The 60,948-nt window shown below is 35.8% G+C and overlaps 3 protein-coding genes across 5 annotated transcripts; all 3 read left to right on the top strand.

Moving 5' to 3' along the window:
* The first annotated feature begins 19,179 nt into the window (after positions 1 to 19,179).
* Positions 19,180 to 21,621, top strand: LOC145634608 (BTB/POZ domain-containing protein At5g48130-like). Its single transcript, XM_081686020.1, has 4 exons — positions 19,180 to 19,274; positions 19,397 to 19,466; positions 19,571 to 20,761; positions 20,926 to 21,621. Exons 1-4 carry the CDS (start codon positions 19,180 to 19,182, stop codon positions 21,619 to 21,621), a joined length of 2,052 nt encoding a protein of 683 aa, XP_081542146.1.
* Positions 21,622 to 26,471: 4,850 nt separating this feature from the next.
* On the top strand, positions 26,472 to 35,836 carry LOC145635861 (phosphoribosylaminoimidazole carboxylase, chloroplastic-like). Of its 3 annotated transcripts, none has more exons than XM_081687233.1 (17): positions 26,472 to 26,604; positions 27,517 to 27,718; positions 28,494 to 28,715; positions 28,821 to 28,932; positions 29,148 to 29,210; positions 29,322 to 29,460; positions 30,056 to 30,111; positions 31,397 to 31,470; positions 31,629 to 31,776; positions 31,929 to 32,102; positions 32,192 to 32,279; positions 32,379 to 32,483; positions 34,122 to 34,219; positions 34,310 to 34,427; positions 34,510 to 34,604; positions 34,965 to 35,071; positions 35,168 to 35,836. In XM_081687233.1, exons 2-17 carry the CDS (start codon positions 27,540 to 27,542, stop codon positions 35,259 to 35,261), a joined length of 1,872 nt encoding a protein of 623 aa, XP_081543359.1. In that variant the 5' UTR covers positions 26,472 to 26,604; positions 27,517 to 27,539; the 3' UTR covers positions 35,262 to 35,836. The 3 variants fall into 3 exon arrangements, with proteins under 3 accessions (XP_081543359.1, XP_081543357.1, XP_081543358.1); XM_081687231.1 differs by having other exon boundaries at positions 34,116 to 34,219; positions 35,168 to 35,834; XM_081687232.1 differs by lacking the exon at positions 26,472 to 26,604 and adding an exon at positions 26,822 to 26,953 and having other exon boundaries at positions 34,116 to 34,219; positions 35,168 to 35,834.
* Positions 35,837 to 38,757: 2,921 nt separating this feature from the next.
* Positions 38,758 to 46,776, top strand: LOC145634607 (transcription factor bHLH35-like). The gene is made up of 5 exons (XM_081686018.1): positions 38,758 to 38,959; positions 39,090 to 39,258; positions 39,592 to 39,849; positions 40,207 to 40,377; positions 46,495 to 46,776. Exons 1-5 carry the CDS (start codon positions 38,877 to 38,879, stop codon positions 46,561 to 46,563), a joined length of 750 nt encoding a protein of 249 aa, XP_081542144.1. The 5' UTR covers positions 38,758 to 38,876; the 3' UTR covers positions 46,564 to 46,776.
* Positions 46,777 to 60,948: the final 14,172 nt, after the last annotated feature.

Below are 60,948 nucleotides of genomic sequence, written 5' to 3'. Positions count from 1 at the left end.
TGCTATACGAATGCAAAATTCAAAGAAGTGCAGGGACAGTGCAAGAAGATGTTGTATGTTCGTCCCCTAGATCAGTATGAAATTGGTACTAATCTAATTGAGTTTATTATCGAAGACCGTGTTTGGATCAAGCCTAAAAATGCGAAGAAGGATGAAGTGACAAAGATTCGTAGATGCTACCGGGTTGTATATGATAGTAGTACGTATGAAGTTGCATGTGACTGTAAACACTTTGAGTGTCATGGGATCATTTGTCGACATATGATTCTTGTGTATGACCTTAATGGAGTAACTGTTGTTCCTGAGAAGTATGTACTCCGTCGTTGGAGGAAGGACGTACAACGGAAATACACATGAGTAAAAGTTGCTTACCATGATCCATTTACTAGTGATGAAGTGAGGAATTGTCACAATCTTATGGGGACGTACGAACCTATTTGCTCTAAGGCTTCCATTTGTAAGGAGGCAGTGCAGGCTGTCAAAGAGATGTTGCAGCTCATGAATCTGAGAGTGGATGAAGTTCTAGCAATGGTTGCGAAAAGGCAGCTTGCAGGAGGGAATGAGAATGGTCCTGGTGAGGATGAAGGTTTACATGGAGTTGCCCGAACGCCGTCTTCTGTGGCACAGAACAAGGGTCCTGAGGGGACAAACACACCAATGACAGTGGCATCAGGAATTCGTTATAACAACACTACTCCAGTTAGTGGATTCCAAGGAAGCTACGAAGGATCTGCCCCAGGTAGGATTAAGGATCCACCCTTACCCCAGAAGAAAGCACATCGCACTACAAGTGTTAGATACCCGTCCTGCACAGAGAAGAAAGGAAAAGAAAGGGCTGCTAATAAGGCGAAAAATGATGCTCGGAAGAAAGCTGGTCAGACCCCAACCAGCATATCATTAGGAACCAGTGAATATATTCGATCTGTCGGGGGAATACAAATGAGGGATTTGGATGGGTCGTTAGGATACTTTACTACGGTTAGGGGAGGACACTCTGGTGGAGTGTTTGCTTCTCTCCTTGGCCTCACTCCTGGCACATCTGGATCCATTTACAATTAATCTATTCTTTTCAAACTTTTTACTACGTATAACTATATTATTTGCGCTGCTCTGTAACAACGGTACAATTTAGCAATTGGTACAATTTAACAGCACAACTAGTAGCATATCAAATGTATCCCTGGCATCTATTTTGAATATAATTGGTACACATAAAAGTACCACTGGCATCTATTTTGCTTATAATGAGCACACATAAAAGTACCACTTAGTAGTTCCAAGGGTACTACTCTATGTTTAATGATATCAATATATTCAATGGCGACTAACAAAAATAACATGATTGAAGTAGGATTCCATAGTAGGACAAAAAAAGAAAGGCACTTAAAATGTCGAAGGACAAGAAATGAAAGGCATTTAAAATGTGGAAAGCAGTCATGTAGTGATATAAGAATCGACAACTTCTTTCAAAAAAAAAAAAAAAAAAGAATCAACAACAAGATGTACCGTTCATAACAAGGTGGTATAATTAAGTTATATAATTTACCACAACAAATAAAGGATTGTTCCGCTGCAGGCATAGCGGTACGTAACGTGAATTAGGATTCCATAGTAGACAAAGAAAGGAAAGACATTTAAAATGTATGGAAAGCATTCATGTAGTGATATAAGATTTTAAATGTCTTATATCATATATAAAAGCGATTCTTTTACTCATGTAGTGATTATTCGTTGGTCGTATATCATACGGGTACCGCGCATAATCATTCATATACCGTCTATAGGGATCTTCATAATTGTAATGGCAACCATTTGGAATACATGATTTACAAAGTAAAAAGACTATTCGTAGTATTGATCCAATTATAGACTTAATATATCAACTCTTAGTACAATATATCATTTGTATGCACTTGCGGGCTTAAAAATACATCAACAATGCCTTCATAGTTATGACTTCCTCAATCTCTTACTTGACACAACAAACAAAGGGATTAAGGTACTACATAATTGATACTTTGATTTTCACCTATTGTACCACTGAATATTTAATGGCACATTATAGAATTATAAGACGTACCATTTACGAGGGCAAAGTCTAGGGTACCACTGTGCAATGTTATAATTATCTAGTGAGTCTTAAGTAAATTTCCAAAATAGCTTCTGATTTTTAATTACTAAGCCCAAAAAACTAGTGAGTTCTAAGTACGTTTCCCAAAATAGCATAATGTATGGACAACCCTTTGGACGCTGTTGAGTAATGTTTTTATGTATAACGTACTTATCATACGCAACGTAATCTCTTTTGTTACAACTGACATTGTTTACAAAGTTTTTATGAGTTAGCTACCTAGTCTGCGTACTTGTGTAGGCTGTATGCAAAATAGTTATTACGAGTAATTGTTATTGTTAATTACTCGTAACAACTGATAACTTCACCGATGTATTGTGTGACGTAACATGTGTTTTGAATGTGGCATATAAATTCGTAATCAATGCAAGGGCACAATTAGTTAACATCCCTTTACTATTCGAGTTTATATGCTTTTACACAATGGATGCCATTAACACTAGTAAAGGTACCGTTGTAATGCAAATGGTTATTAACCTGTTAATAGTGGTACATGTTACCATATGATTTGTACCACTGAGAGTCCTTCAATGCACTTGTATGTGTGTTCCACCAAATGAAATTCGATCTTCACATTAAGAGGGAGTGCACACTTGGGTAGTTCAACTTTGTCACAATGATACCTATGAAGACCATATAGTGGTACAAATAAAACCAGTTAGTTAGTCAATGGTACATATATGTACCATTGTATTCGATTTAGTGTTTCTTTTGACAAGACAGTTCTCTGGCCTAGTGCTGCACCTATTGCGTCACGCCGTCACCTACAGTAGTAGGATTACCACGGTAACATGGTAAATAGGATCAAATATTCAAATTTAACTTTTCCCTCCAACAAAACTAGTTCCCTTCCTATATTTTTTTAAACTTAGCTCACATTCTCACCCCACTAATTCTATATTAACCAGTGGTACACGTTTAGGGTACCACTTGATTCTATATTGTACCACTTCAGTATTAATGGTGTAAAATATATGATTTTTTGTACCACTATCTAATAAAATGGTAGGAATTGCAGGCCCTTTGAGTAGTGAGTTAGTGTGGTTAAAATTGTGAAGTGCACAAAAAAAACCTTGAGTATTCCATGGTTTAGAGGTTTATTTAGTATATATTATGGCGTTACGAGTCCTTGGTAGTTTGGTAGAGGATGGAGTTACGTCTACCTTAAATCAAAACATATACGAATCGAAATCACTATCTTATCCTTGTATTGAGTTACTTTGTAAGAAAACATACACTTCCATCAACCCTTGTGTAGGTAGTTATTCAGCTAGTACGCACCCTATGCTTGTTGCTTATCGGAATCCAATTTTAGTGCTTCGATGTTATACCCTACTCCTATAAACATGTTTAGGGGCAATAAGGTCTCTAAATAATACCCTAAACATGTTGTATTCACCTTAATCTCAATGAGCCTAACCATAACCACTTAACAAGTGGTACATTTAACGGTCAGTATCGTACCATTCTGTACGATATGGTACACCGATATTTTGTTAGGGTACCATTAAGAGGGAAACACGTTTAGGGTACCACTTGATTCTATATTGTACCACTTCAGTATTAATGGTGTAAAATATATGATTTTTCGTACCACTGTCTAATATAATGGTAGAAATTGCAGGCCCTTTGAGTAGTGAGTTAGTGTGCTTTAAATCGTGAAGTGCACAAAAAAACCTTGAGTATTCCACCATATTTCTTCTCCATATGTGGTGTTTTGGTAAAGATAACATGGTTGAGAAGTATTGAAGATTGAATGTGTTAAAATAGGAACAGCAGTAACAATACGTTCAAAATGCCAATTTTTATTCCATTTAATAAGGGACCATTACATTACTTGAAAAAAAAAACAGAAAAAACAAATAATTTTTTTTTAAAAAAAGGCTCCAAGAACAACAGCAGCAAGGACGACATCCAACAACACCAACCCATACACTACCCAGAGGGGGAAGGGGGGTTGAAGGTGCTTTCGTTGACCTGCAAAAACTTCTCCAGGGCCAAGTATGTTGCCCTCACCTTCACTGGCCGCTTATCGGAGCCGTAAGCAATACCGTGTGCATGTTGGAGAAGAGACACGTACGTGAAGTACCTAATCTTCTTGCCCAAGCAGAAAGGGCACCTGAAGCCCGCCGCGGTCTGACGCAGCTTGCAGGTGCCGTGGACAAGAGCAATGTATGGTTTCTCCGAGCACTCCTCGAGTTCGGAGTCACTGTACACAGATGAGTCACTTGAGCTCGACATTTTTTGATACCTTTTTTTTTTAAAGGAAGGGATGAAAGGATATTTGTTCTTCTTTTGTTTGGTTTCTCTTTGTTGATACTTTTTGAGATTGTGAATGTACACTCCCTACTTGATGTATATTTATAGTAGGGTAAGGGTGGGTCAAAGTCTAGTCTACATTAATTGGGTCAAAGTTTGTACTACTGAATGATGTTCTGTTTCCCAGTGGAATTGCTAAAGGTTCATCATAAAGTTTTTGGAAAACACTGTTCACACACACCTAAGTCATTCGTAATCCACTATTCTTAATAAATGTACAACTACGTGCACAAATGTACCACTGGAAGCTCAATGGTATATGTTACTTGCCTGTGTTGTACTACTAAGAATAAAAGTGGTGAACAATACATTGCATAGCTTAAGGGGATTCCCATGCATTGAACGGTACAATATCTTTTTCAGTACCTTGACCTTTTGTATGACTCATGTTATTTAATTTTTTATTTTTTTGGGAAAATGTATCACGATTTCTGAAATGACATGTTCACACGCATTTAACGGTTAGTGGTACATTTAACGGTTACTCTTAATAATACCATAAACATGTTGTATTCACCCTAATCTCAATGACCCTAACCATAACCACTTAATTAGTGGTACATTTAACGATTACTATTGTACCATTAAGTACGATATGGTGTTTATGGTATAAACGTTTGGACTTAATATACCATATAATGGAATTGTCCACGTAATGGTACATATGAAAGGGATAAATGTCCCACTGTATGTGTCGTACCGTACTGAATGGTAAAAGTCAAAATTGAGCTCGGTAAATGTAGGGTTCTAGTAAAAATCAGGCGCCAAAGAAAAACAACTTTCCCGCTCTTTGTGGTATTGATCATTTACCCCCCTATATATATACTTCTTCCTTCTACCAAAGGGATTCCAAGTCATATTTCACCCTTAATTCCTAGCTCCGACCATTCCCTTTTCATACACCATCTCACGCTAGAAGCTTGCGAAGTGGTACTCCAGAAGCTATGTCAACAATGTCATCAGCCTCTTCGGGGAGTCGTGTAATTCGTCGACCCTGTGCATCTGCTGACATCTCATGGATCTCTGCAAAAATCTGCAACTGCTCCGGGGAAGATGCTACCCTCGTCGAATTCCGCATTTCGATGTCCGAAATGAACCCGAAAAGGTCATATTATAAATGTCGACATTGTGGTTACTGGGAATGGGCCGTTGATTCCGACCTTGTCAAGGACGGACCACCGAACAACATCGGGGGCGTAGTTTGTAGGGTGGAGGTGTTGGAGCACCAAAACATAAGCATCGTTAAGATCGGTCTTACAATTTTAATAATTGCAGTTTTATTGTATTTCAAATCGTAAATCAAGTAATTTGGGTAGTACGGTAATGCAAATGGGTTAATGGTGTACCAAGTTATGTAAGAATGAAGTACTCTATCTACTGTTATTGTTTACAAATTATTGTACCAAGTTATGTTACTAATTGTAGGTTCCTAATTGTGACATAGATTGGCATTTTTGTAAATAAGATGGCATTTTTGTAAATAATGGGAATCTAAAGGTGAAAAATATGATGAAAAAAAGTACCACTACTTGCATAATAGTACATAAAAAATATTATTCAAATAACTTATACTTTAATGGTACATTATACATGTATAGTAGTACACCAAAATGTACCACTATACTAAAATAAAAGAAAAAATGTACCACCAAACTCCAAATTGCCTTCCTTTGTGCATGCCAAATACATAGGCCCTATGCATTGCGTTTATACGTCACCCCATGATCTTATAACTGAATAACTTCCTCCTCCCACTATTTATTTATTCGATTCAACTTCTCCCTCCCAATATTCATGATCTTATAACTGAATAACTTCATCCTCCCACTATTTATTTATTTAACGTCTCCCTCCCAATATTTATTCAACTTCCATTCCTCTCCATTTCATTAACTTCTCTCCGAAAATCTCTTTCTCTGAGAATCAGAATTATTAACCTCTTTATTTGTTCCAAAAATGGTGAAACAGAACAAAGGAAAGGAGCCAATGGAACAATCACAAATAGATCAACCCAAATATTCAGAGCTACAGTTCCTTAGAATGAAGGAGGAGATGTTAACAGAGCAGTTAAACCACCATGAATTCATATGCAACAGCTTGAAGGTTCAGTTGAATGATTTTTCAGCAGCCATTGCAAACATTAACAAAGAAAGGGCACAGACCAATGTTGCACAAAGCACAAGCGTGAACAAAAGTCCCCTAAGGTTGGGTGGTAGGGGTAGGGGTAGGGGAAGACCCACCAGGGGAGCGAAGACGGTGGCTATGAAGAGGGTGTCTGGTGTAGGAGGAGAAGCAGCTGGTACAGAACGAGGAACCACAGATGTTGGTGGACCTACTAGGCAAGATGGGGGAGCAATCCAACCGCCGGTGCAGGTCGTGGCACCTGAAAGGCCCAGACGTAGGGGAAGGCAAGTAAGGCAAAGGAGTCCCAAAAGCCCCAAGGATGTTGCTCCATATGCGCCGTACCATGTCCGTGATAGGTGGTCCCAAGAGGTTTCCCACACAAACTCCTGTGCATATGGACACTCGGCTTCAACCATTGAAAAACTCAACTGACGGGTTAACTGATCTAAGTCAAATATTTATGTTTTTTTTTTTAACTAATTTCTCATTTCAATGCTTTACTCTTCTTATGTAATTGGCTTAGTATCTCTTTCTCTGGTTTGATATGTTTGAAGATGAACACTTTCTTTAATCACGCTGCTTTTGAACACTTAGTTTAGTTTTGGCTTCTGTTTTAAGTACTCAATCACAGTTTAGCTTTTTGTGCACTGTAATTATATTACATGTGATTAACTGTGATGATGGTAATTATTATGAACACTTTCTTTAGTTCTGGCTTCTGTTTTTTGGTCGGTTTTTCATCTATATTCAATTACATTATTTGTACCATCTGGAAAAAAACCATCCATTTGGCTTTTTCAATGTACCATTTATATTATTAATGGTGCAAATTTCATATTTATTTGAACATTGAAGTACATTTGGTTTAAGGTTAACTAAATGGTACATTTAACTTTACAAAATGTACCACTAAACTACTCAGTTGGGAAATGGTACATACATATACCATCTTCTTCTAGTTAGTGCTTCTTTTGATAAGACATCTCTGTGGCCTAGTCCTGCACCTAGTGAGGCTACTGTACTAGGTTTACCACGATAAATGGTGGTAAAATTTGAAAATTGCATTTTCATTTTCCTTTCCCTCCCACGAACTTGAATTTAGTAGAATAAGAGAGTACTAGGGCTCCAACCAATTCTCTAAAGTAATTAATTCTCCATCTTCCAACCTTTCTTCACAACAATGAAAAGCTTTCATCCACTTCCTGTTTCATTTGTTCATGTCGTTCCCCACCCACATTCGCTCATAATGTACTTCCAGAAATCGGAGCGGGAATACAACGAGGTGAACTTAAATCTTGTGAATTATTTCAAGACAACTGACCACTTAGTGAGTGGTTCTTTCCACCCTATCCAAAATTTGAGGGCACGGCTGCTACAAGGAATGAGCTCCCCAACTCAATTCATGCTTCTCGAAGACGGTAGCCCTGTACTTGGTCATTTACCGCTAGTAGAGGATTTAGTGGGCTGCTACAATGAAGGAGTTGTTGTATTGATATTTTGGCTGCTCCAAGCCTTCTATTCCTCTTCTTCGTTACGCACGATACCCTGTGAATTGGATGAAGCAATTGATTTGGAGCCCGTTCTGAACATATTCGAGGCACCCATATATGCCTTCCTTATGATGTGGCGTAATATATTTGTTGGGTCATACACGGATACGCTCCATGTATTGAAGAACGTTGACGGACATACCCACATGAGGCTCAACATATCTGGTTGCACAATTAAGCCCAAGATCCACCAAATTCTGCCTATTAGAAAGAGATACCACCTTGTCAGTTACACAGGAGAGTATCTGGCCTCAAGCCGTAGCTACGAGACTACCATACAGATTGGATCGTTTGCTTTGTGTTGGAATGCCAGAGGATGCACAAGGCCTTCGTTTGTTCGTAACTTCACAACCCTGCATCATCATTTTAACCCAATTTTACTAATCATATTGGAAGCTCGTGTAGGCAACCACCACGCGAAGACAGAGCTGTTGGGTGATATCCCAGGTGACTATGAAGTTGAGGCAGCAGGTCCAGACAACAACCCAGGGGGAGTTTTGGTGTTCTGGAGGCCAAGGGCACTTACTGCTAGTTTCTCGTACACGTCAACAAGGCCAGAGGGAATGGTTTTGGATGCCGTTTTTCGGGTATGTCCTTTATTAGCTTCACATAGTTCGTACAACTTATTACTTTTAACTAATTACAGTGTTTTTAAGTTATATTAACAAAAATATTTTTAAATTGGAAGCCGCCACAACCAACATGGACTTACATCCCACCCCAGCAGCAACCACAACTGAACAACGACCCAACCAGCTCAGACGAGGAGCCTGACATAAACACCCACCGGTTCGCTTCAGGCTTGGCTTTTGATGGGTCGCACCACGAACAGTTCGGGAAGGACCTTTGATGTGTAGGTGATCCTGGTTGAAGCTGTCTTTGGGTACTAGCTCTTGTTTTATTTTGGGTTCTACTTTAAGCAAGTCATGTATTTCTTTTGGTTGAGGATCAAATGTTTGGACATCTTATGTAGTAGTAAATTAACTTATTTAACAATCATTTCCTAGTCAGGCATTTGTAGTAATAAATTAACTTATTTAATCCTTAAGTTAAAGATGAGTAAAGGTAAAATATCATGAACAACTTAATAAGTGGTACATTCATGTATGTACATGTCAAAATATTGTACCGCTGTCCAATATATATACAAATATGTCCCACTAACTACCAAGTAACTACAATAACTAAGCGTTGTACCATCAATGGTACAAATAAGAACCCCAAAATGTACCACAAACAAAGTCTATTTAGAATTATGCGTACAAAAATGTGATTACCTCGTTACTTGATGACTTGGGTGTCCTACAACATGGGCAACCGGTTTTTTAGCATGTTGTTAGTCCTAGCGTATTGAAAGCACATAAGATTTGTAAAGGTACATCTATGCAGAGGTAAATGTGCTACTGAATATAAAATAGTACATTATGTCATGAAAAGAAAGGAGAGATTGTACCACCTCACGTTGGATGATACATAAAACATGCCTAACAACGTTACATGAACATCAATATAAAAAACAACATAATAAAAAGCAGACAAGTAGCAGGAGTAACCCGGAAATGAATAACCTAGCAGCAATCAGTCATCGTCTAACCCGAAATCTTGGTATCCTTCCCACGGATCCACGTAGAGGTCATTGTAGTCAGGCGCATGTCCGTCCCAAAAAGATCCGGAATCCGGTTTGACCTTGTTGTCATACCTTTGCTTTGCCTCCTTCAACCTATTGACATACCATTGTGGGTAGTCGTCATAGTCAAAAGGCTCCCTAGTAATGAGATCAAGGTGTTGCATCTCATCGTACCCATTTTTCAGCCAACATCTTGCTCCTAAAGTACATGCATTGCTCCTCACTGGAGTGGATGATATCATAAGGTTCCTCGTGAGAGAAATTCATCCACTCTACAGTGACATGAACCACGTCTTTGTCATAGTCGGACGTGAAATCATGGCCAAGTAGTAGAAGGCAAAATGTCTCACCTTCCTTACAGTGGTTGTTGAGCATGTACTCCAGATTAGTAGCCCAATCATAGTAGGACATAAAGAGCTCCCAAAATCGAATCCAATGGCGACAGTACCATGGAGAACGCCCACAATCAATCAGCAACTCATTGAATTCTCGGAGGTTGACACTAACCGCAATCTTGTGAGCATCTACTAGGTAGTGCATGAAACAATATGCCTCTTTCCGAAAGTGTGCAGGACCTCCTATTTTGAAAGGCGATAGTAATGGGAACTCGGGATGGAAATCAATCCCAGTTACAGGATTTTGAAGCCCACCACGGGCTATCGTCGCCGATTGGTGCAAGAACATCATCTCTCTACCTCTTTTAGGTAGAAAGAAGTCTCGAACGACACCATTTGGATCATGATATCCATTTTTTTCATAAATTCCAACCGCTTCATAAGTCCCTTTGGGGTCTTATGAGAAACCCCTTTGTTTGCATCCCTCACCTTCTTAGCTACCACACTCTTGCTCCTATTTCCCCCCATAATACTACTAGTGTATACAATCAAGAAGAAAGGGGTGTATGATCTAAATAGTCCTCTGTGAACGTTTATACATACTCTAAAGAAACAATAAATGATTTCCCACCTACTTTGTGACTTACTACTATCTTATATAATAATGTACCACTGGTTTGCATCCACTCACCACGCAATTAATCTTGTACTTTTACCAAGGGGTAAGTGTTACATTGGTAGTTGGATAATAACTGCAAATAATAACTCCCTTTAATGTTGTAATTTTAATCCTGAAGTCCATTCGCAAAGCATTTTGTTGCAAAATTTTTCAGTGGTACTTTTAACTCCCGTTAGTATATAAATTATTTAAGATGGTACATTTTGTAACATTCCCAGAGTGCTTGTGTTTGTTATGACAAGGCAGCTCTGTCCCCTACAGCCCTACTTATAGAGTGTGGTGCATTCTGTAGCATTTTGTTGATTTAATTTCCCAGTGGTACTTTTATTGTCCATTGATTACCATTCATTACCAAATTCCACCAATATTGTACCAATTTGAAGTGATCACATTGATGATTCACATGCAGTGCACCATTCATAGCATAATTTCACAAAACAGCTTTCGAGTGTACCTTTGGGACTTGTAAAATACCATTGGAAGCAAATAACAACGAATAGCATACAAGTACTCAAAAATGTTACCAAACCCACTAATTGTACCACCGGAAAGAGGAAATGTGCACTACTAACTATCCATCAGACCTCCCAAAATAATTACAGCTAATGTTTACCAACACTTCAAAAAAATATAATAAATCATCACAAAGTTGACTGAATCGTCAATGATTCCGCATTGACATCCTAGAACAGCGGTCAAATCCCCCAGGACGTCTTTGAGCTCGTTGCATTCACACTGCACGTCGTCCAAAAACAGATTCTCTCGAGCAGGCGTGATCCTCCCTTGCAATGTAAGATCACACCCATTAAACAACTTTTCACAAAAGCTAACCTAACAACAACACCAATGTATAAACATACGCGACTTACCACTCCAAATTTAGTGGTGAATCTTCTGGCAAAGAACTTAATACATGCCAGCATAAACACTCCACAGTATGTGCTGCACCAATAGAGGACCAAAATCAACACACACAACAATCTCAAACTTTTACACTACTAACCAAATAATTAAAGAAGTGCTTACTTATCCCGGGGCTCAAGGACCTCAACAGTGCATTGTGTCCACGATTTTAGCTGACCACTTGTCCACTGAGGATCACAAATTTCAAACAGTGCGTCGAGACCACTAACCTGTATAGTTATAGAAAAAACATTAAGCCAATACTGTACCGTCAAAGAGCAAGCACAATAACTCGACACACTCTATATTAATCTACCAGAAGTTCAAACACTTCAGCATGTTTGGTGAATGGATCAGGGTACAAAGAATCTATCATCCACAACTGTTGACCCTTCATATCCAAAGCCAAGCACCACCAATGGGACTCGTCTGGGGAATCCTTGGGAACTTCCAGCACAGGGACGAAGACCTAATACGACAAGTACGCCATAACCAAGTTTAGAATATGTTCCTGAAACAACATAATCAATTTATCAAAGTATATAACTTACCGCTCGAATCTGCGGTAGCTTATAGCTAAGAAGAAGTTTACAATACTTGTCAGCAATGTGCTCTTCTTTTCCTTCATTCAACATTAATCGATTCTACAAATTTTTTGCAATAACCATTAACAACATTCAAGTGTACTTGCTGCTATGTATGATTAATAGTAAAACAACCTATTTAAAACGTACCGAATAGCTTGGATCAAGCATAATACGCTTGCTTCTGTTGACAAAGTCCCTGGTGGCCCATTGCTTGTTGTATAGGACGCTGGCCATTCTAACATAATCTGTTGAAACCCGCGACTTATAGTGCACCACTTCATAGCAATCCCTCTGGCTCGCCTCTTGGTGGTCACACTTTATCAACACAGTACCAGGGCTAAGAATCACCAACATAACATCAAATAAGCAGATAATATGATTAGAATGATTGATTAACATTTGCGATTAAGAAAATGGACATCAGTTATAATTTGAACATCATGAAGGGGTACTCAATTACCTGAGTGGATCCTTCTGAAGCTTCCAGTCCTTAACAAACTTGATCAAACGTGCCTCGCACGATGTATGCCTCCTACTCTTTGCCGCGTTGCTAAACAAGGCTGCCTGTGTAGGCGCCTGTGTAGGCTTCACCACCCTCTTGTCACTACTTTTCTCCCCAATCCCATCACAATCATCTTCCTCATCACATGAAGAGTAGCTTGCAGAAGTACACTGAGCATCAACCAAAACAGTTGTTCCCCTAGTTCCTAACAACCCCACAACTATTTCTGGTCCAGGCTCCATGTCGTCATTTTTTTCATCTTCCAATTCTGCTTCGGAAGCGCTTTCAAACTCTGGCCCCTCCATGGCTCCCAAACCTTCCTTGGCTTCTGCCCCAATAACACCCTCCTTGGCTCCTGCCCCATCAAGACCTCCCATGGCTTCTGCCCCATCAACACCACCCTTGGCTTCTGCCCCAACGACTTCCTTCCCAGGAAGCCCCTCCCCTACTGTTGTTGAATCGATGATTGATATCGATCCAGCAACAACCGTTCCACCAGCACTCTCCTCTCCAACAGGAATTGTTACTTCCCTAACAACTTCCTTGGGCATGTTTGCTTTTCTTGTGCCTTTTGCACGATCAATACCCATACACATCATCCCATAGAACTGACGGAGGACCTCATCACACTTGCTGTCTATAACAGCCAGTAGCTTTGGAGTTACCTTATCAATCACCTAACGAGGAACACAAGTAAAACACATGAAACTCAAACTTTGCATTCACATATAAATTCTTATCACCTATTATACAAACAATTTAGACATAACAAGAATTAGTAAGTCGTACCTACTGAGCAACCTGATCCAAATAACAGCCATCTGAAGGGACATTCCGACAGTTCAATGGATGTGGTTCTCCATAAGCAACATCCAGCGACTACAAAATAAAACCACAGAATGTTAACACTCTTCACTTAACTTGAATCTGAAATAATAACCCGAAACAATACAAAAACGAAATAACTCACCAGGAGCCGTCCATAGTCCCCCTTTCGTGTTTTTTTGTCATCTTTTATAGTTGCATTAATTTTTTCCTGCGAACAAGCCTTCAACCTCGGTCTCATACCCCATGACTCAGGAACACGACTAAGGTGATCAAGATGATAAATCTGTATAATGGACACAAAGATGAAGAATATTTCAATCAGTCCAAGACAAGACACTCAAATGCAACCCAAACTAACACAATACCAACTAAAGACTAACAACTCAATTTAAACTAACAACTCAATTTAACATAACAACTCAATTTATGCAACAGACATTACTTACCAAGACGAACAAAATGCATCCGCCTGATCCAGCAACATATCCATCCTCAACAAATTTCTTCTGGAAATTCCTTGCAGCATTACACATCCACATATGCACAAAAGTGCACCAGTCATACTCCGACGATTCATCATAAGTAAGTAAAGCTGGATATAGCTTCACTCCCAGATTTGTTGTGTTTGTCGTAGCACACAACAAGTAACCCAGTATCACAATAAGAAAAACAACCTTGAAATTAGGCTTCTCTGCATCTGACAGAGGCAGCACATACCCATCCTTATCCCTAACAATCAATGCTCCCAATGCATTGGCAAGTGAAACGCTTTCTCCCTTGGCATACAGCCCCCTTAATCTCATGCTTCACCGGATCATCATCAGGAACAGTAGTAGGGACTGCCTTGGACGCCATTGGAATTCCCAGTACACATTGAATTGAAACAGGACTCATGGATTGCACATAGTTATCTCCAAATGTTATGGAGCCATCACCTAATACCCTTGTCAACAACCAATATGAAAATTTGCGTGGCAAAGTCGTTAGAGGAAGGCTTAACAAACCTCCAAAACCTATCTCCGTCACAACCTTCTACCTAGAAGAATCAAACAACCTAACCACAGTAGACACAGCCTTCACACCATTCAGGTTGGGGGCCTACAGCGGTAAGAAAAAACAATAAGCTCAACACATCCATTAACCACATCCAATCACTACTTTTTACGATGCCTAATTTAACCACTAACTAATTTACACCCAAATCACCTATATTAAGATAGAAAAAAAAAACTACAAGTTACATGACACAAAACTATGAGCATACCTTCTGCGTTTTTCTTGATTGGGTTTTAATCACCTCCCCTTTCTCGACCACCAACTCCCCCTTGCTCTTCTTTACCTGCCCATACAATATCATTATAAACATTTAATCCTTGATATACTCAATATCACCAATGCAAGCTGTACTTATAAGGAACATGACATAGCCTTAGAAGGAACATAATATAGTTATATAGCCATACCTTTTGCTTCTGCTTTCCTTTACTTTTAACAAAAGGACCTCCCTTCTGCTTTCCAGTTGTTATTTTGTCTGCCAACAACTTCGCCAGCAAAGTCTCCCACAACTCTTTTTTTGAATCAACCTCCTCCACCTCATCTGACTCAAGCTGGTCATCCTCACCCGACTCAGAACCAGACTCACCAGAGGTACCAGAATCACTTTCTTCTGTACCCTCTTCCTCCGTATCTTCTAGTTCCTCACGCTCAAAATCAGGATCAGAAGCCTTCATCTTCTTCTTCCCTTTCGCAATATTTTTCTTTTTAGAGATCTCATCAGCATCAGAATTTCCTTGTTTTCCCTTGACCAAATCAGATCCATGCTTCCGCTTCATTTCTTTGAATCCTGCCATGGATAACATTAAGGACCTTTAACTACACCAACCTAAACACTGCAACAAGAAAAGCATATACTATATCCACATTCAAATAGCACATGCATAAATCAATGACTATTTCTCTTACTTAGTCTTCAATCCATCATATATACAAAAAAAAAAAAAAAAAAAAAACAAAAAAAAAAAAACAAAAAAAAAAAATTAAGCATGTATGCACACAAAATATTGATTTCAATTACAAGGACTACCCTTATAATTATTAAACAATTTAAATTCCCCTTCCAATATCAATACTACTAATCGCACAATCTAACCCAAATTGGTAAACAAAAGAATGTAGAATTATGCAAGAGTCGATGACAAAAGTTAAACATAGTGAGCATGCGTGGGTGAAAATCATACAGCACTACAGTCTGATAAAGTACACAAAGGGCTAGTTGGTGCCAAATAAATATCAAAGGAAACACCAAAGAACCAGAAACGAATCCCAGGATAAAATATATAATTAAATGACAACCAAAAGAAAACCACATTTCAAATCACCAAAATTCATTTTAACCACAAAATTATACTGGCTTCATTAATCTAAAGCATACACCCCCAAAAACAAAGAACACAACACATTCACCAATTGATATCCCCATCACATGCCAACAACGGATGATTGTATCAAACAAGGTAATAAAAAACACATAAGGCGACCAATTGGAACCACAATCAACCAAAGAAAACAACAAGCCTTGTAAAATCCATCTTTGAATGGCCTAATCAACACAAAAGAACTTCGCATTCACCAATAATGAAATACCAAAACCAAACAACCTAAACAATAACGCATTTAACTCTGATTACATGTAAAAATAAACAAATAAATATTTCCATTACTTACTTCAATCTTTGATTTTCAATTATTCATTAAATCATGCAAGCACACAATAAAATGGTTACAATTACAGGGACCATCCATATAATTACACAATATCAAATCCTCTCGAAAACCAAAGAACCGTATGTTTAACATGCCACAAATAATTCAGAATCAAACAAAGAAACACCGATAAGAACCTACATCAACCCACCCCTAACAAAGCTAAATCAAACAGCCCACAGTTGCATGAACTCAGTACATTCAACTCGCAAAAAACCCTACTAAAATAATTCATTTAATCCAACTCGCATAATTGCTTACTCTACTTTCAATACATAACCAAATTTCAACATAACCACACCGGAAAAAAATGATATTTCAATTATTTTAACATAAACCCTAAATCGAATCAATTATACTTCACCGTAACCCTAATTTAAGTAAAAATTCGCAATTTAATTGAAATTCTAACTAATTACCCACTCAAATTACATCTACAAACACATATAATCCTTCGTCATTCGAGTAGCGAGATTTTTGTCATACCTTTTACAAGCAACACAATTTAATTCTGAATTGGGAACTTCTTTGTCCGGAAACAACCACACTTCGCTGCGCCGGTAAATTGAGCACCAAAACCCTACGATCGCCCTTCGTCGGACTGGAGAAGATGAGAAGACAGAGAGAGGAGTGAAGATGAAGTGAAGAGAGAGAGAGAGAGAGAGAGAGAGAGAGAGAGAGAAGAGAGGGAAGACGATGAGAACAGAGAGAGATAATTAAATTTCACTTGCTTTGTAAGATTGCCAAAAACGAGGCCCCGTTACAATTCAAAAAATAACGGAGGCACGTGCAAGGCATGTGATTTTTTATTCCAGCAAACAAGAGTTTATTCCTCTTTTGCCCTCCTATATGCTTCCTTCACCCATAGTTGCTATGCGCCCAGACCGACTCGCTAAGGACAACGAGAACTTATTTAAAAAAACCTTTTATGATTATTAATCCTAGACACTATTTGTGTATATCATGTGCAAAATACATCTACATTGTTTTTGCTCATTGGGAGCTCTTCCAAACGAGCAAATGGCAAACATTTAGTCTCGTATATACGGTACATACACTCGTATATATATGAAAGTTGTCGACGAATAGAAGTGTTTTATCTGCATAAATTGAATTCCTACCTTCATTTGTCTACAAATCCAAACATGTACAACCAACCGTACAAAGTATCCTTATATGTAGTATATATAAATATATACTTGAACCAATTCTTGGCACACAATTTCTGACCTTATAAAAGAATGTGTTGCTTGAGTTACAAGCAAATCAACCTCTTAATCAGCTAAACCAATAATATTTTCCACCTCCTTCACCCAAATTACATGCATTAAATTACGCACATAACAAATATCCATGCTTTGAACATCGAATCCAAAGGCAAGACTTTCACATTTTTCCACAAATAATCTTAGACAATGCAAATCAATAATCATACTATATAACACATAAATAACAACCATGATTCAATTTTTTGGGATTGAAAAAATAATTGATGAAATTAATGTAAATAAAACAAATTTAATACAATACTACATAGTATTATAACATGCTAGATTATTATTAGGATTCAGTAGCCGTGCCGTCTTGGGCGTAACACAAATTCATACAAATTTATATGACTTCTTCCGTAATTCATGATTTACTAACTTTTTTCCTCAGAATTTACTCCTCTTTTTTACCAAATTCAAAACTTTTGAACTTAATGTTCAGGTTGTTTTGTCTTAGTTAACATTATTATTAGTTTGTTGTTTCAAATGGGTAAATTTTAGGGTAATAGTCAATAATTGAGCACTAGTAAAAGTAGCTGTGCAAGAAGCAGAGGAGAGAAAATTGATGGTGCTGGGTTTATCATCTACTTAAGTTATCCTTCATCTTCATAGGATTCGGCAACCGTTGATTGGTTAGTATTTCTTTGTTTTACTCCGTACTAGTTAAGTTTGCTTGAATAATAAATCGTTACTGTTTTAGGATGGATAAGTCTTATAGTTAAGTTTTATGTGATTTTTTTTTTTTTGCTGCTGTTGTTTGGAAGACTATTATTGTGATATGTGGTATTGTGAATGGGTTGGTAATTTGGTTTATTTAAAGCATTTGTTTATAGCAATAACTACTGAGGATTAGCCCATTCGCAATAAATGGGTAGCCTTAATAAGTTCTCTTATTAAATAGAATCATTTGACTCTTCATATAAAAACATTCGACTCTTTATATTTAAAAAAAAAAATACAAAAAAGCAGAATGTTCTCATAGAGTAAATAGAAACATTCAACTCTTCATATTTTTTTTTTTTTAAAAAAGGCACTATAATATCGACCAGTTTTTGTTTTTACACAATATAATCAAAATTAATGGCTTATGATCATTAATTTTGAATATTATTTATTCGTAAAGGTTATACAAAGTACTTCGTATAATATATGTGGCCTGTTAACCTAGTAACTCATATCAATTTAGTAATTATACAAATTATCACACATATGATATGGCCTAAGAGTTGTTATTGTATAGGAATAGGAGTACAAATATTATTTCAGAAACAAGGGACAAAATTATAGAAAATTTTCAACTCAAACCACTTTTTGAAAATAAGGCATGATAAATTAAGAGAGTACATTATTTGGCTAATTGCCTACTTTTTTTTTTACTCATTTCTCACTTTTCTGATTTGTCAACGTTCTCAGATTCAAGCATTTGTTATACATAGCTAATTTTGTTTAGAGCTTTTTACTGTATGTTAATGTGCTAGTTCTGTTATAATACTTAAAAAATAATGCTTATCTAATACAGAGTATTTCTGTTTAATGACTTTGAATGAAGATTTGTTAGCAGTAATGGAAGCATTTAGCCCGAAAGATTCATCTATTCTATCAAGTCCTTACTCATCACCAAATCTTAGTGCCTTACTGAAGATTAAAGTCATATCATGGTAATTTATTTACCCTTTTTTCAGTTTCTCTAACAGTTCATTATAAATTGAATCATGTAACTAAGTTTTAGGACATAAATCCATTTGTATATGTTACATAATGATTTATATGTGTACTTCAGGAGTCAAGAGACTGGTTTGCCTGTAACGGTTCGTGTTCGTGTTGCTAATAGATCCTTCAACTTACACAAGGTAATAAGCTAGCAAATAAAGCTAAATTTAGTCATGTATGAAATTGAAAAGTTGGAAGTTTTTCTTAAGGCTAATGTTTGTCCTGTTTTAAATGTTTTTTTTAGTCTCCATTGATATCTAAGAGTGGATATTTCAAGAGGCAGCTAGATGAATGGCAAGAAGTTGATCTGCCATCAAATTTCCCTGGAGGTTCAGAAACATTTGAGATGATCGCGCTCTTCATCTATGGTTCTTCCACATTTATTGATCCTTTCAATGTTGCATCCCTTCGTTGTGCAGCCGAGTTTCTAGAGATGACAGAAGCATTGGGTGGCCCTGGCAACTTATGTGAAAGAACTGACCTGTACTTAACTCAGGTGATACTGCAAAGTTGGGATGATACCCTCATTGTGCTGCAAAAATGCCAAGCATTGCTCCCTTGTGCAGAGGAACTTCTAATTGTGAGTCGGTGTATAGAATCGTTGGCCTTTATGGCTTGTATGGAGATTCTTGATCCTGAGAGAAAAAGGAAGAAGGGTATTGTTTCACTAGAAGCTCTTGCATCCGAACCATGGAACAGCAAACTCGTAAAGGAAATTGTAAATGATCAAGATCATCTTTGGGTAAAAGATCTAGTTGCTCTTCCATTTGGGTTTTTCAAAAGGGTTATTGGGTCATTAAGAAGGCAAGGCATGAAGGAGAAATATGTAAGTCCCATTATTGTTTTTTATGCCAACAAATGGGTGATCTCTAAGAAAACGCGACAATTTTGGGAGTGTTTATGTGACAATGATGATGACAACAACAATAGTAACACTCGTGATGATGATACAAGTGAAAAGGTATTGGAAACATTAAAAGGAATCCTAGACTTGTTGCATGTAGGATCAAAGGTGAGTAAAATAATTCCTGTTGGGTTCTATTTTGCCTTATTGGCTAGATCTCTCGAGCTTGGTGGATCAAGCATGGTTGAAGGAAAGGAAAGGCTACAACAGCAAATTGTGTATCTTTTACCTCTGGCACACGTCGAAGATTTTCTTCTTCCAAAGCAATTGACAGAGTCCTTAACATCAAGTATGGAAGTGGGTGTGATGGAGAGCATATTTTCCTCATATGTTTTGTCTAATATTGAAATGAAGCAAAGCCCTCCTATGGGAAACACAATTGTGGCAGAATTATGGGACTCTTACCTCTCCTTGATTGCTCATGATCCGAATATGACACCAAAGAAGTTCATGAATCTTGTTGAGATAGTGCCTATATCCTACAGAAATAACCATGATCATCTTTATGCAGCAATGAACACATACATTCAGGTAAGCATATATCTAGCTATACTCGAAAACTATTCAGTACTGCAGTCCAATTGGTGAAGCATATTAGTAATGAAAAAAAAATAGTCTAAAAACAGAACCTTGTAAGAAACTTATGCATACATGTGAGAATGTGTTTACCAGTGTGATCTGTAAATTGTTTTCAGGCACATCCACATCTGTCACAAGAAGAAAAAAACACGGTCTGCAAGTACTTGAACTGTCAAAAATTGTGTCAAGAGTTATGTGTTGAGGCAGTGCAGAACGAGTTCATGCCACTTCGATTAATAGTTCAAGCACTCTTTATTCAGCAACTCAACACACAGCATGCCTTCAAGGAATGTTCAGAGTCATTCAGATTTGCATATTCAAGGGAACTCTCAGGAAGTCTTTCGAGTTCAAGATATCAAAATTCGAAAAGCCAAAATCTAGGAGAAAGTGATCATGAGGGTGAAATAATGATCATGAACAAACCATTAAGTTGCCTACTAGAGAGTGATCAGTTAGTGATGCAAAAAAAGTCTGAGATACTTGCAGCAGCAAAAAAGGAGTACGAGTCCACGAGTTTCAGAATTCAGAATCTTGAACAAGAGCTTGTATCTCTTAAGAAGAGTCTTAGGTTGAAGAAGAGCGCGAAAGAAACAGAAGAAGATCCTCCCAAAATGAGTAACTTTGGGTTAGAAGGAAGATCATATAGTAGTAAAAGGAGGAATAATTCACTTGGACAAGTAACTAGTTGCATTGGTTCAGTGAATTTTTCTTCTCAGAGGAAATATGCTGGCAGATTATTGAAGATCTTTAGAAGGGTGACTTTGTTTGGAAGAGCAAAACTAAAGAGAAAACCTAGTGTTTCAGGTTCATAAAGAAACAAGCAAGTATGACTAATTACTACTAACTGTAAGTTGAATGATGATTAAAGAAATAAGTGCTTGCAAATAAATAATTCATGGAAGGAGATCACTAGTTGAAGCATTATAATTAGTTATTTTGTTTAAATTTCATGAGTATGTTTCATGATTTTGTGTTGTTTTATAGAAATAGAATATATACATGAGTTTGATGAACGATGAATACCAACGCTATGTACATAGGTTTTTGTGCATACAATTTTCTCAACTGATTTTCGCACGAAAAGAGGTTTTAGCAAATTGATACCATAGTCCAATAAGTCCATATGATCTAACCCCATATTAAACTAACCCAAAACAACTTTTCAGCAATGTAATAACTGGACTTGGATTTGGTGAGAATGGTCCACCACTGGACCATTTTGACTCCATAAATGAAGACCACGAAGTAATAGTAGGGATGATAAGATCGGATCGGATTATGGATTATGCAAAATCTGACTATGACCTTAGTACCCTACAAGATTTCGGATTTTTAATCTGCCTCCGCCTCCGACATTCGACTTCGAGAATCCGACTCCGATCCGACTTAAATTTCCAACCTTCGAATCCGACTTTAAATTTAATTTTGACCCACTTATCAATAGCAACCCGTATATAATCGACTTTTTTTTTTTTTTTGGACACAATATTAATTAACTTCAAAGACCTATAAATAATTCATGAATTGAATAATAAAAAAAATATATAAGTATATATAGAAAAGTTGGAGTCGAATCAAATAAGTCTAGAATTTGTTATATACATCCGGGTGCACCGTAGTTAGTTTTTGTTTTTCATTTATAAACAAACATCAAAATGAGAACAAAAACTCATGGGTGTACGTTTATATAACAACCTCTCAAATAAGGCCCCGTTCTCTTCATCTTATTTTTGTTGAACTAAATTTAAATTTACTGAAACAAAATTATATTAGCTGAACTTAAATTATTTTTACTGAACTTAAAATAGTTTTACTGAACTGAAATTATTTTTGCTAAACTTAAATTATTTTAACTGATTTTCTATTATAATTCTGTAAGAAAACTGATTTTGCTGAACTAAAATTATTTTAACTGATTTCTATTATAATTTTTCTTTAAGAAAACTGATTTTGCTGAATTGAAATTATTTTAACTGATTTTCTATTATAATTCTTTAAGAAAACTGAATTTTACTGAACTGAACTTATTTTTATTGAACTGAAATTATTTTTATTGAACTGAACTTAATTTTACTAAACTGAACTTATTTATACTGAACTGAAATTATTTTTACTTAAGCCTTGTTTGGCAAATGGTTGTTGGCGGGTTCACTTGGCTTGTTTAACCAGTTGGAATGTTTGGCTGTTTATAATGGCTTTTGAAATTGGTTGTTTAAGCTAGCTGTTTATAAAAGTGTTTGGTAAATTAATTGTTGGTTGTTACCTGTTTATTAGATAATTTGTGGGCTAACAAGCCAAAAGCCAATAAAAAAGCTACTGAAAGCAGCTTTTTCATTTTGGCTTAAAAGGCAGCTTTTTCGCTGACTAAAAAGCCAATTATCAAACACATTTTTTTGGCTGTTTGACCACCTAAAAAAGCCAAAAGCCAAAAGCTAACAAAAAAGCCATTAAAAAGCCAATTACCAAACATGGACTTAATATTATTTTTTTAAAGTGAAGAGAACAAGGCCTAAATCGGATTCTAAGTTTACATTTTTTTTTTTTTTTTACACAAAGCAAAGAGCAAGCTTTATTAATTAGACAAAGCGTCATACAAAATTACAAAGTTGAGACTTGAGAGCATCATCAATTCCCCTTTTACATCAACTTCCTCAAACAAACACAATTACTTTCCCTTTTACTTAAACCCTCAATTCCCCTTCATATTTTAGTGTTCAAATTCAGATGACACCAACCCAGAAGAAGCCGAAATTATCGGAAGACCTCAACAACATCAACAATGGCGTCGGCAGCAGCAGCAGCAATGATGTTGATGTAGAAGATAGACTAAGTTCGATCTCTACCAGAAAACCTCCTTATCAAAAATATTATTGTATGGTATATAGTATTTGTATTAAATAAAAAAAGAGTAATATATTTGTGGAATGTTATAAATATAATATACTTAATTCATAGGAAGGGATTAATTACAGTATAATACTCCATATTAAATATTTTGTACAAAATAACTTGTCAAAAAAAAAAAAAAAGCTTTGGAGGAATTTTTTTTACAAATGGATGACATGTGTCATTTCTGATTTTTCATTTAGTATATAGCTATAGATAGTCAGTTATTGATTTTTTCTACGTAAATATTGATCATCAAGGTGATTTTCTTGGCAAAAATAATTAATAAAAAAATCTTATGTTGATAATCTATATGATATTTTCCTAAAGATGTGATTGTTTATTATTCTTTCTATAATTAAATATTTAGACAATAATTAATTTAATTAAAGTCGTTATTTATAAAAGATTTTCTAGAAAGAAATAAAAAAAAATTAGGAAAAATTGTAAATAATAATCTCAACTTTGCTCCATTTTCTTTTAATAATCTCAACTTTGGATTATTCTAGAATAATCACAACTTTTGAGGTTGTTTTCTTTCTTCAATCCCAAACCGATCAACAAAAGTCAATGACCTCTAATAGTAGGTCTTGTTACACGTGTCACCTTATCATTGGTGGAAAAAAAAAAAAAAAAAAACCCAGTAAACACCCAGCCTCCCACCAGAACCCCTCACGCCCCAACCTCATCCACCGCCTTGCCCTCCGCCACCAAAAAACCCATGCCCACACATCAAAAACACCAGACTCCCTTGAAACCTCCCCTCGCGTCAGAAACCTTCGCCGCTCGATCAAAAACCACAAAACACTACCAGCCCTCCTCCCTTCTCATTTTCTCTCTCCTCGATCTTCCTAACCAACCGCCGCACCACCACCATCTTCCGACACTTGCAACGCATATACCTAACAAACACCTACATCTCAGGCAAAAAACTCCACCCCATCTTCAAAACCCCTTCAAAAACAACCTTCTAGCTTTAAATCAATTCTCACAAAGTCACAATCGTCATTAACAGCGATGATGAAATCAAATTTTGGAAGGTTTTTGTTGGATTTCACATAGATTTCGCCCCCGCTGGTACAGATTTTCCGGAGGTTGTCGGAGATAATGGGATGACTTACCGGCGGGGGGAGATTGATGGGTTTACCGGCGAGGGAATGGGAGTAGAGGGAGGGGTTTGGGGTTTCGGTGAGGGAAGGGGGAAAGGATCGGGGGATTTCACTTTTCCTTTTTATTTATTTATTTATTTTTAAAAAATTCAACCAATAAAACTGCACCACGTGTCATTTAAAGAAAAAAAATAAATAAAAAACTCATTCAACCGATAACTAGTCATTGGGATTGAAGAAAGAAAACAACCCCCAAAATTGGGATTATTCTAGAATAATCCAAAGTTGGGATTATTAAAAGAAAATGGAGCAATGTTGGGATTATTATTTACAATTTTTCCAAAAAATTATTGTTAAAAATCTTATGTTGATAATCTATATGATATTTTCCTAAAGATGTAGTTGTTTTTTTTTTTATTATTTCTATAGTTAAAGATTTAAACATTAACTAATTTATTACAATTCAGGTCATTATTTATATTTAAGTTAACTTTTTTTTTTTTAAAAAAAATCTCTTTAAACTTTACTTATAAAAGATTTTCTAAAAAGAAATAAAAAAAATAGTTATTAAAGGATATTTAAGTCAACTTTTTATATTTATTGATTGATGATTATTGATTATTTAGGGCTTGTTTGACATCATTTTTGGTTTTTAGTTTCCTGTTTTTCTGAAAACTAAAAACCAAAAACAGGGAACAAGAAAAAGGTGTTTCCACTTTTTTGTTGTCAGTTTTCAAAATTATTATGATTTTAATAAGTTTAAATAATTTTTTATTCATTATGGGACATATCATATAACTAATATATAAAGCTAAACTTTTAGCCAGATCACGAGACATCGACACTTGGCATTCCAACTTTTCGCCAAGTGTCGCACCACGTTGGATAGATTTAAATAGATTTCATTTGATAAAAAAGTTTTTTTAGATTTCTATTTAGATAAAATTTTAGGATATAATTTTTAGTTTAAAGTTTTATTTTCGATAAAATTCCAATATTTCAGATGTACAAATTGAATTAAAATTTTATTTGAAAAAATTATTAGATTATAATTCACAAAAATTATCATATAAACTTATTTTTTATATCATAATATTTTCTGCAGCGAAGGAAGTAGTTCAAAGCGTAAAACATCCATACCGGTTAAAATAATATACTTTACAATTTAATAAAATTTTATTACCATGTAGCTCGTTCAATTAGAGTCGGGTCATGAGTCATCTCGAATTGAGTCATTTCAGGTTACGAGTCACGAAATGTTTAGCCCTTGCCCAAAGTTTTGGGTTCGGGTCAACCCAATGGGCTTTGAACATTTATTTTATTTTATTTTATTTATTTTTTGCTATTTTTTTTTATTTTTTTAATGTATTAAATCGAACATTTCCACCAATTCCTACCAGATAGCAAATCGTCACAACAATTCCTAACTAAATTTGTATCAATGATATATTTTAAAATTTGACATATATCTTAAAATTCAATAAACAACCCAGGCATCGCACGGGTACAAAACTAGTATCATATATTTTTATACAACAAAAAATAAAAAAACAAAAAATCACAACAATGCCAAATGAACCCTTATTGATTGATTTTTGATGATATAAAGACCCGCCCATTTATTTATAGACGGATCTAACCCGTATTATAACTATGGCGGGTCATGACTTTTAAAGGCCTCGTTCGTATTTCCTACCTCTCTCAGACTCAACGTTCTCCATTAAGCGCACTCAACGTTCTTCATTGAAGCGTTCTCCGTCGAATCTTATCCTTGTATCCCCCATAGAAGCAGCTTCTAAGGTAAGTTGTTTGTTGTTGTCATCATCATATCAATTTCACAATCTAGGGTTTCTATTAATTTAATTATCAGTGTTTTAAGTTTAGGGTTCGTAAATTCTTAGATTATTAAACATCATATCCAAGAGATAAGAAATTTATGAGCTTAATTTGATTATTGAATCAAATATCCCTAAAATTATGTTATTTTTCGAGATAATTTAATATGAAATCTCATTACCCTGGGCCTAGGGCGGCTGCCCCTCCTGCCTGCCTCAGGGACGGGCCTGTCTCTCCTCCATTGAAACATACTCGCAACTCTCCATTAAAGCTTCTTCTGAGCTTACTCTCTTCCATTAACGCACCGTATGAGGTTCCATACATTCTTACTTTTTCTTTTTAATCATCAGATAACTATTAAATTAACACATTAATTCATCACTCAGCAGACTAAATTTAGGGTTCTTCTGAGGTAGATTATTCAGCTATTAGGGGGCGTTTGGTTTGCAAACTGGTATGGGGTTGGAATCAGGAATGAAACCATAGTGGTATGGGTTTGGAACTTGATTCTTAATACCATATGTTTGGTATGATTATAAAATGCAATGTTTTTCTTTTATTTAATGCCTAAATGTATGGGAATAAGCCAAACCCACCTCCCCCCAAGGTTTCTAAACCCCATACCTTGGGGGTTTGAGGTATGGGTTTGAAACTCATAAAATCATAAAACAAACATAAGGTATGGGTTTAAACCATTCCTAACCCATACCTTATACCTTAGTTATGTAAACCAAACACCCCCTTAATTACAATCACTTAACTCATATAAATTCCATTGTTAAAAATTTTCTCTTAATACCCTTCAAAGAGTATAATTTAATGTAAATTTGCAAGCTTTTTTTAAATTGGTTAAATTTGGTTGCTAATTTGTTGCAGGATTTTGTTGATAAAATTCTTTAATGTTGGGACTAATGTGTGAAAATGGGGTTTTTCTCCCTGGAACTAAAGTGGCTGCCCCTCCTGTTCTGTGTCCGGATCGGGCTTGGGCTTCTTCTTCGTCTGTTACTTTCAAATCAGATAACAGCAAGAAACTTCTCTCTTGCAAAGCTTCCATTGATGCTCCTAATTCTTCAATCAAGTATATTTTTATTTTTTTTTATTTTTTATTTTTAATTGTATTTTTGTTAGAATTGTATTTTTTATTCTTGATTTTGAAGTTTTATACTTTGCTATCTCTTCTATACAATTCCCTCTGTTAAACTAGCTATTTGCTATGTTTGTCTATGCATTTTGCAGTGATTTTGAGTGCTATGTTCTCAATTAATATGCTTAAGCTTGTATGGCCGTGTGTTTTATGTTGGGTTTTGGGGGGTGGGATTATTTGCACATTTGGGTTTTTTTTTGGGGTTTAAGGCTCTAGCTGAATTATGAAGATTGAGAGATATATGGGTATATTCAGAATTTCTATATATTTGAATGAATTGATAGTAAAAACATAAGGGTTTATTCACTAATTCTATGCTTAAGCTTGCACGGCCGTGCATTTTATGTTGTTTTTTTTTTTTTTTGGGGGGGGGGGATTATTTGCACATTTGGGGGGTTTTTCGGGGGTTTAAGGCTCTACCTGAATTATGAAGATTAAGAGAAATGTGGGTATATTCAGAATTTCAAAAATTATGAATGAATTGATCGTAGAGACATAAGGGTTTCTTCACTATTTCTTTAATATGCACATTAATTAATACTGCAATTGATAAAAAAAAAAAAAAAGAAAAAAAAAAGAGCATGTGGGTTGGTTTGAATTATTAAGAAATACGAAGTACGTAGTAGTTGATTGATGAATTGATGATATCAGTATTGTAGTTTCTGACCAGGAAATTGGGGTTATTTGTTGCTTTGTTGTGTTTGATCAGGAGTGAGACTAAGGCTTTGGTTGTACAAGGTGTGTCTGAAAAGGTTGTGGGTGTTTTGGGAGGTGGGCAGCTTGGTCGCATGTTATGCCAAGCTGCATCAGAAATGGCTATCAAAGTAGCTATTTTGGACCCCTCTGAGAACTGCCCTGCTTCTCCTTTCTCACATTATCATATGGTTGGGAGCTTTGATGACAGTACCACAGTTGAGGAATTTGCAAAAAGGTTGGAATTTCAGTAAATAAAGTCCATTCCTCACCCTCCATCCCTTTCTTCGGAAGTTCATTTATGTATTCGACAATATTGACCAAGTGTCCTTTTGGTGGCTAGATGTGGAGTTTTGACAGTGGAGATTGAGCATGTTGATGTTGCCACCCTTGATAAGCTTGAACGACAAGGAGTTGATTGCCAACCCAAAGCCTCTACCATTAGGATAATTCAGGTATAGAATATATACTCACAGTATATTATATATTTATATGGTACAAAAAATTAATCTTAGTTTTTTTATTCATGAAATTGGCAATTGTTTTTGTTATACAAGATATTTACTTTTTTGCTATGTTTGTGGGGGACATGTGAAGTGCAATTAGGGGAAGACTTAAACTATCAAATAATGAATTTTGTGTCTGTCTGTCTATATTACTTTTTATGCAGGATAAATACCTTCAGAAACTACATTTTTCTCGACATGGGATCCCTTTGCCTGAGTTTATGGAGGTGGGTAGTGCCCTATGAGGTATTAGTCAATCTACAAATTTTAAGGAAGCATTTGTTGCTGCTTGTAATTCCGTCTTTAGGGATCCTACAGTTGAATTATGTTTAATACAGATAGATAATGATGAAAGTGCTAGGAGTGCTGGAAAGCTATTTGGTTATCCTCTTATGATCAAGAGTAAAAGGCTTGCCTACGATGGACGTGGTAATGCTGTTGCTAAGTGTGAAGAAGATCTCACTTCTGCAGTCAGTGGTATGATCTTCTCTATCGAACTCTATAAATTGACTATGAAGTGTTTTCATTGAAACTTTTTGGCAGTAATTGATAAGAATTCATTACCTTCCGTTATCTCGTTGTTGTTCTATATGTTCAATCTCCTTTCCTTTAATATCTTGTATTTTTTTTTTAATCTAAAGGATGATATAATTGCTCATTTGTGACTCTAGGATTCATTTGCTTAAATCAAACTACATTGAAACTGTGGAATTTCTTTGAAGATAGGGGGAACATTTGATTTTTTAATTGCCGCTACTGTTTATCAGAACAAGAGAAGAATGTGCTTTGATAGGAGACATCTGAGTTCCCTTTAGATGTCTTGAAGTGCTTGACATTATATTCTAAGCATCTAGTAAATGGCGGGCTGGTTTCTTTTTACTACCTCTGTTGTCATGACTTATGAGTGAGCGGCCCAATGAATATTTTTACTTGAACTGTCTATTATAGGTTGTTCGTTCCCATAAACAATAGTCCCTCTCTTTCTCTGTCTGTTTCCCCCCTTCTCTTTGCTACTTGTTTTTCTACCTTTTGACTTTTTCTCCGATTATAATGTGCATTTCATATTCTGCAGCTCTAGGGGGATATGAGCGAGGCTTGTACGTCGAGAAATGGGCTCCATTTATAAAGGTTAGCCGTTAGCATCACAATATTAGAAGCACTGAGTTGTTATTTTTATTTCTTTATTGTGCATATTATAAATGGTTATTTTTGTTGTTAACAGAATGATCTGCATAACGCAGGCAAGATTTTAAATTCGTCTGAACTGTATTACTCCGTACATTCTTATTAAAATTTAACCAATTATGGCGTAACATTCTGTCTTGGAATGAGAATGTATATGCCCGAAATCATTAAAATGGAACAACATGATCTGCCTGATTTTTGCCGTTTATGCACGAGAAGGCTAAGATACTCTTTTTGACCTGGGGTCAAGATTTTAAATTCGTCTGAACTGTATTACTCCGTACATTCTTATTAAAATTTAACCAATTATGGCGTAACATTCTGTCTTGGAATAAGAATGTATATGCCCGAAATCATTAAAATGGAACAACATGATCTGCCTCATTTTTGCCGTTTATGCACGAGAAGGCTAAGATACTCTTTTTGACCTGGGGGTCAAGTTCAATATGATCTACCGCTATGTACTTTTGAAACGTTCTAAGGCTGGTTGTCTAAAGAAACATATAATATGTGCTAAAACATCCACTTTGAACATATAATTAGGCTGGAAATTCCTTTTGGCAAGCAGAGGCTGTAGTCAGGTCTTGGGTTAACATCCGTGAAAAACTGAGAATGTTCTGTACATTTTTCAAGTGGTATAAATAGTTTTGTACCCCCTTATTTTTTTATCTTCTAATGCTAATTCATATGCCCAAGGAATTATGAAATAAGTTGATTAAGAGTAGGGTGAGCCAGAAGTTTCATTTCTTGAGCAAGTATAACCTCTCTACTCCCTCCCCCCCCCCCCCCCCCCCCCTCTCTCTCTCTCTCAAGGATTTTCGTAAGAGTAAGAAAAGTGAAGCTTCTGTTACTTCTGAACTCACATGGAAGCTTTGGCCCCAAACTCCCATTTCTGTACCTAACAATTTGCTATATTATTGCTGGAAATCCGGATTGGATATATGAGACCTCATCTTAATCATGAATTTCTTGAATGCTATGGGAATTGCTTTATATCTCTGTTAGGAGTTGCTGCAGGAAGAAGGCAGAAAAGTAGCTACAGAAGAGAGACAAAGAGGGAAAAGACTATTATTAGTGGAGAATAGGGAGAGAAATATGGAGAAACCTATTTAGTGTTAAATTCCTGCTTTTCTTATTAAACTTTTGGATCATGATGCAAGTACGTGTTTTGAAAGAAAAGATTATTCTTTTATCTAGCAATTTCTAATAACATGTACTGCTTGATCAGGAATTGGCAGTCATTGTTGCAAGAGGAAGAGACAATTCTGTCTTGTGCTATCCTGTTGTTGAAACTATACACAAGTAAGTGTTTGTAAAGTTGTGTTTAGAAAGTGGTTTGACATTTTTAAGTGCTTAATTTGTCACACCTGCATGGATCAGAACTTGTTTATGTATCCATTCCCCAGTAAAAAGAGGAACTGAAAAATATGTATACTTATTGGCTGCGGGTGTTTTGGTAGGGAGAATATTTGTCACATTGTTAAGGCTCCAGCTGCTGTACCATGGAAAGTAAGAAAACTAGCCACTGATGTTGCACATAAAGCTGTAAGTTCTTTGGAAGGTGCAGGAGTCTTTGCAGTAGAATTGTTCTTGACGGAGACTGGAGAGGTTTGTTTTTTTGTTAATGTTAAGCATTTTGGAGGGTTATTTTTTATTTATTCTTATCCTTGATTTGACTTTATGTATTTTGGTTTATACGTCTACAAACCATTCTTTCCATTTCTTTTGCTGTACACTAAGTCTACATTTGGTTGTGGCAGATTTTGCTTAATGAAGTAGCTCCTAGACCGCATAATAGTGGACATCATACTATTGAATCATGTTATACCTCTCAATATGAGCAGCATTTGCGAGCGGTTATTGGTCTTCCACTTGGTGATCCATCTATGAAGACACCAGCTGCAATCATGTATAACATATTAGGAGAAGATGAGGTGATTCTTTTTTCCTTGCATGTCTATCTCATTTTGAGTTAGCTGATGATGCACCCCAATTTCTATATGATTCATCTTTATTCTTTTAGGGGGAACCAGGTTTCCGTATAGCTCATGAACTCATGACAAGAGCTCTAGCTTTGCCAGGGGCGTCTGTTCATTGGTATGACAAATCAGGTTTGTGAGAGAATCCCATTCTGAGTTCGTTTTATCCTTTCTCCTGAGGCTACATGATCATGTTTCATGAATCATAACACTGCCGATTTGTCATTGCAGCAATGAAAAGGCAACGCAAGATGGGTCACATCACTATTGTTGGCTCTTATATGGGCATTGTGGAGGGACATCTGAAATCCTTGTTGAAAGACGACAACCCGGATGGTTAGTTAGCAAGGACCTGATTTGTTTTATTCTTTCTTATTTGGAAGGGGGCGAGGGGGGTTTGTAGGTTTTTATTGTTTTCTGCTGCCGCACCTAAACTATAATAAAGGTTGCTTCCATTATACTTTATGCTCATCTTGTAACTATCATTTGCCATTTTACAATCGATAAGCGCACATATATAGTGAACCAATTTTATTTGGTACATTATAATCTAAAGCTAAAGAATCGACAAAATGTTGAGCTCCATTTGAAAGTCACAGCTTATCATTGACTTTCCTTGTAGTCATCTATTTGGGATAAAATTTCAAAATTGTGCAAGGCAAGGGACGATGAGACAAATGGCGGCGGGAGGAGGAGAGAGCAACTTTAGCGGGGTAAGGAGGGGAGAGAGGATGTACAACTGTGGTGGGACGGTTTTTGTTGAGAGGAGAGAGAAAATTGAAAGGAGATGTAAAATTGTGGTGGTGGTGGTGGTGGTGTGAGGGAGGAGAGAGAATAGTGGTGGTGACGGTTGGAGCCTTGGAGGGTTAATGTGATGGTTGTGATGGAGGAGAGAATAAAAAGTCAATTGCCAAAAAATGTGAGAAAATTACGGCAAGGTTTGATCTTTTTTTTTTTAGAAAAAAAGTGTTTTTAAAAGGTTGTTTATTTTTTTTGACAAACTTTCCTTTGAAATAAAAATGTATACAACTTTATAAGGTACCTTGTCACAAACTCATAAAAACGAATAGAAAAGTTGCTATACCACATACTTTGTTTTAAATAGTTCAATCAAATTTTCTAATAAATAACCACAAATAGCAACTACTAAAGCTTTAATCCCTATATGATAGGGTCAGCAGCATGTACCAAGATGTTATTTCTGTTGGTCTTCGACATAGATCCTCTCTCATCATTCCCTTTTATTAAGTGCTATATGCTCTTGTAAATCCTATCTCTTAATATAATTATGAATCGCTCAATCCTATTTATCTTTGGTCTTCTTCCTCAGCAAATTTAGCAACAAATGAAAAAATATAACACCATCAAAAACAAAGGGAGCACTTACCCTGTTGGTCGAGGACATGCTACCAATGTATAATAAGGTGCGCCTAGGCGCTAGGGGATTAGGGTAAAGCGCCTTTAATGCTCTAGGCAACGCGCATTCAAAGAGGTGCACCTGAGGCGCACATAGGCAAATTTTTCAATTGATTTATATTGTGCAAGGCGTACCTTGGTGCAGCAGGACCTTCATCGTCTAATTGTGCCTTGAGCCTTTTTATACATTGCATAGTACAAGATCTACATAGTGATGTCTGTTCCTTTCGTTGTTCTTCATAAAATGTTCCCCATTACTGGATCTGGGAAGCTATCATAAGATTTGAAACCTAGCTTCTTATATATTTACTTATTACAGTTAGTAAATGCTTACATCGTGCTTTGAAAGTTCCACCAATGTAGTGAAAGCAGTTTGTGGACTGCTGTTAGTTGGTAATTCTAGTATGGCAAGCGATAATGTAATTAAAACCAGCAATTTTGAAGCCATGCTGCTTGGCGTTTCAAAGTGAGCTGCGTTGTCATAGTTGAGGACCTTTATTATGTGTGAACCTTGTTAGATTGTTGTGGGAATTCATGCTCTTTCTTTTTTAGATGCAGTCTCAGCTCGAGTTGGAATCATTATGGGATCCGATTCAGACCTTCCTGTCATGAAAGATGCCTCCCGGATCTTAAATATGTTTGGAGTGGCACATGAGGCGAATTTCTCTCACTTTTGTGAATTATATATGCCAGTCTGATACAGTGGATCTTCATGTAATGCAGCTGGCATTTGTTGATTTTTGCAGGTCAGAATTGTTTCTGCACACAGGACTCCAGATATGATGTTTTCATATGCTACATCTGCTTGGGAACGAGGTATCCAAGTTATCATTGCTGGTGCTGGTGGTGCAGCTCATTTGCCAGGTTACTTATTTAACACTTGCCTATTCCTTCAGATCTCTGTATTATGTTGACAATCTTGATTTATTTAGTGTGTTTTTTTCAGGAATGGTTGCAGCACTTACTCCAGTACCAGTAATTGGTGTCCCTGTGCGTGGTTCCGCACTGGATGGAATGGACTCACTCTTGTCAATTGTTCAGGTATTCTGTACAAATTTATTAAGTGTTAGCCCCTTCTCGTCCTATACTTGGATTGTGGAAAGGTTGGATGTTGGAAGCTCTAGATGTTTATTTCTTAAAAATTTAATCGCTCCCTGTGCATGTTGCATGGACGTAGGAGTCCCTTGTACTACTGTGCATGATTTCCTCATTTCTTAAATTAGTGTTACGAAAATAAAATGTTACACATGGTCGTGGTTGGTGGTGGTGGTGGTGTTGGTTCATGTACATTTTACAATTTCTTGTCTAAACCTGTGTTTGGCTGTTTAGGTATATGTATAGCCATTCGTCTATCTTTGGGTGATATTATTGAATATGGCTTGTGTACTTTTATCAATTTAGATGCCTAGAGGGGTTCCTGTTGCAACGGTTGCAATAAACAATGCTACAAATGCTGGGCTTCTCGCAGTGAGGATGCTGGGTGTTGCTGATTCGGACTTGACCTCTAGGTTAGTCAAACTGGTCTTTCACTTCTTTTTTGTTTTTTTTTTCTCTTGTAATATGAAAAATGACAGCATGCTCATGCTGTGCTTTTTTTCCTGTAGAATGGCCCAGTATCTTGAAGATGCTAAAATGGATGTGTTGGTAAAGGCTGAAAGACTACACAAAGATGGGTGGGAAGCTTATTTGAACAACTGAGAAATGTTCTCTCATCATCAAAGGGGGAAATTGTTGCACATCAATAAACAACATCCCCAAAGAACATGGACTCACGGAGTGAACATAGATGTGCGATTCTTTTGCGGCGAGGAGCAAGCTAGGATGCCACCACAAGCAACTCATACCAAGCTATAAAAATTGAAGGATGAGAATGCGTATGATGATGCCCGAGCCATCACTCATGTGTCAGAAAACATAAGAAATCCCTTAAATCATGAGATGGACACTAAAGAGATGTTTTAGAGGTGTATTGCATTATACAAAAAGTCATCCTGTAGTTTGGAATACTCCAAAGCCCATTTAGAAAGAAGGTAGGGACAAAGCACAAAGCGGGGTAACCCCATGAAAAAGCTACTGTACTATTCTATCTTCTGTATCTTATTTTCCAATTTGTGAATCAAGGGTATGCGTAAAATGTACAATTTTGGCATGTAATAATCATTAGTTGGCCCCTAAATTTGTATGCTTCTGACTAAAGGTGTGTTTAGGAGTAAAAAGAAAGTGCTTTGTAATAAGAATGAAAAAGCTTGTTAGCCACGAGATGCCTATAATTATCAAAATACCCATCACGGATATGGTTAGATTTAAATTAGATAAATAGTTTAGTAAAGGCAAAATTTTCATTTTTTTTGGGGGGGGGGGGGGGGGGGGAGGGGGGGATATACAATTTTATTAATTCGAAGTATCATTTTAGATTACGAGTACCTTTTTTGTTTGAGGAAAAGATTACGAGTACCTCTATGTAGCAATGAATGTTATTCGACTTCATTCTTTACAACAATACAAGAAATTATTATGTAAATCAGTAAATGTATCCTTGATGTACTTATAACAATAAGGATATACAAGTAAATGATTGAAACAATTCATTAGCAAGCACGGAATGAGAAATTGCAATTAAAAAAAAAAAAATCATAAATGCTATAGTATTTGGTTAATGATACCGTCTTTCACATAATCTTGTGGTTTCATTTTGATTTGCTCAAATTGTCTAACTTGTGCTTTATAAGTTAAGTGAAAACTTACATGTTAGAAAAGTTTTCTTTTGCTGGTGTACTAGTATGTTGTACTGCAGGTGCCAGAAAGATCCTACAGATGAAATTCTGATGGAATGGTGAAATTGTGGACCATTAACAAAAAGATCATTGCTCCCATTATTAGTCCTACACATACTGTGTTGTACTTGAGGACCGCGGAGTTTTGATAGCTCCTCGGCCCTCGCTGATGGCCCAGCAGAGCCCTTTATGCTCATCAGATCGTAACAAAAATAAGTGCACAATCTACACCACTAAGAATGTATGGATGGATAGTTTTGCTGATGCTGTTAACCATATATCTGCTAACGTGCCTAATGATGAGGTAACCTTAATGGATTGAGGAAACGACATTATCAAAGAAATCGAGAGGGAGGAGACGACAGAGGAGTACTGTCGTGCAGCTGTTAGGATATAACAAAACTCAAGTTTGATCATCTGATTACTTAGGTCCAAAGACAAGCTAGTACTAAAAAAAAATAACATTTGTCATATTATTTTTTACTTGACTGAATCTGTTTCGTCTTCTTTATTTCAAGTTCAAATTATAAAAAGAAAAATGAAGAGAATAGAAAGGAAGAAGAGAAATATCTGAAGGCACTAATTCCTGCATTAGAAAATACACCTTAGCACTTGGGGACGCAAATATGATGAGGAAACTAATTCTGGAGAGATCAGAAAGCTAATGAGAAATTGTTATGTCGAATACTCGAATGTGATGTTCTGTTACCAAACCTTTGAAGCCAATTGTTCTTTTTGTCATTCCAGATGGAAGGCAGCCTAATGTGCAATGTGCACTTGTGCATAAGCAGTTTTTTCCTTGAGAGTTGGTTATATAGTTTACTTAGTCTAATACACTTATTTTGATTGTGCTAACTAGGACTAATTGAAGCAGGTTGCAGAATTGAGGGTGTCTAATATTAGGTATATATTAATTTGGATCAATTGGAGTGGTTTGAGTAACTACAGAAAAATCAATAGACTTGTGTGAGATTATAGGTGATTAGATTGTATTAATGAATACACTGCTTTACAAAAATAGACATTTGTGAGTTTGTGACTTCATGTATTGTTCACCTTATATTTACTTATTTCTAATTAAATGATCAATTAAAATCATATCAAACTAGATAAGTTAAATCACATGTACTTATAAGGTGAACTATACGAGCTTTAAGCCAACATTTTATTTTATTTATTTATTTATTTTTTTCGATTGGAAGAAGATTAATTTCATTAATCAAAAGTCACAAGTAATCCACAACAATACTAAACATTTTCAAACCTCACATTTAGGGAAAAATAGCGTAACGTTTACAATCAAAATCATAACTATTTTGTATATTTGGCATATCTCACATGCACTCCGTCACTTCAAGCTTAACGTGAGCAATGAATTTTAAAGTTTTCACTTTAAATAGAGTCATTGTAGAGTTGATGACAAAGTCTAAATTCACACGAATCTAAAGTATCTTTTCTATTGTAATAAGAATAAAATTTGGAAAAAAATATATAAAAGTGGAATAGACTCTCGAAAATTGAAAGAACAAAGCAAAACAAACAAATTGTTAGAGTGTGAATAAATACAATACGTTCTGTTTTATTTTGTTTTGTTTTGTTATCTACCTCCCTTTCGTCAATCTAAACACAACTTTAGACCATACAAGTTGTATAGATCGATCTTACCTTGACTGGTTTGACTTGTCTATTAGTAAGACTTTACTCCCTCCGTCCTCTTTTGATAGTCCCTTATTGACAAATTTTAGTCCCAAAATATTTAATCCATTTGCTTTTTTCAACAACCATTAATATTAATTTTTACCAAAATTCCCTCCCATTTACAACAATATTTGTGCAAATTTAATTTTGTTATGTAAATTTTGTTTTCCAATGTTCTTTTATTACTTTTTCTTTTTACTTTTATATATACCAATGTTAATTTACCATTTTAATGTACTTTAACTATTCTTATTTGTGTTTATTAATTCCCGTGAAAAATGTCGGACTATTCAAAGAGGACGGAGGGAGTAATTAGTGAAGTCATCAATAATTTGTTCAACGCGGGGATCATAGTCCGTGTAAATTACACACAACACATGGACGGTTACGATAATTTCAAACATCAAATATCATAAATTTCCTTTCAAAAAAATAAAAATAAAAATAAATAAATAAAAACAACTAACTAATCATAAATTTAAGCAAACTTCTCACGTGCTCAATAAATTTAATTAATAATATAACAAAATTACAAAAATACTAAAATAGGTAGTCTAATCAAAAGTCTTCCATCAATTTTAACCTTTCTCATTCACTCCACCACCACCACTAACCAAAAATAATTTCCATGTCACTTAATGTGTACAACTATATATATTTCCCAACTAATTCCTTACTCTTTTAAAAGTACACAAATTTCCTCTCTTTAAAAAAAAAAAAATAATAAAAAAATAAAAAAATCTTGATTCTTAATCTAAATCTCTACTATAAAGAAAAGAATCAGGTGCTTATTTTTTTTTGCGTTGGATAAAAACACTAGAGTTTTTAAGACTTGAAAATAATGGATAGTTTTGTTGAAGAATACCCACTTTATTGGGGAACAGCTGACATCGGAATGTATTTCGATAATCAAGACTTCGATAGGTGTGTTCGATTACCTTATTTTTGCTGATCTCATAACTTTGATTTCTTCTTTGTTTTGGTTTTGGTTTTGGTTTTGATTTTGATTTTGATCTTATATTTATATTTGATATTGAGTTATATTTGTTGGTAGTTTGGGATTAGATGAAACATTATCATCTTACTATGATTATGATTCGAGCTCGCCGGATGGGTGTGCTTCTTCGATGGCTTCTAAGAACATCGTTTCGGAAAGAAATCGTCGCAAAAAACTTAATGAGCGACTTTACAATCTTCGAGCTGTTGTTCCCATCATTTCTAAGGTACTGGAAGATTGTTATATTCACCCGGGTGTATATATTTTTTTATTTTTCGATGTTTTTGAAATAGCTGCATAATGTTATAAGTAGTTGGTAGTTATTGAATTTAAATTTTCAGGTTTGAATTTTATCTATTTTTGGCACGTTTTGACATCTTAGAGTATAATTTTTTCTTTATGTTCAACATTTAGCTAGAATTAGACACTTTATAAGTGCTGATTTTACTATTTCTAGCAATTGAAATCTTTCTGGCAAGTTGAACCTACAAATTTTGACAAATTATTAACCAAATGAACTTTTTATTTATTTGTTTTTTTTATTTATGTACAAAACTAGATGGACAAAGCATCAATAATCAAGGATGCAATAAACTATATAAAAGAGCTTCATGAACAAGAACGGAGAATCAAATCTGATATATCGGATCTCGAATACCGGAGATCGAAAAATGGAATTGGCAATACATGTTCAATGATGGATTATGAACAAGAGTTGTCTGGTTTACTAATTAAGTCCAAGAAGAAGAGGACTGATCATCGGAAACAACATTATGACTCCAATGGTTGTTGCCGAACATCTATCGATGATTTAGAAGTAAGTGGGTGTTCAAAATCAAATTCGGTGATTTTATTTTTCGTATTTCTTAGGGTTAAATAATTAATTTTTATCATGATATACGCATTTTTATTTGAAATATAATTAAATCATGTATCAATATGTGTAATTAATATTTTGATAAGCTTATAATAATCACAAATTTTCATTTTAGAAGTATTTTAAGTAGTTGTAGCTTTATTGTCAATGATTGATGCAACCACTTAAAAAAATATGTGCAATAAAGCCAATAATGGTCTGACTAAATCTGAAAGATATGATAAAATTGTATAATATTAATGAATTGTTATAATATTATGGTAGATGTTAATTAAATTGTTGTTTGATTAAATACAGGTGAGGGTGTCATACGTGGGGGAGAGGACTATAGTAGTGAGCTTGACTTGCAGTAAAAGAGAGGGCACAATGGTAAAATTGTGTGAGATGTTTGAATCTTTAAAGCTCAAGATAATAACAGCTCATATCACTGCTTTTGCTGGGAGACTTTTGAAGACAGTTTTTCTTGAGGTCAGTCTCTTTCTTGCTCCCCATTAATTTCTGTATGTTGTTCTGATTTACCCCCATCACTTGACCTAAATTTAGTACGTAGATTTCTAATTGGTGGATATTTTATTAGATTCATGAGTCATCACGAGTGTGTCTATGATCTCGTAGATGTCAATTAGATTATACGAAGTAACATCTTAAAATTACTGCTCCCTCCGTCCCAAAAAGAACGACCCATTTGGCCAAAACTTTGCCCCAAAAAGAATGACCCATTTGCATTAAAACACCACAAATTTGCAACAATATTTGTGCAAAATTAGCTTTCCCATATAAAAATTTGATTTTCCATGTTATTTTATTACTTTATCTCTCTATTTTTTTACAAACCCCATGTAAATTTATCTTTCCAATATACTTTTACTTCTTTTTACTTAACTTCCTTAATACCCGCGTAATCAACCCAAATGAGTCGTTCTTTTTGGGACGGAGGGAGTACTTCTTCATAAATCAAATTGCATCTATATTATTGTTTGTTAAATAATCTAATGAAGAACATTTAATAATATGATTAATCAACCCCGGCCCTATCAAGGTGACACATTTTTTGATAGGAATCAACTCAATTTTAAATTATCTATAATTGATTTCATTTTCATTTTTCAGTCACATTTAGGTTAACTTTGTATTGGGTAATAAATTAGGACTTGAAACCAACAAATTTCGAATTCCTTTTATCAAAAAAAAAAAAAAAAAAAAAAAAAAAAAAAAAAAATCCTTATTAAAGAGGGTAACCCTTTATACTTCATTCATTATCTATTAGATTAAGTACTTTATTTTCTCATGCACTTGTCAATACATATTTTCAATCAATATAATAATGTTAATTTATATTAAGTAAAAATCTGGAGTAATAAATTGATTTAAAAAATAAATAAAGGAAATAGAATTTGTACATAATGTAAAAGTTGTAGTGAAATGAACTTAAAACAACATTGTGACTTTAAACCACAAATAACATAAATATTCTAAACCATGTAATCAAATTCTAGAACCTACAATACATAAATTGTATTTTAGCTTAGATGTGGCAAAAATTGACCTCGACATATTTACTCTGACCTACTTCGAAAGTGATTTGATTCAATATTTAATCTACATACAATGATTTAACACAATTTTAAGCCCAACCAAATCTGACTAAAGTACATGAATTAATACATCTGACTTCACTAAAGACATGTTTAATCAAATGATATGACAATTAACCTATTATAAATGTACGAGTCTTTTGGTTTTTGTCTCTAGTGACATAATTGATGTTATCGGTGAGAATCTATCTTAAGTCGAACTAATTACTAAAATTTGCAAAGTATTCCATATACATGAAAAAGATCATATATACACACCTTATATACTAGAGAGAATTTGAATTTGTCAAAGTTTCAAGATTAGATCGGTAATTCAACTCCTTTTTCAGGTCTTCAAAAAACAAAAAAACGTATACATTTTTGTAAATTAGTTTAGATTATTGTGGTAAAACCCGAATATATATATATATATATATATATATATATATATATATATATATATATATATATATATATATATATATATATAAGTAATACATTAATAATATGACTGAATTTATTTTTAAAATTATTATCACATTATTTGAGAGCATATTTTGTATTTGTTACAACTTACAAGTATGACTTGTTAACTTGTTCTAAACTTCTAATTAATGAATAAGACAACAAATTGCAAAGCTTTAGGAAACCATAATAGCCAATTAGTCAATAACATTAAAATGGCTAAACAGTGTTGAAGTGTTGATGGGGGTGGAGCCCATAAAACAATAATCGTAGAAAAAAAAACGGCCTTGAAATTCGTTCATATGGCCAGGTTTAAGCGGCTGGGCTTTGACGTTTTAAAGCTTCGATAACCGTATAAGCCAGCTCAATTGCTCAATCATTTATCTGAATCATTTGCATCACTTAATAAATAAATTACTCGTATAAAGAATACTATGGTCTTAATCTCTATACAGTTATATGTTCGATTATTTATTTATTTATTTTTTAAAATTGAATTATTTGATAGTGTAGCATACTTAATAATTCATATTCTGTACTCGTATATTGCAATAATGTGTATTGATAACATTTCTAAAATATATTACGATCAATACCGTATTTAATTGAATTTCATTGATAAATGATGTCCTCATAATTCATATAATTGTACAACTTTACAAGTGATAATTATGGGCCTGTTCTCATTGACTGAACTGAATTGAACTGAATATTTTATAAGAGAAGGAAATTAGGAGCTGAACTGAACTAAAAATAAACGTATGAGAACAGGCCCTACTACTAATAATCGTTCGTGATGCAGGAATTATTGTTGAGAAACTAATGATTTAATCACTCACTAATCTTGAGCCATTATAAAAAATACTCATAGTAAATAGACTTATTAAGCATCATTTTTGTTCAAGTAACCTTTGATCGATGAGTAACCTTTGATCGATGAGTAACCTTTAACCCCTGAGTGAGATAGTAACCCTTGACCGAATAACTAGCCCTTTATTGATTTATTAAATCCTGACCGAGTGAGTAACTCCTGGTCGACCAAATAACCCCGGATTGAGTAATCTTTGGCCGACTTAGTAACTCTGACTGAGTGAGTATGTTGAAGTGTATCATCACATGTAAGTGTCCCATATTGGTTGAAGAAGAGAGACTTAAACACTTTATAAAGTTAAGGGGCTACTCCTCCTATTGCCATATGGTTTTGGGATGGAACCTCCTTATACTTGTGAAATAAACTCTCTCTCTCTTGGTTTGCGGGTGCGGCCCAGACCCACATTTAACATGGTATCAGAGCCAGACCCACGGTTTGGGACCTTTAATGGCTTGAGTATATTGCCAGGCCCATGGTTTGGGACCTTTAATGACATTAAGTATTCTGGGCCAAGTTAAATTGGATCAAATGATCCTTGTGTAACGGGACCTTACATGTAGGGATGTCAATGGGGCGGGGCGGGGCGGATGTTGGCCTTCCCATCCCCATCCCCACCTATCATTTTCATCCCCATCCCCATCCCCATCCCCGCGGCGGGTCTAATATTCATCCCCATCCCCGCCCCGGCGGGTACAACTCCAAAACCATCCCCGCCCCACCCCCCACTTGGATATCCATCCCCGCCTAATCCCCACCAAATACCCGCCTAATCCCCACCCAAGACCCACCAAATTTCCGTGTCTCAAATACACAATCCTACATAATTAATACGGATTATAATATTAAAAAAAATATTCTTAATATTACACACATTTTTGTTTATAACATAAGTGTAGTACAAAATATTATAATTAATATTTATTTCACGTAATTATTTTTATAAAATAATATAAAAGTATATGTGGGTATGAGGTGGGGATGGGGCGGGTACGAAGTGGGGCGGGTGGGGCGGGTACAACTTAAAATCCACCCCCGCCCCATCACCCATGGCGGGTATCGTTTTCATCCCCATCCCCGCCCCACCACCCACCAAACCAAGACCCATCCCCGCCCCACTGGGGCGGGGATGGGGCGGGTCTCCTACTTGACCCGCCCCACTGACATCCCTACTTACATGTGAGGGGGAGTGTTGAAGTGTATCATCACATGTAAGTGTCCCATATTGGTTGAAGAAGAGAGACTTAAACACTTTATAAAGTTAAGGGACTACTCCTCCTATTGCCATATGGTTTTGGGATGGAACCTCCTTAAACTTGTGAAGTAAACTCTCTCTCTTTTGATTTGCTGGTGCGGCCCAGGCCCGCATTTAACAGAGTAATCCCTATAGCACTAACAAAGTAACCCTTATAATAGTTTGACACACGATGTGATAGATTACACAAATTACACAAAATATTGTCACATCTCACACATACAAATAATAGAGAAAGATTAATTAAAAATAAAAAAATATCACATGTGGCAGTCACCAATTACCAGTGACTGAGATTTCAACAAGAGAACCCCACTAGAGCAAATATTATTTTGATAGAACCCCACCAGAGCAATTAAGAAAAGGGGACATTAAGATAATCATACACCGTAGAATTAGTTACATGACACCAAGCAACTCCGTTTTCTATGTCTCCATCCAACAAACAACTTTCAATCTTTTTTTTTTTTTTTTTTTTTTTTCTTTTTTTGTTTTTTAAATTTTTTTTAAAATTTTATTTTATGGTAAAAGACCCTCTCATCTATCAACCCAAGCTTATGGTTGAAGACTAATATCAGTTTTATTTGTACTCTATTACGACCTATCACAATAGAATGTTAGGCTTGAAGAGTTGATGCAATATGAGCCTATGACATTTATATTCCACTTAAAAGGGGAGTGGATGATGAAATTTAAGCCTATGACATTTGTGTCATGTTGGCTTATGATACCGTGTTAAAAAAACAATCTCAACCATCAGCTTAGCTTAAACTTATGGTTGAAACTCAAGATCTGTTTTTATACTCTATTATTTTCTTTTTCATTCATACTAGTTTGTCCCTAAGTAAAAGTCTTAAGTTTCACTGTTCTAATATTTACTTTTAAAGTTTTAATTTAATCAAATTAGTAATATACTTTGTATAATATATTTACCTTTAACCTAACATTCTTTATGTACAAAACACAAATGAGATTTATGTGTTACGGGAAATAGATCATAAAATTATATTACTTCAATTTCATATTTTTTGCAACTTTTGCCAAAAATAGATGCTACACATTAGTTGCAACTATTGTTTTATTTTTTTTTTAGGTTGTCATTTCTCTCTATCTCTCTCTTCATCACACACATTCTTATTTTTCTCTCTCTACCTTACTAACAAACAAATTTTGCCGAGAAATCCGTGTACCCTTCAAAGTTGCAAAAAATGTAAAATAGAGGTAGTAAAAAAATTCCGCATGTCACATACAACACAATGGTTATTTTGGTACTTCAAAAGTTTTATTATATACGAGTTAACTAGATTGTACTAGTAATTGCGTATCTATAACATCTTAAATTGAAAGTGAGGATTAACTGAAGTGGTTGAAGTCTCTCTCTCGATTTTAGGTGGTTATCCTGGAATCGATTCCCATTATATTGAATAAAATTTGGAGGACCACATAAACAATCTAGATGCAATACAATACATACAGGCTACATATGGTGGACGGTGATTCTTTATGAGTTAGAATGTACTGTTACTCGATTTCACATGGTATGTATGGACAAAAAGATCACATTTCACAACTAATTATACGACTGAAATTTTGGAAAATAGGCCAGTTCACAACTAATTGAACAGGAAAAATGTGTTGCATTTGATAGAGACAGAAAAACACATATTCCGTATTGGTTTGTAATGGAAATTATATTGAAACTTCTACCATGAATGGACCTAAATTCACAGATGATTATTAAGACTTTAAGACTTCCCATATTTTGTGGTTGCATTTGCATTCTACCAATCGCGACAAATTGGGAAGTTGCGGGGTAATCTGTCTTAGAATGTTATCTTAATTGGTCAAAGTATTGGTATAGGTTCCCTGAACTCAAATTTTGTCTATATATCATTGTTCATTTGACTTCTGGTACCTTGATTGAGCGAATTCTTGTATTCAATAGCATATGACTTATTTACTTGACTTTGGTAAGTATTGGTACCATTTTTTTAAAAAAATAGATGGAAAATAAAATAATCTTTATTATTTTGCAAAGCTAGTACTTTCAGTTTGCCAACTTCTTCAATAGATGTGCATGCTGCATTCACAATAGCACATGCGCTGTTTAAAGTTAGTAGCGTTACCAAGTACGTTATTTGCTGCATTTGATGCATAAAACAAACTAACAAACTAAACTTCTGCATCAATTATCAATGCAATTCATGAAAAGTAACATCATTGGTCTTGTTTTAATTTATTTGCTCCATTTAGCCCAAAAGTTCTTCAAATGATTAGCAATTTATATATTTTTGTCACGTTACTATTTTAAATTAGGCTGTTAACTAACCTGATTAATGACAAATCGAATAAATGGAGTGTTAGATTAAGAGTATCTTATATCTACGTTCACTTACACCTAATATTGATTTTGTGTCTCTCAGGCAGATGAGCTGGAAAAGGATCACTTGAGAAGAAAGATTGAGACAGTGATATCGTCAACCCACGTCTAACGCACGTCACCGTTTCTCTATCTGCCACCAGTGGGAAGTTTCATTGCAAATATTTTGCTAATTTTTTTGCTTTCTGCTTATTCTTATTGTTTAGGTGGCTTGTATCAAAAAAAAAAAAAAAAAAAAAAAAAGAAAAAAGAAAAAAAAAATCCTTTCTGTTGAGTTTGGAAATTTGCTCAAGAAAAAGAAAAAAAGAAAATTTGATGCTTTCCACTCTTGAGATTGGTTGCTCACTTGTTTTTATAGCACAGATTGAATAATATACGTGGCTTTCGACTAATGATGTTAAAGCAGAGAATTAGGAGAAAATAGCTTGGCTTCTCATTAAGGGGAAACCCCAATATATATATATATATATATATATATATATATATATATATATATATATATATATATATATATATATATATATATATATATATATATATATATATATAATATACCAAAACTCCTAAATATACAAACTTATCACATAATATACAAATATATCCTATTACTCCTCCTTAAGTTGGAGCATGCAAATATGCAATTCCTCAAAAAAAAAAAAAAAAAAAAAAAAGTTGTAGCATGCAAATCACAAATGCCCAACTTGCGTAATAAATAACCAATTTGATTTTGACGAAGGGCTTTGGTCAAAATATCGACCAACTATTGACCGGTAGGCACATATGAGGTAGAAATATTTCCCCCTTGCAACTCATCACAAACAAAATGGCAATCAACCTCAATGTGTTTGGTGCACTAATGAAACATTGGGTATTGAGTATCACAATAGACATGCATTGGCATCGAATGAAGCACACCAAGACAACGCAATAAAGATTTCAACCACTTGAACTTACAAGTCGTAACAACTATTGAACGATATTTGCTCTCCACGAACGAACAATCGAGACATATACATTTGGTTGCTTCTTATCATGAAACCGGTGACCGACCAAGAAGCACAAAATAACAAGACAAATAGCGAAGAGTTAAAGGACATGTAGCCCAATTATTATCACAAAAAAGTTGTCACTAGGACGAAGTAAAATACCCTGGCCTTGCTGGCCCTTAATATAACGTAAGACACTCAAGACAACATCCTAATGAGAAACCTGTGAGTATGAACTGAATAACTCAACTCTAGTCGAGTTATAAAAAGATACACTAAACGCCCAAGCGTCTATACTAATCCAGATGCCCATAGGGATCATTCTCCGCATAACCAACTAATGACTTTGCTCTATTGGTGCAATTATATAATACATGTATTTTATTTTTTTCAAAAAATATTTTAAAACCTTTGCATACATTTAATAGCCAAAAAATAGTCGCAAATCTGCGATCGCTTTGAAAACGGTTGCAATTTTGCGACTGCGTACAAATTGGTCGTAGATTTCATGTTTTGTGAGCGTTTTTATAATGGTCGTAAAAAACGGCCACAATTTGCCGAATTTTGGTAGTGGTGTATTGATAGGTTTACAACCCAACATTCCTATTTTCGTCAATATATATATCTAAAACATATTTACATTGAGATGGAAATAACCCCATTTCACCTCGTGCTACCTCAATTCCAAGAAAGTATTTCTAACACACCAAGGTCCTTCATATGAACAAATGAACTAAAATATTGCTTAAACCTCAAAATCATATCATGTGATGAACCTGCAATTATTAGATCATCAACGTAAACTAGCACATGAAGAATCACATCACTCTGTTGATAACTAAACAATGAATAATCAACATATGACTGAAGGAAACTAAACTTCGCAAAGCACTACACAATTTAGCAAACCATTGTCGCAGAGCCTGACACAAACCATATAAAGACTTACATAACCAACACACCTTCCCTAGAGAAGGGATACTATAACCCTGTTGGGAATTTGTGTTTACAAGGGTCACAAAGAAAGTAAACAAAATTAATGGAAAAATCTTCGAGGCGTGAACGAGATCACTTTCCCAAAAGTATAATTCCGACCCTATACCACAACCGGGTATCACGGAAATTTACTCAGGAGATACAACGAAGAACATTGCAATCACAAGTAGGATGATTACAATACAATGTAGATAAGCTTTTGTGATTTGTGATGATGAATAATAACTTGCAAAAGGTTTCAAGAGAATGAGAATAAAACTGATTTCTTGAAGTTTTTTCATCAATATGAAACTCTCATATTTATATCAAGAGCAATGAACCAAGCTTAACAGAAGAATAACCGTCAATATTGTCTTCCGCGCCCTACCGGGTGAGAGAAATCAAGCAACCTAGAAAAATTTGGGTGCTCTCGCGCCCTATCGGGCGATGATGGCCCTACTGGGCGGTGACAATGCTTAATTTTCCTTTGCTCTCACGCCCTACTGGGCGGAGGCTCGCCCTGCCAGGCGTGTCACCGGGCCGGCTACAGGGCGGAGGAACATTTCTCTAAACCAAGATACAAATTGCTCTTTTACTTGTTCAATTGAATTTCAACACCTTAACCTAAGAAATTCAATCAAACATACGAGTATTTGTCACCAATACTCTAAATAATTCAACAATCCTCCCCCATTTAGAGTATTAAACTTGACTCATTGCAAAACATCATCATCACAAAAACAATCTCATGCATAAATGAAAGTGTACAAAGACTTGAACTCCCACTTAGTGCAACATACAATTCAAGAATCCGTATCCATTCGGTATCGTAAAATGTTTGAACCAAAAGCAACACATATTGGATACTTGAAGATATTACACACACAAGATTAATTAATTAAATACATATTTACTTGCACTTAAGCCATGTGTCCATATCTATTCATAAGTACATCAAAGCTATGCCCCTAATAGCTTCTTGAAGCGGCTAAACCTCGTACTTATATAGGTAGACTTCCAACATGCTCTTGTAACCAAAGCACTTTATCAGGAATTCTATTAAGTTTTAAAAAACCTCTTTTCATCACAGTAAACCGGAGCTTTACCTTGGATGAATATACAAGTTCCTAATCATCAAATAAGAGAATTGATCTCATTGAACTTAAGACCCAACGTCTTATTGGGCGTTAAGTTGAGATTCCCCTAATTGTGATTATTTAGGGCTCCAATCCTAAACCGATTGCCACCCTATTGTTAACATCTCTAGCCAATGCCTTTGTAAAACAATCGGCGAGATTAAGATCCGTTTGAACATAATCAATAGTGATCACACTAGCCTTGATAAGCCCTTGGATGTAAATATGCCGTACTCCAATGTGCCTTGACTTACCATTATAAACTTGGCTATAAGCCCTTGCCAAGGTAGCATTGTTATCACAATGTATCACTATTGGTGATATCGATTTTGGCAACAAAGGAATCTCAAACATGAGATCCTGCAACTATTCGGCTTCTTTACCAGCCGAATGCAAAGCAATGAATTCCGATGTCATTAAGGAGTCCGCAATGCAAGTTTGCTTTTTTAGAAGCCCATGAAATGGCACCTCCTCCACATTGGAAAACCCATCCACTTGTGGAGGAATGATCTTTGTTAGTGATCCAACTTGCATCCGAATACCCTTCTACAACCGAAGGATATCCGCTATAAGTACTTTAACAATCGTTGAACCGCTTGCTGATGTAGCATACTAGGCTTGCTATTGTACCTGCTCAGTTGAACAACTGCATAAGAAATATCCAATATAGTACTTGTCATGGCATACATCAAACAACCTATTACGTTAGCATATTCAAGTTGTGAGACTGCATTACCTGCATTAGGTATCAACTTTATGCTATGATCCATAGGTGTTGAATAAAGAGAAGTAGTGTCTTCACTCACATTGAATTTCTTGAGCACTTTCTCAATGAAATGAGATTGTGACAAGATCAACTTTCCTTTTTCCCTCTTTATCCTTATGCCAAAGATGACATCCGCTTCACCTACATCTTTCATGGAAAACTTTGAACTAAGGAAAGACTTTGTCATTTCAACTTGTGACAAATCCGTTCCAAAGATCAACATGTCATCTACATATAGACAAATTATGACACCTTGACCGTTGTCATCAAATTTGCTATAGATACACTTGTCTAAATTGTTCAGCTTAAAACCATTAGACAACACAACCTCATCAAATTTTTAATGCCATTTCTTAGGTGCTTGTTTTAGCCCATACAAAGATTTAATCAACTTGCAAATTTTTCCTTCTTGACCTTCCACTACAAACCCTTCCGGTTGTCGCATGTAAACTTCTTTCTCTATATCTCCATTCAAGAATGCTGTCTTGACACCCATTTGATGGATCACAAGCTTGTGGATAGCCGCAAGTGCTATCAACAACCTTATAGTTGAGATTATAGCAACAGGTGCATATGTATCAAAATAATCGATACCAGGATTTTGTGTAAAACCTTGTGCCACTAATCGGGATTTGAACTTTCCAACCGTTCCATCAATCCTCAATTTCTTTTTGAAGATCAATTTGCACCCCAATTGGTTTACATTTTGGTGGTAAATTAGCTAAAACCCAAGTATTATATTGTTTCCCATGATAGATTCCATCTCATCATTAATAGCTTCCTGTCAAAATGGAGCATCACGAGATCTCATAAACTCATCATAGGTCAAAGTATCATCTTCCTCATTAAAAATGTATGGAAATTGTGTCGAAACAGATTCCCTTGATCCTTCAACTAAGTACACATGAAAGTCCGGGCCAAAAGTTTTTTCTTTCCTAGCTCTCTTACTTCTCCTAGGTTGTGATGATGATGTAGATGTGTAGACACCCATTTGTGTCTCCCCAAAACCAAACCCAGTGATGAGTACCTTTCACGTCGAATCATAATCGAATGAAGCGAAAGTGTGGAAAGTCTAGTATTGCGGATAGTTTTAATTTCTTTTCTCTTCTCTTTGTTTTTGAAAACTTATTTTAAGAAAACAGTCAATCCAGTTTGTTTGGTCCATGATATGGGTCCAATAATAGTGTAGTTGGATGGGGTTTGAAAAGACCTTTCCAACGATATATTATAAGCCCAATTCCGATGAATATTGAGGAAGTTATGGCCAAAATACTAAACTGGGCCCGATTTGGTTTTTATATGCGACCCAATGATCTAGAGGAGGGCCTATTATTAATTATCATTCCTAAAGCTATTAGGATTGATTATAGTCTTTTAGAATACTCTAGAAGGTTCTTTTAAATCCTAATGGAGTTAGGATTGATAATTATGTTTTAAAGAGTTTGAAATTGAATAAAACTACTCCTTTTAAGAATCCTTGTTTTGTACAAAGTGGAATATATTCAGATTTTATTTTTGTGCCTCATAATATTTATCCAAATTTTATATGGTTGGATAGATCTTGAAATTATCTTTCCAATGATATATTATAATATTAAATCCAAGTTATAACGAAAAAGATATGAATGAGACATGAAACTTTATCCAAAATTGACATCCTTCCACAATTTTTATCATATCTTTTTATCTACAAAATATTTTAATCTAATTCTAATGGGGTTGGAAAGTAGACTTTAAGAGCTTTCCAACTACATATTATATGCCTTATTTGGACTTTTGGATCAAAAGATATGATAAAAGCAAAAACGCGTGAATTTCTGAAATCAGCGCCTGGAACCAGGCCTGGCGCTTGGTGCTAGCCATTGGCGTCTGGCACCAATTAGCTGGTGCTGGCGCCAGCTCTGTTTTAGGTGCGCCAATCTTGTTTTACGTGCGCCAAGTGCTCTGTTTTAATATTTTATCTTTTTGGGTGATTTCTCTATAAATAACGTATTAAAAACTCCGTTTTCATTAACCAATTCTCACGAATTCTCATCAACAATCAGCTTTCATTCGCAATCATTAATTCTCTAATTCTCTCTTAATTCATTCATCTTTCTCTTTTTCTAAACTTGTTTTCAAATACAAAATTCCGCATTCGCAAGATCTAGAAACACCTAGCCATATTCGAAGTTGCCTTCGCCCTAGATGTGAAAGGTTTAATTTCTGAGGGTTTGGTCCCAACTCTCTATTTCAATTATTTAATTTAATTGTTTGAATTATTATTTTCCTTGAAGTTACTAACGTGTGTATTTTTTTATCTGAAAGAGGTACGAGACATCAAAGTAAGTGCTTTAATTGATTTATTGATGTTATGATGTAGAAATCATGTTTACATTGTTATTATGATATTCCTAGTATCATGTCTAGGGTAACTTTAATATTAAATATGATTGCTATGATGCTTCCTATGTTCTTCCTAATATTTGTGATTGTTAGTATCATGTTAGGGCTAAAGATTTGATTTTTATTGCTTAGTGACGTGCTAGGGTTTGTTATTAATCTTGTTAGTATCATGCCTAGGATCTTGCTATTATTATGCTTTAATATTAACGTGAACAAGATTATGATTATAATTATTATAATTTATGATTATTATTATTATTATTATTATTATTATTATTATTATTATTTTGATTATGATTATTTTATTTATGATGATATTATCATTATTATAATTTATTATTGTCGTTATTATTATTATGATGCTTATTTTGTTATTGCTTGATCACGCCTTTATTGCATGTTTAAAGGGAATTGGTACTTGTAATCACGCTTAATAAGATATTTAATAATCTTGTTAGGGTTAATTTGATTATAATTCAAGTGATCGCCAATAATAGTTTATTTGTGCATTAAATTCAACCAACATAGATAAACAGGTTTAGGGTTAAACCTATTGATTGCATGTTAATCAAAAAACGCACATGAATACGATCAGAATAAAGTAGAGGTCTATTATTAGGGCAGGTTCAATCTCTTTTAGGTTGGATTTGTACCTTCATCCCCGAACCCTTATTTGGTTCATGACCTTATGGAGTTGACGATCTCTTGGATCGTTAAGGGGTGTAACCTTCACCTCGTGAACGGTTTACAAGTTCCTTAAAAAACTTGTTGGCGACTCTTTTGCTCTATCTTCTTCCCTTTTGGACGCCACCGTACTTTAGTGTATGATCACAATGGGGTTCAAGCTAGTGGGATTGAAGCTTGAAAATATTCCCCTACAGTTTTTGGCGACTCCACTGGGGATGATTTCTATTTTAATTCCTAAATTTGTTTCGGCAATGATTTAGAATGAGTGGATGAGACTCGAAACGTTCTAAGTATTTCATGTGCGTAATTTTGATTAACATTATTGTCATATGCATAAAAAAGATCTCATTGGAAAGACCATCCGTAATTAGTTAAAAACATAGGATTTTACACGTAGGAAATTTGAGAAATATCTTTCACAACTAGGACTGAAATAACACCGCGCGAAACTGGAAAATTTTATCGAGCACAGAAAGCTGCTGAGGCATGTGGGGAGTAGCGTCAGGGGCCAGAGCTTGGCGCCAGTATTTTAATTGTAGCGCCAGACGCCAGTATTGGCGCCAGACGCTACAGTTAAAAGCTGGCGCCAGTCTTTGTTTGCTGGCGCCAATTTCCCCCAATATCGAGCCAGAAATATGCGTTCTAATTTCGACCGGTTTTTCGTATTGTTTGCTCGATCCTACTTCCTGATTGAATTTTTTCTCACTTTTCTGAAACCCATATGTGTTCTACATATGGACATAACCCTCTGGGAATTCATGCTCCATCTACCCGATTGAACGCTCTGTGCAACAAAGGGTACATCCGAGATGTTGAATTCACCAAACCATGGAAGCGAGTTTTTTCTAAAACTCGCGGTGTCTCATCCACTCGCGCCAACCTTTCACGGTTAGGCTTTCGCGCGGTGCATCCGGACAATTAACCATGGACCCTCTTTGACTAAACCATATCCCGAACTTTAGAGAACTAGATCCATGGTTAGGTTGCGAACTCATTGCATCATATTGTGCCTACTTGACTAATTGTGCATTATTTGTTGTGCATATACTCTATGTGATTTTTTCCTAACCGTTTGTTTGACTTGTGTTAAGACTAAATAAACTGATTAATGACTAAAGGACTTTGATTAATTAATTAATTAATTAATTTGAGCTAATAAATAAACATAAAATCGAGTCATAGTTCCTTTAAGTCAACCCGGATTTTTATTCCCGTATACTGCACAAGCGTCAATTTGTTTTGGTCATATCTGGAGTTATAGAAAGAACTACGAGGCGTACAGCCTATGGATCTGTAGCCCTGAGTTTTATCTTTAATTTGGCGTTGGTTTCATCCAAATCAGAGTCACAGATAAAAAGTTATGACTAAAATACCACAGTCTGTCAAGTTTAATGCATATACGTGAGGTCTTAACTTAGTTTTTGCTTGAGTCTAGTCACGTAGTCTAGCCATATGGTCATGAAACAAGTCTTAACATGTCACATACACTCACTAGTCATAGCACACACTTTTTATATGTCACCATGACCATGTCTTAGGTTCATGCATGAGTCGATTTTTTTCCGTCATTTGAGTTGGGGGGTACATTCTATTCCTAATTCTTCATATCCCTCCACCTCCATCATTTTTTTCTTTTTTCACATTCTATTCCAATATTTCTTCACTTCTTCCATCCATGTGTGTTGAATTGAGTTTGCGTCATGTGATTGACAAACAAAAAATGAGGGTAATGATGAAACAACACAAGATAGAGGCGAGATTCAACGACAAGATTTCGTGACCTCTTCTTTCTATTTCTCTTTTATTTACTCTTTCCCCAATAAGTCTAGCATATGCACCTTTTCTTTCTTTTAGATTACTTTTATAGGATTTTTTTTCCTTTTTTCCTTTAATAAAGTGAGCATTTATTTCCTTATATATGATCATTTCATTATTTTGCAAAAAAAAAAAAAAATAATAAAAAAAAAAACATGTCGAACTAAGCACAAGGTATACCAATGATTTGAGGCACCTCTTGTAGCCACATCATATCTCCTTTCACCTATACAATCCTTTCTTCATAAACCACTTTGAGCCTCGTCTAACGATAGACCTTTCTTTTTTCAACCTACATCTACCTAACCTTGGGATGGGATGGTGTGCAACTTATGCAATTCTAAAGAAAGCTTGAGCAAATTCAAAAGAAAGCAATAGCAAAAAATAAGCAATAATAAAAAACGAAAACAAGTGTACAAAAGGGTAAGTGTTCCAATGTCTTTGATATGAAAGTATCTTCGATAAGAACACGTCTCAGATTGCGTCTCTTATCGAGTGCTTGGTACCGTGCCTGAGAAACATGAATGCCAAGTGAGTGATAGACCGCATGATCGAGATTTCCCACACTTATAAAAATAAAATAGATGCTAAAGCAAAAGATAAAAGAGAGCTAAAAAAGAGTAGAAAACCTCAAGCATGAAAATACAAAGATTCAGAAGCGAGGTTGCACACCTTGGGGGCTTATCTAGGGTCTTGAGCCTTTATCCCCTTCTTCTTTCAAACCTTTAGCCTAACCACGTTACAACCCTTAAAAAGACCTTTTTGAGGTATACACATACTTGTGCGAGGTTCGGCTAGAGCTACGTTCGGCCTGATTCCTAACGGATACGTAGGCAACCTCACATCGAGGTGCGGCCGTAATAAACATGCATTCATATTCACATTCACACACTTACACCATGATCATATCAAGGGATCTCCAATGCTCATCCCTATTCACTTAGAACTAGACTTGGGGGCTTGCACTAGTAGAATAAATGTGATGGGAAGCGGTTATAGGCAAGCAGTTTACAAAATCCGCTTCCCATTAGATTAATAAAAAAAAAAAAAGAGGGAAGTGTAATGGCCAGCGGTTTTGGCGCGAACCGCTTCCCTTTTAACTAATGGCCAGCGGTTTGGCCTTGAACCGCTTACCATTAGTTAAATTGGCAAGCGGTTCAAGGCCAAACCGCTGGCCATTTAAAAAAAAAAATCTAAAACCGTGCACCCCTCCCTTTATTTCTCTCTCTCCTCTTTCTTTACTCAGCTCTCTCTCTCTCCTCTTTCATTTTCGGTGCTCTATCTCTCTCCTCTTTTTTTCTCCCGTTTTCCCCCTCTCTCCTCTTCTCTTTCCTTCAATCCTTTCTTCTTTCACTTTCTTTTTTTCTTTGTTCTTTCTCATCTCCAAAAAATCGAACCAAAACCAAAAAAATTCGAGCAAATTCAACCAAAACACCAAGTTTTCGAGCAGATTGAGGACAATTTCGAGCAAATTTCGAGTGCAATTTCAAGCAAATTCGTGCATGCGTTTGGGTGTTCAAGTTTTTTAGGTCAAATTCGACCATGAAAACTCTAGATCTAGAGTTTTTAAGGTCGAATTTGACCTTAAAAACCTTAATTTCAAGCTTTTCATGGGGGTGGGTGGAGGTCGTGGTGGGCTAGATGATTTTTTTTAAGGTGGGTCAAATTTTTTTTTTTTTAAATTTCGATTTTAGATTTATTTTTGGTGTGGGTACGGTCGTGGTGGTTCGTGGGTCGTGGTTTGGGTGGGGTCTGGTCGTGGTTTGGGTTGGGTCTGGTCGTGGTTTGGTTGGGGGTCTGGTTGTGTGGGTGAGGGTTGTGGTTTGGGTTAGGGTTTTGGTGGGTTTCGGTGAGGATTTTGGTGGGTGGGGGTTAGTTGGTGGTTCTGGTGGGTGAGGGGTGGTGGGGGGTCGTGGTGGGTTTTGGTGGGTTTCGGTGAGGGTTTTGGTGGGTGGGTGTTAGTTGGTGGTTCTGGTGGGTGAGGGGTGGTGGGGGGTCGTGGTGGGTTTTGGTGGGTTTCGGTGAGAGTTAGTTGGTGGTTCTGGTGGGTGAGGGGTGGTGGGGGGTCGTGGTGGGTTTTGGTGGATTTCGGTGAGGGTTTGGTGGGTGGGGGTCATCAGTTGGGGTTCTGATGGTGGTGGCTGCTGGACGGTGGTTTTGGTGGTCGTGGCTGGAAGTTTGATCTATAACATCAGTTTTTTTTTTTTATTATTTGTATTAATTTATTTATTAATTTTTTTTAATGTAAATGTAATATTACAACAAATAATTAATAAAAATATTAATGTTTTTACATATGTTTGGTTTATATATCAATTTTTGTGGAAAAAACCCAAAAATTTTTTATTTATTTTTTATTTTTTATACCCATAATGGGCAGCGGTTTGGCGCCAAAACCGCTGCCCTTTCTCTAGTAATGGCCATTTAAATGGCTAATGGCAAGCCACCTAAGCCCATGTGGTTCAAAACCGCTTCCCATTAGGGGATTTGAACCTCTTTCCATTACGTTTATTCTACTAGTGTTGATCCATACATCATTAGCTTACCTAGCCTAAGAGTCACCACCATTTGACTCTTTTCAATATATTTTTCCACACACTTAGCTCTTGCGGCCTAACTTTAGTGTCACTTTCACACGCTGCACAGATACATGACCAAATATACTTCCCTTAGGAACCCTTTGTCATGAAATCTTAACATTGAAGCATGCCTTGTCATATCAACATCAATCATAATTGTTATTGCATCATGAAGTATGAAGTGCTTAGCCTCCGTGCCTAAGTTACCCAAATACTTTCATCATTGAGTCAACCATTGAGATAGCCTAGGATGGATTAATCCTTTCACCTTGAGAGATAGTATCAAATGACATTTGATTAAGCTCATTCGACATGCATCTTCAAAAAACTTCACTTCGATTCTTTTTTTCACGTCTTTCTTTTTCGGGAGAAAGTCAGTACCCTCCACAAAAATGACGGAAATTTTTTGCTTTTTTGCATTTTCGAGTCGCACGATCACAATACAATGCACACACGTGTCATTTCAGTCGAGTCAACCTCGAGTCAGTCAATCACATCGAGTCAAGTTTATGCCTTGAGTCGTGTCAAGTCAATGTGTCAAACACGCTAGACCTTAGGTCAACCCTAAGATAATTAAAAAGATTGGCAAAGTTCTATAGTCAAAATTAATACAGGTGCAGCAGAATAGGGAGGACCCTACTCCAATTCTTGGCGCCAGAAATATCTCAGCAACGACAGAGCTCGAAGCCTCTCAGAAAGGTGATTTCAACCTGATGCAGCAATTTCGGGTTCCTTGGTACGCCAGTCAGCCCCTATAAGCAATTTGACATGATTAGTAGTCGGCTCGATTACAATCGTAGTAAGTGATTGACCTGACAAAAAAATCGTCTCACTTAGCTTAAGCGCCTAAAACACTGGCTCATTACAATCGGTTCAAAAGCAAGCACTTAAACGACAATATTTCCAAATATGCATTGTCGCGCATTCTTATTAAACGAAAAAGTTTTCCAAAAATTGGATTGTCATCCCCAACTGACAATATTTCCAAAAATGGATTGTCGTGCATCTTCTTCAACGACAATTTTTCCAAGATTGGAAAGTCATCTCTGGCAAAGTTTACAAGCGTGGATTGTCGTGCTCCTTCTTTGTTTGGCAAGTTTTTCCAAGTTCGGACTGTCATACATTCATAGATCGCTGGTAAGTTTTCCGTGATTGGATTGTCATACACCCAGTTCCCTATGGCAAAATTTCCCAAAGGATTGTCGTAGGTCTCTACTCATCATAAATTTCGGCAAAAGTTCCTCAACGTGGATTGTCTTCAGCAAGTGGCAAATTTTCCCGAAGTGGATTGTCGGTCGACTCTGTTTTGCAAATGTTCCAAGCCGCGGATTGTCAATAGTGGAAATATTTTCCCAAAAGGATTGTCGCATAGCGTTGGCAAATTTCCAAGGCGGATTGCTTTCAAGAGTTATATTCCAAGACATGGATTGTCGATCGTAGCAAAGTTCTTATGAAAGATTGTTACGAAGCATTGGCAACTTTTCCAAAGATTGGATTTTGGCAAATTTTCCGAGGTACGGATTGTCGCTACATCGTGGCAACATTTCCAAGGATGGATTGTTACGAAGCATTGACAACTTTCCCAAAATCGGATTGTCATACATCATACGATAGTTGTGTTGGCAACTATTCCCAGATAAAAGAGGATTGTCGACATACTGGTTCACAAGCAGCAAAGCGCCGACGTACTGGCATAGCAGCATTAAGGATTAAAAAGCAGTGATCTTTTCGGAGACTATCACAACGGAAATTGGAGACATATCAAAAAGAAGCTCTTTGTTCAGAGACGAGTGAACATCGAAACAGCAAGGTGGCGTTCCCTGGATTATGGAGAGTTGTCACAAACAACTGAGGATTGTTTCAAGAGAAGCAATCTTCGATAGTATTCCCTTGGACGTGGAATATTATCAATGCGGATGAGGATTGTTTCAAGAGAAGCAATCTTTGAAAGTATTCCCTTGGATGTGGAATATTATCAAAGCGGAGGAGGATCGTTTCAGGCGAAGCAATCTTCTAATTTGGAACAGGCGTAGCGGTTTTCAAGCGGGATGTCATTCTCTAGCTTGCAGGAGGTCATCAAAACAATCGGTTACTTTCAGAGACGTGTGCTCGAGGGTGCAAGATACGCGTTTCTTAACTCTTTTATCTGTTTAACTAACGCTAGTTTGCAGGTATCGGCGTTACAAGAGTGATTTAGGATCGCAGAACGTTCTGAATCATTCTCCGTCCCTATCGCTACTTTGACTTTTGTTTTTGAAACTCGCGTTTCTCCAAACTCAGTCAAAGTAGATGCATCCTCTAAATGAGTTTGATCATCCACCTCTTGATCAATGACAATTTGATCAAGACTTTGAGCATTAGTATTCGGAGTTATGTCCTTTGGTCTAGGAATTGAAGAAAATCGATTTTCAACAAACAATGCATCCCTTGACTCAATGGTGGTGTGAACTGACCAAAAGTAAATTTTCTCTATTACATAGAACCTATAGGATTTTCTATGATCTGCATATCCTATAAAAATGCATTCAACTCCTCTTTCACCTAACTTTTTACGTTTAGGTTCCGACACATTTACAATTGCCCTACAACCCCAAACTTTGAGATGACTCAATTTGGTTTCCTTTTATACCATATCTCATATGGGGTAACATCTTTACCTTTCATGGGAACACGATTTAACACGTAACAAGCCGTTAAAAAGGCTTCACCCCAAAATCCATCACTTAAACCTAAATATGACAACATAGAATTTACCATTTCTTTTAGTGTTATTCTATTCTTCCTTTCCGCTACACCATTTTGTTGTGGTGTATATGTCGCGGTTGTTTCATGTACTAAACCTAAAGATTGGACATAACTTTTGTCAAAGTATTCACCTCCTTTATCGGTTCTTAACTTTTTAATCTTTCCATTGGTTTGCAATTTTACTTCACTTTTGTAGATTTTAAATTTGTCAAGGGCTTCATCTATCTTTAGATAATAACAAATAAATGTAACAAAACCTTGATAAATCATCAATAAAAATTACCAAATATTTCTTATTCCCTAAAGAAGGTGTGTTGTGAAAATCACACAAGTCACTATGCACTAAATCAAGCAATGAAGTATTTTTCTCAACAACTTTAGAAAATGGTTTCCTTGTGATTTTGGTTAACATGCATGTCTTAC

Source organism: Chenopodium album, chromosome 6 (genome assembly GCF_948465745.1).
Source record: "Chenopodium album chromosome 6, dcCheAlbu1.1, whole genome shotgun sequence".
In the NCBI taxonomy this organism is placed as follows: domain Eukaryota; kingdom Viridiplantae; phylum Streptophyta; class Magnoliopsida; order Caryophyllales; family Amaranthaceae; genus Chenopodium; species Chenopodium album.
This window is presented reverse-complemented; position numbering and strand designations above follow the sequence as displayed.

Coding starts and splice junctions, on each gene's coding strand:
- LOC145634607 (XM_081686018.1), top strand. CDS start 38,877: ATGGATAGTTTTGTTGAAGAATACCCACTTTATTGGGGAACAGCTGAC. Junction 38,960..39,089: donor GATAATCAAGACTTCGATAG/GTGTGTTCGATT, acceptor ATTTGTTGGTAG/TTTGGGATTAGATGAAACAT. Junction 40,378..46,494: donor TGAAGACAGTTTTTCTTGAG/GTCAGTCTCTTT, acceptor TGTGTCTCTCAG/GCAGATGAGCTGGAAAAGGA.
- LOC145635861 (XM_081687231.1), top strand. CDS start 27,540: ATGTTGGGACTAATGTGTGAAAATGGGGTTTTTCTCCCTGGAACTAAA. Junction 28,933..29,147: donor CTACCATTAGGATAATTCAG/GTATAGAATATA, acceptor CTTTTTATGCAG/GATAAATACCTTCAGAAACT. Junction 30,112..31,396: donor AATGGGCTCCATTTATAAAG/GTTAGCCGTTAG, acceptor CTGCTTGATCAG/GAATTGGCAGTCATTGTTGC.
- LOC145634608 (XM_081686020.1), top strand. CDS start 19,180: ATGGAAGCATTTAGCCCGAAAGATTCATCTATTCTATCAAGTCCTTAC. Junction 19,467..19,570: donor GATCCTTCAACTTACACAAG/GTAATAAGCTAG, acceptor TGTTTTTTTTAG/TCTCCATTGATATCTAAGAG. Junction 20,762..20,925: donor CAATGAACACATACATTCAG/GTAAGCATATAT, acceptor AATTGTTTTCAG/GCACATCCACATCTGTCACA.